Here is a 71,475-nt window from a genome sequence, read left to right on the forward strand (position 1 = left end):
GTTTTCCCTGAGCTCCCATGAAGAAATCCACCCAGAGAGAAGCAAGTTCTCTCACCCACGGAACTCAATCTGGGCTTGAGAGCAGAGAAATAACACTAGTTCCTCTCAAAAAGGCTCTTATTACTGTGGGATTCTTCCCCCCCCGCCTCCCTCCCCACACTTTCCCAAAGGCTCTATAGAAAGTCTCCATGATTTGCTCCTTTTGTGTTTCTCATTAGGGCTGAGAGGAACCCTATTGAGCTGCCCTGACATTATCTTGATCCACCTGATGCCTGGGTGTTTTGCAATGTCATTTTGCTTGAGAGATAATACCTACCCTGATTATGTCCATCAGAGAGCCGGGCATGGAAAAAGTCAGCATAAAGCTGCTATCGGAAACGAAGTTCTCTTTTGGACTGTGGCAGCTCAGGGCAAGGCCAGCCAAGTGCCTACGATTCCAGGACACTGTGAACCTGCAGGCCAGCAAAGTACTCCTGTTTCCTCATTTACCCTGCCCTTCTGGGGACTCACATCCCCCCTTGGTTTGAGGACTCCAGGGGAAAATAAGCACAACTGACGTTGGTCTTAGGGATAATTTAATCTTGAATATGTAATCTCAGAAGCCGACAGGGGCCAGGCAAGGATAAAAATGTATGGATCAGATTTGTTTATACATTATTATTATTATTATTATTATTATTTTACAACAGGGTATCCTTCTGTCGCCCAGGTTGGAGTACAGTGGCACCATCATGGCTCACTGCAGCCTCGACCTCCTGAGCTCAAGCAATCCTCCCGCCTCAGCCTCCCGAGTAGCTGGGACAACAGGCATGAACCCCTGGCACCTGCCTTAGATTGTTTAATACAATAAGGAGTTGTGGGGTCAAGTGTCTAAACTGGCTGTCTTAAGGAATTCAAATGTATGTGACTCCCTTCAAGCACACAAAACACATCCTGTGGCTTCCACAGGCCCTCAAGCTACGAACGTGCCATTCCTTTTCCTTTTTTTTTTTTTTTTGAGATGGAGTCTCGCTCTGTCCCTCAGGCTGGAGTGCATTGGTGCAATCTCAGCTCACTGCAACTTCTGCCTCCTGGGTTCAAGCAATTCTTGTGCCTCAGCCTCCCTAGTAGCTGGGAGTACAGGTGCGTGCCACCACACCTGACTAATTATTTATTATTATTATTATTATTATTATTATTTTTAGTAGAGACAGGGTTTTGCCATGTTGGCCAGGCTGGTCCCGAGCTCCTGACCTCAGGTGATCCGCCTGCCTTGGCCTCCCAAAGTGCTGGGATTACAGGTGTGAGCCACCGTGCCTGCCCAAAAGCTTCCCATTTATCTATCATATGTCCATGACAAGTTACTTAACCTTTCAGCTTTCTCATCTATAGGATTGGGATTCCACAAACAAGGCTGTTGTGAGAGTATAATAAGATGAGAATGGAAGCTTTTAGACCAGTGCCAGATGCAGACGAAGCTTTCGTTCAGTGTTGATTATTATTGTATTGTTGTATTGGTATTATGATCTGGCATGGTCCAAAACACCATTAGTAAAACACTAATGTTCCCCAGAAGCCTAAACACAAGGAAAAGACTAAAAATAAGCCTAGTATGTGAATCACACAGCATATCAAGGAAAATTACAAGGAGAGAAATTACATGGCCCAGCCAGGAAAACTGAATCATGAAAACCAAGCAGTAATGCTATCCAAGGTGAATCTTTTCACCAGCCAGGGAGGTAAGAATTAAGCAAATTTGTCCTCAAGAAAGATATGGCAGAGAGCTTTCTCTGAAAAAGAAAAACTGAACAATCTGCTTAGTAAAAGCTCTTAGGAAAAAATATTTCCTTCACCAAATTCATATTCAAAATGATCGTGAGCCAAAAAAGGAGGTGGGGGTATTTTTCCTCTAGTGAATTGAGATAGAAAGTTTCTTATAAATTAAAAACTTTCAGCCAGCTGCAATGGCTCACACCTGTAATCTGAGCACCTTTGGTGGCCAAGGTGGAGGGATCACCTGAGGTCAGGGGTTCAAGATCAGCCTGGGCAACATAGTGAGATCTTGCCTCTACAAAATACTTAAAAATTAGCCAGGCATGGTGGTGCATGCCTGTAGTCTCAGCTACTCAGAAGACTGAGGTGGGAGGATTGCTTGAGCCCTGGAGGTTGAAGCTGCAGTGAGCTATCCTCGCACTACTGCACTCCTGCCTGGGTGACAGAGTGCGACCATATCCCTAAAACAACAACACCAACAATAACAACAGAAGTTTCCAAAAGAACACAGCAGATTGGCCAGGCGTGGTGGCTCATGCCTGTAATCCTAGCACTTTGGGAGGCCGAGGGGTGGATCACCTGAGGTCAGGAGTTTGAGACCACCCTGGCCAACATGGTGAAACCCCGTCTCTACCAAAAATACAAAAATTAGCTGGGCCTGGTGATGCACATCTGTAATCACAGCTACTCGGGAGGCTGAAGCAGGAGAATCACTTGAACCCGGGAGGTGGAGGTTGCAGTGAGCCGAGATTGCACCACTGCACTCCAGCCTGGGTGACAGAGCAAGACTCTGTCTCAAAAAAAAAAAAAAAAAAAAGAATGGAGCAAATTAATCCCATGCTATTAAAATAAACACACCTTAGATATCCTAAATTTTACTGTCTTAGGCTGGATTTCTGCATGCAAGTAGTTCATTGGGGACTGTCACTTCTGAGCCTTTGAATCTTTGTTCATCATCTGCCACAGTAGTTCTGACATTTCTGCTTCCTTTAATGTGAGCCTCTACTTTCTCCAATATTCAAGATTTATCCTAGCAGCACGTTAGCACCCTTTCCAGGGGTCTTTGCAGGGTGTCCGATGCAGTATACATACACGGGACAGTGTTTTCACACCAACAAACTCTTCCACATCCAATCCTTCCCCTTGGTCCAGCACCCCAAGAATCCAATCCCATGCATACTATTCACCCCATGGGTACAATCCCTCTGGTTCCTTAGCAGGTCCAGTCCTCCTCAGATGGCGCTGTGATGGCTTGATCCTTGACATTTGTCTGGTGCCAGGAGGGGAGATCAGGCACCTCCTCACTGGTGTGCACATCACCCTGAAAAGCTGACGCTTCTCTACAGTCTTCCAGCAGCCTCTAACGAGGAAGGGGTGGGCTCCTGCTGCAGGGTCAGGGGGTTTAGAGGGGTCTGGGGCTTCAAGATTCTCAAGTGCATCAACCCAGGTGACCCCATCTCAATCCTCAGGGTCCCATCCCTTCCCTTTCAGGCTCTGAGCTGACTCAGCAGACTTGCTGGAACTGAGAATACAGTCCACTCTGGAGGACTGGGGCTAATCGAACAGTGAAGACCTGGGCTTGACTTTTCCTGTTTTCTGGCTGCAGGAGATAAGAGTCTCTTTCTACGCTATAGAGAAGGCCCTCTGCATTTCACACTTCGACCCTTATGATCTTCCTCCAAGGCATCGGTGGGTGCTCATTAAAAAGCATCTCATTTCATTGGGATCACTCATTTCATTATAATATTACTTCATTCCCTTAACCTCTCAAAAGCCAGAGAGATTGCCTAAGCCAGAATGCCCCTTTCCCTTCACCACCTGTGTGAGTTTCACCCTTGCATCACTACAGCCGACCAGGTGTTACCAGCACCCCATTTGCCACTGGCACAGCCTCACCTGGGGGGCTGGGATCCAAATATCCGGCTTTTTTTTTTTTTTTTTTTGAGACAGGGTCTCACTCTGTTGTCCAGGCTGGAGTGCAGTGGCATGTTCATAGCTCACAGCAGCCTAGAACATCTGGGCTCAAGCGATCCTCCCGTCTCAGCCCCACAAAGTGCTGGGATTTAGGTGTGAGCCACTGCATCCGGCCCCATAGCCTACTTTTGAGTCAGCTTCCTTGGACAGCTCCTGATGCCAACTGTCTTAAGTCCATTTCTGCAGAAATAGGCTCTGAGTCTGAGATGTGCATGCAGGATGTTGACTGGGGAGGCGTAGAGTCCATCATCAGTGGGAGAATGAAGGTTGAAGGAGTTAAACTACAAGGCAGTTGCAACAAATGCTTCAGCACATTCTGCAGAAGCTCCGGAGCTGTGCAGTCCCCTCAGGGCTATCTGTCCTGAGATGATGGGGCCTGAATCTTCAGACTGTCCCATGAGCCAGTCATGGGAGGTGGCTGTCCTGGGGAGGCAGTGTGACTTTGGGTGAGGACAGTTTCCAGACAGGGACTGAGGATGGCCACTCCCCAAGCAGCAGGCAACCCCTCATCACCTCCCTCCACCCTGGGCCCCTCCTTATTGCAGCCAGAGTGGGGAAACCGCAGCAAATCTCATCACATGACCACTGTCCTACCTAAAACCCTTTCCTGGCTTCCCAGTGCCCTCAGAATCAAGCCCAGCTGCTGTCACATAGTTCTACATTAAGGCTTTGCATGATCTGATATCTGAGGATTGTTGCAGCCCCATTTTTAAAATTTTATTTTTATTTTGTATTGCTTTTTAAGAGACAGAGTCTTGCTCTATCACCCAGGCTGGAGTGCAGGGTGCAATCATAGCTCACTGCAGCCTCGACCTTCTGGCTTGAAGCAATCCTCCCACCTCAGTCTCCCAAGTTGCTTGGACTACAGGCATGTGCCACCATGCCTGGCTAAGATTTAAATTTTTTTTTTTTTTGTAGAAAAGGCATCTTGCTATGTTGCCTAGGCTGGTCTTGAACTCCTGGCCTCAAGCAATCCTCTTGTCTCAGCCTCCCAAAATGCTAGGATTTTTTTTTTTTTTTTGAGTCAGAGTCTCACTCTGTCACCCAGACTGGAGGGCAGTGGTGTGATCTCGGCTCACTGCAACCTCTACCTCCCAAGTTCAAGCGATTCTCAAGCCTCTGCCTCCCAAGTAGCTGGAATTACAGGTGTCTGCCACCACACCTGGCTAATTTTTTTATTTTTAGTAGAGACGGGGTTTCACCATGTTGGCCAAGCTGGTCTTGAACTCCTGACCTCAGGTGATCTGGCCACCTCAGCCTCCTGAAGTGCTGGGATTACAGGCATGAGCCACCGCACCTGGCCCACTCACTCTTATTTGGGGTGTTTTTTGCTACCCATTTTTTTTTTTTTTTTTGGAGACAGAGTCTCACTCTGTTGCCCAGGCTGGAGTGCAGTGGCGCAATCTCGACTCACTGCAACCTCCACCTCCCAGATTCAAGCAATTCTTCTTGCCTCAGCCTCCTGAGTAGCTGGGACTACAAGCCTGCGCCACCGCGACTGGCTAATTTTTGTATTTTTAGTAGAGATGAGTTTTCGCCACGTTGACCAGGCTGGCCTCGAACTCCTGGGTTCAAGCGATCTGCCCGCCTCGGCCTCCCAAAGTGCTGGGATTACAGGCATGAGCCACTGCACCTGGCATTTTTGCTAACTCTTGATCACACACATTTGTACCTAAATTGCTTCCACAACATTAACCAGTTATTTTGCTGGGGACACTTTCAGTATTGCAACTTAGACAAGTACAAACTCTAAAAGCATGAATTGCTATGAATGCCTAGAATCCTCTTCTGAATCCACGCTACCTCTCTGCCCCTCTCTGAATGAATATATATGCCTGGTGTAGACAAGTCACATCTATAAACTAAACTTGAATTTTTTCCAGATGCCATAAGTATGATGTTTAACAATGAGAAGCCGATAAGAGAGAAGTCTTTCAAACCTTGAAGCTGCATTTCAGAAATAGCTACAGATAGAGATATAAGCTATTAGGCCTTTTCCCAAAAGAACATGAGTAGAATGAAAAATCCATCTCAGCATGGATGAAAGAAAAATAAGAAATAGGGTTTTTGTGTGTGGACACAGTATTGGTATGATAAAGGGAAAACTGAACTTTGAGCATGTACAAGTCTGATATTTATGAATCACCAAATGTATCATCTTCATCACTTTATTAGACCTCTTCATTTTTATCGTGACACTAATAATAATAGTGAGTGCTGCTGTGTACCAAGTCCTACAATCATCACTTAACAAATAAGTAGTATGTCATCTAATATAACGACCCTATGAAAAGATATGATTAGTGCCATCTTATGGAAAAGGAAATTAAATCTGTTTTTAGATCATCAGCTCAAGTTATAAGATTAGTAGTGAACACAGGTTTGTTTGATCTAAAGCCTGAATTCCTTTCTTATTTTTTATTTGTTAGAGACAAGGTCTTACTCTGTTGCTCAGGCTGGAGTGCAGTGGCATGATTATAGCTCACTGCAGCCTCCAGCTCCTGGGCTCAAGAGATCCTCCTGCCTCAGCCTCCCTAGTGTAGTTGAGACTAGAGGTATGCACCACCACACCTGGATAATTTTTAATTTTTTTGTGTGTGGAGACAGGTATACCGTATTTTCTTTATCCTTTCATCCGTTGATGGACACTTAGGTTGGTTCCATATCTTTGCTGTTGTGAACAGTGCTGCAATCAACATTTAAATGCAGGTATCCCTCCGATATACTGATTTCTTTTCCTTTGGATAAATACCCAGTAGTGGGATTACTGGATTCTATGGTGGTTCTAGTTTTAGATTTTTGTTAGAATTCTGAAAGCATCACTCCCCTGCCCTGTAGAGTTCAGTGCTGCTGCTGAGACACTTGATGCCATTCTAATCCCTGATCCTTCCTATGTGAATTTTTACTGTCTTGGAAGTTTTGCTTTGGGGACTTCTCTTTGCCTCTAGTATCCTGAAATTACATTATTACGTGCCTTACTGAAGGTCTATTTTGCATGGGGCCTTTTGTGGCCCCCCTCAATCTAAGTCCCTATGTCCTTTATCTCTGGGGACATTTATAAAATAGCTTTATTGAGATATAACCTATATACTATAAAATTCACCCATGTAAAGTGTACAATTCAATGGTTTTCAGTATATTTACAGAGTTGTGCAACCATCATAATTTCAAAGTATCTCCATCATCACCAAAACAAACCTTCTACCCATTTGCAATAATTTCTCAATCTCCCCATCACCAGCCCTAAGTCACTACCAAATGACTTGGGGAATAATTCTTCAGAATTATTACTTTAATAACCACCCCCTCCATTTTCATTGTTCTCTGTCTAGAATAGCTATTATTCAGGTATTGGATCCCCCAAGTGATGTTTTAATTTTCTTACCTGCTCTCCAATTTCCATCTCTCTCCCTTTGTCTGTTCTGCTTGAAAGGAGACCTCTGGCTGGGCACGGTGGCTCATGCCTGTAATCCTAACACTGTGGGAGGCTGAGGTGGGAGGATCGCTTGAGCCCAGGAGTTTGAGACCAGCCTGGGCAACACGGCGAAACCCTGTCTCTATTTAAAACAAAAAAATAATAAATAAATAAATAAATAAATAAGAGTTCCACAACTTAGCTTCCAAAACTTCTATTGAAGATTTTATTTGTTACAAAATGTTTAACTTGTTTTCTTGTTCTCTGAATGTCCTTTTGTAATTGCCTGTTCTTGCTTCATAGATGTACTATCCTTTTTTTAAAGAAAATCTCTGAAGATCTCACTTGAAGGTTTCTTCTGCTCCTTGCATTGTTTCCTTTAAGCTCTTCCTTTCTTCTGTTTATTTTGGTCTCTGACTTTCACAGTAGAGCTTCCTCAATATGAGGTGATATTTGACTATAGACTCATGCTTGGGAATGAAGCACTCAGAAGTCCTCCGGTCTATGTGGCTGTGACTTATTGGCTGGTGATCTTTCCCACAAAGAAGTGGTTCCAAGCCCGCCCTGGCAGCATGCTTTTATCACCAAGGAGGCTTTAAAACCAACACAAATGCCAGGGCCCTGCCCCTGGAGCATGTGGTTGAATTGGCTGGATCCCTGACATTCATATATTTAAAAGCTTCCCAGATGGTTCCATTGTCCAGGGGGAAGAAGCTCAGCTGGGGTACTGGCCCCCTTCACTGGGAGGGACCTCAACTACCAATACACAGGACATGCTTTTTTTCTTTAGGCTTATCAGATTCCTTGGAAGAGAATCTTTCAATCTCCCACCTTATGGGTAGGTGTCTAAGGTTCTATGACCCCACGGGGGGAAGTGGCTGAGGGTCTCGTTAATCAGTACATAGGTATGGAAATGCTGGGGTTGGGTACAGGGGCTCATGCCTATAATCCCAGCAGTTAGGGAGGCTGAGGCGGGAGGATTGCTTGAGATCAAGAGTTTGAGACCAGTACAGGCAATATAGTGAGACTCCATCTCTAGAAAAAGAAAAAAAAATAGGTAAGTAGATGCTCATGCTATTCGTGCTCTCTGTATAGAAGCTGCACACTTGTTCAGGCACGATGGCTCATGCCCGTAATACCAACACTTTGGGAGGCCGACACGGGAGGATCACTTGAGGCCAGGAGTTTGAGAACATCCTGGGCAATATAGCAATACCTCATTCTACAAAAATTTTAAAAATTAGCCAGGCATGGTGGTGCACGCCTATAGTCCCAGCTACTTGGGAGGCTGAGCTGGAAGGATAACTTGAGGCCAGGAGTCAGAGGCTGCAGGTAGCTATGATTGTGCCTCTGCACTCCAGCCTGGGAAACAGAGCAAGACCCTGTCTCTAAAATAAATTTCAAAAACACAAAACCAGAAAAAGAAGCACACTTAACTGTGCCTTGTGTGCCTGTGCCTAGAATCAGAGTGTAAATATCTAGTGTAATCAGCACTAGCATCAACAGCACCTAGAAATTTGCTAGAAATGCAAGCTCTTGGGGCCTGCCTTGGATCTGCTGCCTCGGAAGCTCTGAAAGGTGGGGCTCAGCCATCTGCCCCTGGACAAGCCTTCCAGGCATTGGGCTAATGGCTCACCTTTGAGAACTACTCCTCTAGTCTTCTACTGGGGAGGGAGCACAGACATTCAGTTCAAACTGGGGAATGGCATTTGAGGATCCAAGCGCTTCTCCTGCAGTGTCTCAGCTGGTCTTCCAGTGTTCAGCCTGACCTCCACACCCACTGTGAGAAATGTCTGGGTCCCCAGTGCCTCCATCTGAGATTTTGTATTAGAAAGCAGTGGGCCGGGCACAGTGGCTCATGTCTGTAATCCCAGCACTTTGGGAGGCTGAGGCGTGTGGATTACTTGAGGTCAGGAGTTCGAGACCAGCCTGGCCAACATAGTGAAACCCCATCTCTACTAAAAATACAAAAATTAGCCAGGTGTGGTGGCGCATGCCTGTAATCCCAGCTACTAGGGAGGCTGAGGCATGAGAATCGCTTGAATCCAGGAGGCGGAGGTGGCAGTGAACCGAGATTGCACCACTGCACTCCTGGGTGACAGAGCAAGACCTTGTCTTAAGGAAAAAAAAAAAGGCTGGGCGAGGTGGCCTAAGTCTGTAATCCCAGCGCTTTGGGAGGCCGAGGTGGGTGGATCACGAGGTGAGGAGTTCGAGACCAGCCTGGCCAAGATGGTGAAACCCTGTCTCTACTAAAAACACAAAAATTAGTCGGGCATGGTGACAGGTGCCTGTAATCCCAGCTACTTGGGAGGCTGAGGTAGGAGAATCGCTTGAACCTGGAGGGTGAAGGCTGCAGTGAGCCGAGATCGCGCCACTGCACTCCAGCCTGGGTGACAGAGTAAGACTCCGTCTCAAAAAAAAAAAAAAAAAAAGCAGTGGAAGTGGACTGGGGCCTCTCTCCAACGTCCAGTTTTTATTTCTCTCATCTCCTAAGACAATTTCAGCTCATCCATTTGCTTTCCAGTTCTGAGATTTTATTGTTCTAAGGTGTTATTGTTCTCTTCTCCTTTGCAGTTCTCTTTATCCTTGCAGCTCATATCCATTTTAATCCCTTTTCTGCCAGTTTCAGTGAGGTTGCAGGAGAGTATTTAATCCACCAGGTTTTCCCGAAGTCTCATGATACAGATTGAGTGAATAAAGAACACTGCAGAAAAAAATTAATACAGAAATATCTGTTTTCCGTAGATCACAAAGAGAAAATTACAAAACCATGATATATGAGTTTATATATTTGTATATGTTTGTGCATGTATTTTAATACACAGAATGGAAGGATATATATACTCCTGACTGTTAAGGTGACTTATCTCAGGCCTCCAGGAAGTTGTGTTAGAGTAGAAACGGGGAAGGGACTACTATTTTAAAATCTATTTAGCACTTAATTATTCAAATTACTATAAAGAGTAAGTACTGCTTGTGTAATTAAACCTATTGAAAATATATTTGCTTTGCAAAAAGTGGCCATTTAAAAAAAATTCACATAGTGACCCCACCCAGGGGTTGGCAGACCTGGGGGTTGAGGGAAGAAAAATTTCTAATTCCCTGATGTTGTCTCAGATTTAGGCTGGACCTACCCCGAACCAGCTAAATCCAAATATTCAAGTATGTGAAGCTTGGACTTCAGCCTGTTTACATCTTGATACTGGTACAGTATAAATTAGGAGTTCTGAAGCCTGACCGCATAGCCTGAACTAGTCAACAATCACAGCACCAAAGACAGCAAAACACCTCATTGCCCCAACCTCAGACTGGTTAAATCCCTGGGTGATTCTAATGTCCAGGCAGGGTTGATGTTCATTGATATGAATGGAATTTTGATCAATGTTTAAAAGTCAGTTAAACCAGTCGCTATGGTTTGAGCATTTGTCCCCTCCAAAACTCATGTTGAAATGCAATCTCCGATGCACCAGTGTTGAGAAGTGGGGTCTTTAAGAGGTGATTAGATCATGAGGGCTCTGTCCTCATGGATGGATTAACCCATTCATGGATTAATGGATTAATGGATTGACATGGGAGTGAGACTGGTGGCCGTAATTTATGAAGGAGAGGAAGAAAGATCTGAGCTAGCACGTTCAGCCCCCTCCCCACGTGATGCCCTGCACCATCCAGGCACTCTGCAGAGTCCCCATCAGCAAGGAGGCCCTCACCAGATGCAGTCCCTCAACCCTGGACTTCCTCAGCTTCTATGACTATAAGAAATAAATTCCTTTTATTTATAAATTACCCAGTTTCGGGTATTCTGCTATATGCAACAGAAAATGGACTAAGACATCAGCACCCTGGTGTTGCCCAGACCTTACAAACAGATTGCTTTACTAGATTTTTAAAAATTATTCAATGTTCTGACATTGCATAGCACAATACCATGCAAGTTTTTAGTCTGAGTCTTAAAATATAGCCTAGTTTTGGCTTTGCTAGAACCACAGTGATCAACCGAGCAGTATATCTCATAGCATTTTGAAGCAGATGCTCTCTCATGGGCCTTAGAGATCATGCAAGTCTTCATTTTACAGATGAGGAAATATCACCCAGGAGGATTCTTTCACAGATTTACTGTATTGAGGGTGGGTGAGAGGGAAGAGAGGGAGAGAGAGAGAGAGAGAGTGTGTGTGTGTGTGTGTGTGTGAGAGAGAGAGAGAGAGAGACAGGGAGAGAGAGAGAGGAGGAGGAGGAGGAAGGAAGGTAGGAAAGAAAGGAGGGAGGGAGGGAGAATGAGTGTTGTGAAAGACTTGTATTACTTTTACAGGTTTATGTAGCTGGTTTATTCTATATTATGTCAGGAAGGTTCTCTAAGGATCAGTTTTACTTAACCTTGAAAAAAAAGCAGTCAAGGTCCAAATGAATTATTGAAAATTGCTCATCTGTTCCTCCTCGCGGATTTTTACTAACTCAGCTCCAGCCCTGGCCCTGGCCTCTTGCAGAAAGTAAAGAATATATACATTTAAAATTTCTATATCTTTACCCAATGTACTTCTTTAAGAGGTGGTGGTTTTCTTCTTTGCAGTTTTATTGAAAGTATCTCGTTTCAGAAAGAAATCTTCTTGGCTTCACCTGAAATGTCCCAGAATAAATGTAGTGCTGCATAAACAAGGCCTTGGACTACGAATTTATGAGTCTGAGAGCCACAGAAGGCTTAACGATTACGTTTTTTTTATTGAGGTCAAAGTGAGTAATAAGACAAGATGGTTCAGAGCAGAAAATAGGTTACTTATGTCATAAGCCAGGACTCTATGGTCAGAAGGGAGGAAATAAATTAATGCTTAATAGATGAAAATATATTATTGGTCTTTCTTCTACTAAAATTATACTACATCTCCATGCCAGGCCATTACAAATGTCAGCTCATGTTCAGGTGCAGTGGCTCATGCCTGTAATCCCAGTGCTTTGGTAGGCCAAGATGCGAGGAACCCTTGAGGCCAGGAGTTCAAGACTAGCCTAGGGAACATAGCAAGACTCCATCTCTATGAAAATTAAAAATATTAGCTAAGTGTGGTGGCATGCTCCTATAGTCCTAGCTGCTTGGGAGGCTGAGGTGGGAATATCACTTGACCCCAAGAGTTTGAGGTTACAGTGAGCTGTGATAGCACCACTGCACTCCATCCTGCACACAACAGAGCAAGACCCTGTCTCAAAACAGAACAAAATAAATGTCATCTCATTGTGTATATGTCATCTCAAATGCACAATTACAATTTTTCAGGTGTATCTGTTAACTTATATGTATGGTTATATCATAAGCTTGCATTATTTAGATCTACACATTCTTGTATGTACAAAAATGTGATCTCATGTACATGATCTCAATTGTACAATCATTTCTTTGTGTTACATCACATGGACACATATCTATGTATAACTGTGTTATCCCACCAGGTGTTCTTGGGGCCTTACATTCCAGCTACTGGTGATAACAATTTTGTTTTTGAGACAGGGTCTTACTCAGTTGCCCAGGCTGGAGTGCAGTGGCCCAATCATGGCTCCCTGCAGCCTCAACCTCCTGGGCTCAAGCCATCCTCCCATCTCAGCCTCCCAAGTAGCTGCGACTAGGAGCACATCACTACGCCTGGCTAAATTTTTATAGTTTTATTAAAGATGAGGTCTTACTTTGTTGCCCAGGTTAGATATATCACCTTTTTTTTAAACAGTTTTATTAGTATATAATTTGCACACTATAAATTTCACCTGTTTTAAGAGTGCACTTCAATTGTTTTTAGTAAATAATTTTAGTAACCATCATCACAATTTAGTTTTAGAACATTCCTATTGCCCCCAGAAGACCATTGCGCTCATTTGCAATCAATTGCTATTCCCATCCCAGCCCAAGGCAACTACTAATCTACTTTCTGTCTATAAATCTGTCTTTTCTGGACACTTCCTATAAACAGAATTACATGTTATGTAGGCTTCTTTCACTTAGTGTAATGTTTTTAATGTTCATCCATGTCGTAGCAGTTCCTTTCCTTTTATTACTGTGTAGTATTCCATGGTATGGATGTATCGCATTTTGTTTATCCATTCACTAGTTGATAGATATTTGGAACATACTACTTCTTGGCTATTCTAAATAATGCTTCTATGAACATTTGTGTGCAAGCTTTTGTGTAAGCAAATGTTTTCATTTCTCTTGGGGAGATACCTAGGAGTGAGGTTGGGGGGTCATATGGCAAATGTGTGTTTAACTTTATAAGAAGCCACCAAACAGTTTTGCTAAATGACTGTATAATTTTGTGTTCCTACAAGCAATGGATGAGGGTTCCATTGCTTCATGTGCTCATCAGCCCTGAATGATGAGTATTTTTTATTTTAGCCATTTGAATTGGTGTGTAGTGGTTTTGATTTGCATTTCCCCAATGACTAATAATGTTGAGTGCCTTTTCATGTACTTATTAGTCATTTCTATATCTTCTTTTGTGATCACTGGCTTATTTATTTGTCTATTTTTATTGTTTCATTGAGGTATAATTGACATAAAATAAACTTCACATATTTAAAGCATACAACTTGGTAAATTTTTACAGATGTATAATCCATAAAGCCATCACTACAATCAAGATAATGACTATATACATCTGCTATAGTTTGAATGTTTGTCTTCACAAACCTCATGTTGAAATCTGAACCCCAGTGTTGGAGGTGGGGCCTAATGGGAGGTGTTTGGGTCATGGGGTTGGATTCCCCATGAATGGCTAATAAGTGAGTTCTTACTCTATTAGTTTCCACAAGAGCTGGCTGCTAAAAAGACTCTGGCAGAGGATCACTCCGGTCCCAGAGTTTGAAGCTGCAGTGAGTTATGATCATACCACTGCATTGCAGGCTGGGTTACAGAGCAAGACCCAATCTCTACAAAAATGTTTTAAAAAACTAGCTGGGCATGGTGGCTCATGCCTTTAGTCCCAGCTACTCAGGAGGCTGAGGTGGGAGAATTGCTTGAGCCCAGGAGTTGGAGGCTACAGTGAGCTATGATTGCCCCACTGCACTCCAGCCTGGGCAGCAGAGTGAGATTTGGTCTCAAAGAAAAAATAAAAGACCCTATCTCCCTTGCCTCCTCTCTCATCATGTCATCTCTGCCCTCACCAGCTCCTCTTCCACGAGTGGAAAAAGCCTGAGGCCCTTACCAGATGTAGATGTTGGCGCCGTGCTTCCTGTACAGCCTGCAGAACCATGAGCCAAATAAACCTCTTTTCTTCATAAATAACCCAGCCTCAGGCATTCCTTTATAGCAGCACAAATGGACTAAGATTTCATCACTCCTAAAAGTTTCCTTTTGGCCATCTGTAATTCCTCCCAGACTCTCTCCAGTTCTCCACCCTCCCTTGCTGATTTGCTTTCTGTCCCTATAGACATATAGATCTGTTTTGCATTTTGTAGAATTTCACATAAGTGGAATAATGAGTACTACTCTTCTTTTTCTGCCTTCCCTCAATCATAATTGTTTTGAGATTCATCTGTGTTGTTGCACATATTAATAGTTCATTCCATCTCATTTCTGAGTATTTAGCACAATTTACTTATCCGCACATATATTGGTGAATATTTGGATTGTTTCCACTTCCTGGCTATTCCAAATAAAGCTGCTGTCAACATCCACATACAAGTCTTTGTATAAAGGTAGCTTTCGTTTCCCTTTGGTAAATATATTGTAATAGAATGGCTGGAAATGCTAGCATATGTTTAATTTTTTAAAACCTGTTTTCCAGCACCAAACTGTTTTCCACAGTGGTTGTACCATTTTACATTCCTACAGCAATAGACGAGCATTTAGGTTTCTCGACATCTTGGCTAACACTTGGTGTGTTCAGTTGTTTATTATTTTAGATGGTCTAGTGGGTGTGCACTGGTATCCCGTGGCTGGAATTTGCACTTCTCCAATATCTAATGATGTTGTACATCTTTTCATGTGTTTATTAGCCACCTGTAGCTCCTCTTTGGTGAGGCACCTGTTTAAATCTTCTGTTTGTGAGTTGTGTTGTTTGTTTTCTTGTGCTGGAGTTTGAGAGTTCTTTATATATTCTGGATAAAAGTACTTGGTCAAATCTGTAATCTGAAAATATTTTTTCCAGTCTTTTGCTTAATTGTTTTTGTATTCTCTTAACAATGTCTTTCAAAGACCAAAAAATTCTTAACTTCTAAAGATGGGGAAGTTCCATTGACTGGGGATCTCATGACATAATTTATTGCCATCCAATGGGTTGGATAGTAACTTAAAGAACAGGATCCATTTCCACAATGAATTCCTTATTCAATATTTCTTGTGTCCAAGGATTAGGATGTTCTGTCTGGAATAAAAGTGATCATAATATAATAAGTCTCAAGCTGAGCTTTTAGATCATTAAACTATTTCACATGACCTCCAAGATCTTATTTCACAACCAGAACTTCTTAAACCATGTTTTCTGTTCTTTCCATAGGTACTAGAAAAGATGTGAAAATGTGCTGGGCAGGCCCTCCCCCTCATTCTGCCACTTATGTTCCTGGTTGCTTCTCATTTCTTCCAACAGTAAGGCCTGTTGTGAAATTGAGTTTCAATTTCATTCTTTTCCAATCCGTCAGCTCAGATACTGATCACAGAGTGGGTCAATGTGCTAGCTTTTGACCAAGCCATTTCTATTTTAGATTTGTCAAAATAGTCTTCTAAAGGCATATGCTTATAATGATGATTGATGATTCAACAAAACTTCAGAGGGGTCACTTTCAATTTGTGCTAAGAGGACCAAAAAGCCCTTTGTATCACCTAGTTATCAATATCAGCCCACAAGGGTGGGAGCATCATAGAAATAACTCCTGTTCAATTTAGGCCAGTGCAAAGATTCTGCAAGTGTTGTACTTAAAGCAAATATTATCACTCTAGAATTATGACAATCAGCACGTAAGCAACGTGGGAGGTAAATGAATGCCCTCACATTTTTGCTTTGTATTCCCAAGATTCCATTTGCAGAGTGTGTGTGTATGTGCATGTCTGTGTGCCTTGGGTGGTGGTTGAGGTTCCATAAGGAATGTTAATTGCAATGATATGAAAAGAATAGCTGAGGCTTATTCCAATGGAAAGGTCTTTTTTAGGGATAGTCTCTGTTTTTGGCTTCTTCTCCTCATAGCATCTCCTGTTAAGGTTTTCATTCTTTCTCTGTGGCAAGGCCATTCCCTCATTGTCTAATTCCCCAAAAGGCAGGCTTTTGTTTTTGTTGTTTTTCCCAGATGTAGAGATTTCCAATGTAAAATTAAACTTCCAATATAGTAGTCTTGCCTGCAATTTTCAGAAGGAAATTAGGCCATCAAGTAAGCCTGTAGATCAGGAAGTTAGGAGCCTTTTACTCTAAGACACTATACCACCAGAATCTGACAATGTGCCACACCTGTGTATGTGTAAGCTACACTTACAATATACCGGGCACTGTTTTAGCGCTGGAGACACAGAATTAAACAAAATCAAAGTATTTATCCTTTATCACTACCAGTGGAGATAATATTTCCTGGCCAGTTTACTCTATCAGCATAACTTTCAGCAAGATTTGAAGCATTGTGAATTGCAATTATATAATAATCTGAGGATTAATGTTGATTTCAAATGCAAAGGAAATGGCACTCTCCCCCCTCACCAGCAAACACATACATTCTTTATACTTCCTGGCTTAGGTGGTTTTCAAACCAGAACTCACGATACCGCTTATTTGTTTAAAGATAAAGGTTAAACATCAAAACATTCACTGCAGTTTCAAGTAGCATACTTAATGCATATTTATTTTATTACAGGGCTTGGATGTTGAGAGAATTCTTTTTAGTGCTAAAATGGCAAAGGAAAATATGAAATACAATAAAAAAAATGAAGTCTAAGCTTTGGCCTAAAATACCACACATTGACTCAGATTCTTTTTGCTTTCATATGCCATAAGTTTCTTTTTTTTTTTTTTTTTTTTTTGGATTAAATTGACCTTCTCTGTCAAACCCAAAGACTCAAGGCTGCAAATACATTACAATGCCTTTGTTCTCATAATCCTTTTACTATCTTATGTAGTTCTCAGGAAGCTAGACTTAAAAACAATCATAACACAGTATCACTTCACACAGAAGATTTTTTTCTTCATTCTAAGGGTTTTAAACTATTTCCTAATGAATCCAAATGGGATTCATTTGAGTTAGGGAGTAAAATAAAGGTTGCTTAACTGATTCTTGTTGAACAGAGAAGAAAGTCATAGTTGGAGAATTGATTTATTTAGGCTGCTTATATTTAAGGGAAATATCTCCTACCCCCTGTAACCCAGATGGGCTGCTCATTAGCTAGACTGAATCACAGAGCAAAAGAAGAAAGAATCTGGATGGAATGAGCTGCTACTTCTGCAACAAAAGCAGCAAATGTACATGAATGGTTTAATTCACTTCCTGTGGTCTAGGGCTGGCAATGGGACATCTGGAACATAGATGAACATATTTTCCTGATGGAGACTGGTAATGGTACAATTCCTCTCTGATAGAAGTCTCAAATATGCAGTCTTTTTGCACTTTTCATTCAGCTAAGAGAAGGCTATCCCGGGTGTGAACATCAGGATTCTAGGGAGAATAAATGATTAAATGAGATGAAAGGGCCAATAAGAATTTTAGCTGAAAGCTCAAAGCTGCACTGAACCTAATCTGTTGAGAATATACCATTGGAGAACTTGTCTTGGCTCTGACACTCTAATTTTAGTTGCTTCTCGATCTCAAAACCTGTAATAGTGCTGGGAGAGAGGTCTGTTCCTCTATAATTTCACTTTAACCCCTACCAAGTGGTGTTATAGAGCCTGCAAAAAAAAAAAAAAAAAAAAACCAACTAAACATCTCCCCGCCATTTCTGTGACACTTCCATCTGGGAATCCAGATGGAAGAATTTCAGGAAGTCTGGAATGTGTAGACATTTCAGACTCAAATTCCCACTTCCCTTTGCTCAATTAAAAACTGAACATTGTTACTACTCACTTTGTTCATTCTTGCAAGTAGATGTTTTGGTCACCTGTCTAAAATAATGGCCCTGTCCTTCCTCACGATGGTAGGTGAGTGATAGCTGCTGGAAATGAGATAAATTTATCCTAAGGTATCCTTGGAAACAGAGAACCAATTTGGAACAGAGGGCTGAAAGTCAGAGATTATTAACTACGTATCTTGTTTTTCTCCAATGGCTTCAACTTTCCCTTCTTTTGCCCCCTGTTCCAGATACCCAGCACTTCCTATCTACCATATCCTCCATTACCCTTTTCAAGGGCTAATTTAATTTCCAACTCCTCCGTGAAAATGTCCCCTGCTATTCTAACACAGTGACTTTGTTCTTACAAAGTTGCAGAATGGATTGATTACATGTTGAGCAAAACCTTCATTTCTTTCCCACAATGCTATTACGGCTGTGTACAATGGCATCCAAGAGATATTTATTGAAAGAAGGAAGTACATCAGACCTAGATGTTGCCATTAAAGAGCTCATAATCCAGTAGAAAAGATAATTATAATGCAGGGCTTAAAGTACTAAGAGAAATAAAGAACGTTATTGTGTCATTTCAAACTGAGCAAAATCAGGGTAAGCTTTGTGGAGGGAGTAGTGTGTAAGCAGAGCCGTGAAGGATGAGAGTGGGTCTTGTGGTCCTAGACATGCAAGAAAGATCATTCCAGATCTGTCTCCAGATATGGGAAACAATCTGAGTCCCAATGCCAGAGGATGAAAAATATGGGTCATTTGTGGAAAGCATAAGTTTACTTTGGAGTGAGGGTAGATCAAGGGATATAGTAAAAATTGGAATGAATAGGTGGGTGTGGGGAAAAATGATGGAGACTAAAGAGTTTACACATTTGCATAGAGAAATAATGAAGGTTTCTGAGCAGTGCAGTTCAATGCTTTAGTGCTGTACTTCAGGAAAACTGACCTGGCAATAGAATGTACAAGCTGAAATGGACATTGTAGAGCTGAATCGTTCAGTTAGAGGCAACTGTATAGTTTAGAACAGAAGTAATGAGATTGTAGCAGTGAGAATAGAGTTGGCATATTGTACAAGCAGAATTAGGACTTAGAAACGCACTAGAATTTGAATAAAATTGGGGGTAGAGGAGATACAGATGTCTCCAAAGTTTTGAATTTGAATGACTTGGAAAGCATTAATGACATAAGAAATAGGAAACAGGAAGGTTACAGGCTGCAGGATCAACATATAAGAACTGTAGTGGCAGAGCTCCCTCTCCCCTCTCCCCTCTCCCCTCTCCCCTCTCCCCTCCCCCCTCCCCCCTCCCCCCTCTCCCCTCTCCCCTCTCCCCTCTCCCCTCTTTCCACGGTCTCCCTCTGATGCCGAGCCGAAGCTGGACGGTACTGCTGCCATCTCAGCTCACTGCAACCTCACTGCCCGATTCTCCTGCCTCAGCCTGCCGAGTGCCTGCGATTGCAGGCGTGCGCCGCCACGCCTGACTGGTTTTCGTATTTTTTTGGTGGAGACGGGGTTTCGATGTGTCGGCTGGGCTGGTCTCCAGCTCCTAACCGCGAGTGATCCGCCAGCCTCGGCCTCCCGAGGTGCCGGGATTGCAGACGGAGCCTCGTTAACTCAGTGCTCAATGGCGCCCAGGCTGGAGTGCAGTGGCGTGATCTCGGCTCGCTACAACCACCTCCCAGCCGCCTGCCTTGGCCTCCCTAAGTGCCGAGATTGCAGCCTCTGCCTGGCAGCCACCCCGTCTGGGAAGTGAGGAGCGTCTCCGCCTGACCGCCCATCGTCTGGGATGTGAGGAGCCCCTCTGCCTGGCTGCCCAGTCTGGAAAGTGAGGAGCGTCTCTGCCCGGCCGCCATCGATCTAGGAAGTGAGGAGTGCCTCTTCCAGCCGCCATCACATCTGGGAAGTGAGGAGCGTCTCTGCCCGGCCGCCCATCGTCTGAGATGTGGGGAGCACCTCTGCCCTGCCGCCCCGTCCGGGATGTGAGGAGTGTCTCTGCCCGGCCGCCCTGTCTGAGAAGTGAGGAGACCCTCTGCCTGGCAACCGCCCCGTCTGAGAAGTGAGGAGCCCCTCCGCCCGGCAGCCACCCCGTCTGAGAAGTGAGGAGCGTCCTCCCTCCTCGTCTGGGAGGGAGGTGGGGGGGTCAGCCCCCCGCCCGGCCAGCCGCCCCGTCCGGGAGGTGAGGGGCACCTCTGCCCGGCCGCCCCTACCGGGAAGTGAGGAGCCCCTCTGCCCGGCCAGCCGCCTCGTCCGGGAGGGAGGTGGGGGGATCAGCCCCCCGCCGGGCCAGCCGCCCCGTCGGGGAGGTGAGGGGCGCCTCTGCCCGGCCGCCCCTACTGGGAAGTGAGGAGCCCCTCTGCCCGGCCAGCCGCCCTGTCCGGGAGGGAGGTGGGGGGTCAGCCCCCCGCCCGGCCAGCTGCCCCGTCCGGGAGGGAGGTGGGGGGGGTCAGCCCCCCGCCCGGCCAGCCGCCCTGTCCGGGAGATGAGGGGCGCCTCTGCCCGGCCGCCCCTACTGGGAAGTGAGGAGCCCCTCTGCCCGGCCAGCCGCCCCATCCGGGAGGTGAGGGGCGCTTCTGCCCGGCCGCCCCTACTGGGAGGTGAGGAGCTCCTCTGCCCGGCCACCACCCCATCTGGGAGGTGTACTCAACAGCTCATTGAGAGCGGGCCATGAAGACAATGGCGGTTTTGTGGAATAGAAAGGGGGGAAAGGTGGGGAAAGGATTGAGAGGTCGGATGGTTGCTGTGTCTGTGTGGAAGGAGGTAGACATGGGAGACTTTTCATTTTGTTCTGTATTAAGAAAAGTTCTTCTGCCTTGGGATCCTGTTGATCTGTGACCTTGCCCCCAACCCTGTGCTCTCTGAAACATGTGCTGTATCCACTCAGGGTTGAATGGATTAAGGGCGGTGCAAGATGTGCTTTGTTAAACAGATGCTTGAAGGCAGCATGTTTGTTAAGAGTCATCACCACTCCTTAATCTCAAGTACCCAGGGACACAAACACTGCGGAAGGCCGCAGGGTCCTCTGCCTAGGAAAACCAGAGAACTTTGTTCACTTGTTTATCTGCTGACCTTCCCTCCACTATTGTCCTGTGACCCTGCCAAATCCCCCTCTGCGAGAAACACCCAAGAATGATCAATAAAAAAGAAAAAAAAAAGAAATAGGAAACAGGAGGAAGAATAGAGGGAAAATAAAGAGAACAATAAATTTACCTGACATATTGAGTTAGAAGTATGGGTAGTTTATCTTTGAGATGTCCAACATGCGGTTGGTTGGTTTATTATAATCTGGAACTCAGTATAGATAGTTTCTGCTACGGTTTGTGTCCCTCAAAATTCCTGTATTACGTTTACCTATGTAACAAACCTGCACATCTGGCACATGTATATCAGAACTTAAAGTTAAAATTTAAAAAGTTAATGTGTTAAAAACTTAACCCCCAAAGCAACAGTTTTGGGAGGTGGGACCAAGTATGGATTAACTGGGTCATGAGGAGGGAGCCCTCATGAATGGACTATTGCAATCATCTTAGGAGTGGGTCAATTATCACTAGAGTGGGTGGTTATAAAAGCAAGCCCAGCCCTTGGTAGTTCTCAGATATATGCACTTGCTTCTGCCCTCCACCTTTCCACTATGGACCAGATACCAGCACCATGCTCTTGGACTTGCCAGCCTCCAGAACTATGAGCCAAATAAACTTCTTTTATTTACAAGTTACTGAGCCTGTGGTATTGTCATAGAAGCAGAAAATGAACTAAGATGGAATCATTAATATAACTTAAAAATTTAAAACTGTTAAGGTAGAGAGTACAGTGAGAGAAAGGAGAGAGCTATGGACAGTTCAACTTTGAATATGTGTGTTGAGGAGGCAGGTAATGAAAGAAGGTCCAGAAAAGAAGAAAGAAAGGAAAAAATGTTCAGAAATCAAAGAAGAAAACCAGAAGAATACAATATCATAGAAACCAATGTTGGAAAATTCTAATAAAAAACACTTAGCCAACAATGTTCAATGCCGATGAGTTCCAGGAGAATGACAGAAAAGGGGTCATTGGAATTAATGGCAAATTATTGATTTTTAAGAAAGCAGTTATTGAAGAAGAAACCAAGCATTCTAATAGGTTAATGAGTATGTTAGGGAGTGATACAGAGAAAAGAGCCCTTACTGGAAACCAGAGGGCCTGAGTTCCAGCATGGCCCTGCTGTTAAGTAGCCCTATGATCTTTTTAGCATGGTTTTGAACTTATTTTGTGGGGAGGGGAAGTCTTTACTTTAACATAATTTTAATTGACATGTAATAATTGTACATATCTATAGGACACAGAGTGATATTTCAATGCATGCATACAATGTATAATGATCAAATCAGGGTAATTAGCATATCAATCACCTCAAACATTTATCATTTCTTTGTGTTGGGTACATTCAAAATCCTCTCTTCTAGCTATTTGAGAATATATAATAAACTATTGTTAGCTATACTCACCCTACAGTGCTGTAGAACACCAGAACCTAGTCTTCCTATCTAGCTGCCATATGACATTTTAACCTTTCTCAAACTGTTTCCTAGTCTTCAAAATTCTATAAAATATCTTCAAACTCTCACTTTCAAAGATTCATACAAGCTACCTGTGTGCCTGAATCATACAGAGATATTGAGCCACATGTCTTTATCAGAAATAGGCCAATTTCACCACTTGTAACTTATGTGAAAGTGGGGCACTTTCTTGGTGTTTCCTAATATAGAGAAATTGAGACTACATTCATAGAAGATTTTCTCAAAGCAAACTAAGTTGATGATGTTCCTTCCTTCAGCCTCCTCCCACTCCCAGTCTATTATCCCTTACTTTTAAAAACTGAGGTAAGACATTATCCCTGGTATATCCGGTGACTCGTTCTATTGCTTGAAATCAGAGGATGCCACCAAAAGCCTTTTTTGGTTTGTTGAAATCAGTTGAGTAATATGAACAACCAATTCCCCTAAATCATGGCTCTCTAGCTAAATGTGATAATATACTTGTACAGGGACACCACTTCCTGAAACTCAGTGTCTCATCTCACATGCTCCCAAAATTTAGCCAGAAATATGTTATTCAAGAAGAACCCAGATGCACTGAAGCAAGAACATTTTGCTTTATCTGAGGGGCTTATATCTATTTGGGTCCCGTGGCAACACAAATTCAGAATCACTGACATGTTAAATATTACAAATTTTTTAGTTGGGTCCAGGCACATAGTCTGGTGATATATCCCAAGTGTAGGTGTGAAACAGTTCACTTTGACTGAATCCTCTGATTAAAGCTCAATAATACCATGCTTTATCTTTTAAAAAAAAAAAACCCACAAAGTAGTATATCTTTATCTTGCTGAGACGCCAGTACATTTTCCTGAAGTTTTCATCCCTTGTCTTTCCTCTTGGGAGGCTGGCCTGTTCTTTCTTAAGTATTCTTGCCTTATTAAACTCTAAAGAATATTGCAGAAAGGGAAGAATTTTTTTCAACTTTGTTTTTAAAGGGACTTACATAATACAGGTCTAAATTCAGTGGAGAAAAGGGGAAGAAAAGGACAATTATCATCTATTGTGCACTGGCTATATGCCAAACATGTTCACTTACATTATCTCACTCAAGCCTAACAATATTTTGTAGTAAATTTAGCTTTGATTTTAGAGATGAGAAAACTGAGGCTGGGAGAGGTTAAATCATTCTCTCAAGGTAAAGTGGCAAGTCATAAAACTGGGACTGAAACTAAAGCTGTCTGACTCCAAAGCTCAAGCTCTTTCCACACTACCATGCAGTTCAATCTAGTGGGAAAAAAAATCCACTCTTGAAAGCGTCTTAGCATTTTAAGCATAAATGTGTGTTAGTAGGGATCCTCTGGAGCTTCCAAATTCTATTTTATCTGCACTGAATTTTACACACACACACACACACACGTCTCTCTCTTATTTCCCCCTTCCTATTGAAATTCAGCACCGAGGACAGTTCCCGAATCATGTTTGCAGGAAGCTGTCCTTGGATTCTGTTAGAGCTCACACTCTCATTCTTGACTTCCCAAGTGGCACTGAGAAAGAGAGAAGGAAATGTAAGAAAGTATGAGATGGGATCCTCTCACACCATGGTGGAAATTAGCACATTTCCCAGAAGACCAAGATAAAAATGCATGTGAGAAGAACAAGAGAACCAAACAGATGGGGCAATAAAATGGAGGCGGAATGAGCTCATCAGGATTCCCAGCACACGGTTTAAGTCCATACTGGGCTCACAGCTGACCTGGGACCAGCCGACATAGTGAATGAGTGGGTGGTTACTATGCTGCAGCATCAGTTACACTAAGAGATTAGGTGGAGCTGATTCACTGCTGCAGATCTGCACGACTTTTCAAGTGGAGGAAAATCTGTGGGCCCTGGTCTCTGCCACTCACATAACCATCCTCATGGGTAGCATGAGTCATACATGCAGGATCTTTCAGGTAGACAAAGTTGTTGTGCTGTGAGTAAACCCAGTATGAGCTTTCGTGTTGTCGAAAGCAGGTTTTAACCACAACTACGGCGTCTCCGTGTATGAAGGTTTACCTGCTGTACTACAAAACGACCCTGCCTTTCCACATTCACCTTTGGCTACAGGTGGTTAATAACACACACAGAAAAAACAAGTTTCTGAAACGTTCCTCACACCAACAGTGATTCCTTCTTTTTCAAACTATCATGCTCTTGAGTACAGCCAAAGCACCTTTAGACAGTTGCGTCTAATCCCCTTATCTTTTTAAAATTATTATTATTATTTTGAGAAGGAGTCACGCTCTGTCACCAGGCTGGAGTGCAGTGGCATGATCTTGGCTCACTGCAACCTCTGCCTCCTGGGTTCAAGCGATTCTCCTGCCTCAGCCTCCCAAGTAGCTGGGACTACAGGCGGGTGCCACCACACCCAGCTAAATTTTGTATTTTTAGTAGAGACGGGGTTTCACCATGTTGGCCAGGATGGTCTCGATCTCTTGACCTCGTGATCTGCCTGCCTCGGCCTCCCAAAGTGCTGGGATTATAGGTGTGAACCACCGCACCCAACCCCCACTCCCTTATCTTATATGCAAGAAAACTGAAGTCCAGAGGAGAAATGACTTGCCCCAAACCACTTAGCTAGTGACAGAGTTAGAATGAGCACTAGATCCCTCATTCCTAAGCCAGCAGGCTTTTCATTGCACCAGGAAGATAAAATAAAACTGTAAATAGCATATACTCTGTTAACTAAGCCTCTAATTATACTGCCTCCAAAGAAAATAACATTTCAAATGTCTGGGTCTTTCCACTTGAGCTTTGGCAATTTCACTGATCACTTCTCATACTGGAATCTCTTTTAAGATGTTTAGGAGTAATTATATTGGGATATATGCTATTTTTACTCTTGTACACTGCTTTCTTTGTTCAGGAGGAAATTAGAATTCTGGAAAGATACTTGATTTTGTTTAATTATTAAAGGAACAAGCTTCTACTTCAAGTAGTTGCAAATATGAATGTATCAGTCTGTGTGTCAAGAAAGGATATATGGAACAATACAGGAATGATAATACTCTATTGTCACATCCAATTAAGGGCCACCTAGGTCTACAAGTAAAGAGGAACATCAAAGCTATGAGTGAAAATGGAAAAGTCACATCGTTATCTGAATAATTTTGAAAACGTCTGGATTTGGTGCCTTATGAATCATCTGAAATGTAACAAGGCATAAAGTGCTTTGCAACCCTGTTGCCTTCATTATTGTAATTTGTGCATATGTAGGTTTATTTGAACTTTTTCGAGTTTTCATCCAGCTGAAAAAGGATGTAGGAAGAATGAGTCCAGTCAAGGTCATACTTACAAGGTGAAACTGACACCTCCTGGGGATGCAGGCTAACAGAAACATGAGCCCATTACTCACCCCAAATCTCCCATCCATACCTTTTTCTGCTAATGAATATTCTTACCTGAACCATCATTACTTCCATTGTCCTCTGCTTTGGATACCTTGCAGACCAGGTTCCTGTCTCTCATTTTTATCCACGAAGAGATTTTCATGAATAGAACTTTTCTTATAATTTAGCAATAATGTCCTTGAAAACCCCACAACTATTTACATAATAGAAGTTATTGTTTGAAGTGCAAAGCAGGTCAGAATTTGGTTTCTAGAGATTAATCACTGCAGTCTAGTTTATATTATCATAATAATTTCATTTATTTTGGTACAATTTGCTTTCAGAATCAACCTCGGCTTCTGCGCACAAGTGACAAATCCATTTGTTTGTGGTATAATGGATAACGTGATTAATGACTTTGCAACAGGATTTCTTAAAAACATAGAGAGGAAAAGAAATAAAGATTTCCATTTATAAATGTGCAGTAAACCAGCTCAGTCTGTAGCTGTGCACCAAAATCCCTCTGAACTTGTTTTAAGCCACAGATTTGGAGAGATTCTGAAACAAATTTGCTCCTGACTTTTGGGGGTTTCTGCTCATATCTGCTGTCTCCAAGAAGCTGAGGGCAGTGGCCTCACTTTGAGGAAGTGGTGACACTGCGGGCCCTCCTGGTTACAAGGACGGGGCACTGTTGGACCACGTGGCTCCATCACGATGACTCCAGTTAGATGTCACCCCGCCCCCCGAGCTCAGGTCTTGCTGAATAAGGTCACCGCCCAGGGGGCAGTCGATGAACACGCGCGCGAGGGCTCTGCGAGTGGCCTCGTGACTTTGTCCCTAACTCCGGGTGTCCCCTCCTTCCCATCAGCGTCCGGCGCCTGGTCCTGGTCCCGGTCCCCGAGGCCCCCGGGATTCTTCCCGAGCGTTTTCCGAGTTGGCGCGGGGGGTGGAGGCGGGGCCATGGAGCGCGTCCCGGGGACCGTTGCATCCGGAGGCGGCCGTCGTGCGGCTCCTTGCCGCCTCGAGAGTGAGGTGGCCGGGCCTTGACGAGAAGGCCCACGCCTGCCGCGGGGGTGGCTCGCGATGGCAGTCGGGGTTCGAGTCCTGCCTGGGGGGCTGCTCCTGCTGGAGAAAACGCCTCCCTGAGGGCGGCGGCAAACGCGCAGCGAGGCCCCGTGCCGCGCCAGAAGCCACCCTAAGAAAGGGGCACCGGGACACCGAGGGGTTCCCACTTTCTCCTCAGCCTGTGACGCCCGCGTCCTCGGGTGGGTTCGAGGGGCGCCTGGGCACGGCCAGCAGAGGCTCTCGAGAGCCCCAATGTCGTTTTCCACCTCAGGCCTCCTTTCCTGAGGCAGAGCCCAGGACCTCGCGCTCTCGCCTCAGGCTCCGGCCCACGCTCCCGCCCGACCGCCAGGCGCGCAACGGAAAGCGCCCCCGCCCCGCTCCGCTCCGCCCACTGCGTGACGCGCACCCGGCCGAGCCAATCAGAGCTCGTGGCGCGCGCCCCACACGCCGGCCCCCTCCGCCCCTCAGCTTAAGAAAGGGCGCGCGGACCGGACAGGCCAGACTGCCGAGCAGCGCGGTGGGTGGGGCTGTGAGACGGCAGGAGACTTCTGCCCCGCGGTGCACGCGACCCTCGAGACGACAGTGCGGCTACTGCCAGCAGCGAAGGCGCCTCCCGCGGAGCGCCCCGACGGCGCCCGCTCGCCCATGCCGAGCTGAGCGCGGCAGCGGCGGCGGGATGCTGGCGCTGCTGGCCGCCAGCGTGGCGCTCGCCGTGGCCGCCGGGGCCCAGGACAGCCCGGCGCCCGGTAGCCGCTTCGTGTGCACGGCACTGCCCCCAGAGGCGGTGCACGCCGGCTGCCCGCTGCCCGCGATGCCCATGCAGGGCGGCGCGCAGAGTCCCGAGGAGGAGCTGAGGGCCGCGGTGCTGCAGCTGCGCGAGACCGTCGTGCAACAGAAGGAGACGCTGGGCGCGCAGCGCGAGGCCATCCGCGAGCTCACGGGCAAGCTAGCGCGCTGCGAGGGGCTGGCGGGCGGCAAGGCGCGCGGCGCGGGGGCCACGGGCAAGGACACTATGGGCGACCTGCCGCGGGACCCCAGCCACGTCGTGGAGCAGCTCAGCCGCTCGCTGCAGACCCTCAAGGACCGCCTGGAGAGCCTCGAGGTAGCGGCCCGCGGGGAGCGCGGGGGACCTAGAATGGGGACGCTCCCGAGTCGGGGGCGGAAGACTCGGGAGGATGGGGAAAGGGGGCCTGGCCCTGGGGAGGGTGTGATCGTCCGTGGGGGTGAGCTGGACTTGAGGGTGAAAGGCGGGGATCTAGATCCTGCTCGGGAACTCCCCTGCGTGGTATCCCTTCCCACACCGCTGCTCTTGCTGGAAGGAAACGTTTAAATTCCACCCCCGAGCGTCGGGACTGCCAGCGGGATCCGCCGAGCACTTCCCGAGGTCCGGGCTAGCGAACCCAGACGGCCAAGCCGCGGGCGCCAAATACCCGGGGACGCGGTAGCCTCTATCCTCTTGCAAATCTCCAAATCTCCGCGAGCCGGGATGCGCTCCCGCAGGCCGTGCGGGTTGCTGCGAGGCTGCCGCGGGAGGTCAGCTGCCCCGGGCATCTGGTGTTTCTTTCTTTAAATCAGGTCAGGCTGAGCTGGAGGGGGCGGAAGTCTGGGGGCGGAGGTCGCAGGGAGGCGAGCGCAGGGGGTTACCGGCGACCCCAGAGCGCGCATTAGAGGGGCAACCTCTGGTTAACTTCAAAGACTCCCGTGTCTGCAAGTTGGACCATTTTAAGGTGCTCTTCCGGATTGCTTCAGGGGAAGGGACCTCATTCCCTTCTCTCTCTCCCCCCCTCCCCCCTCCCCTTCCTCCCCCCCGCCCCCCCCGCTCCCGCCTTCGTCTCATCTCTATCTCTGAAGATGCGTGCAGTTTGGAACTTTGAGAGAAAAATCTTCAATTATTTTTCATCTTTAGGCTCCACCCTTTTTAAGAAGTGTGGACACTGCTGTTAATAGCCTTTGTGAAAATACTTCTCAGCAAAACTAGGTTTAAATTACAGGTGCTAATTATTGCAAAAATGACTCTAGGGTTTCTTTTGGCGTGAGGGCTGAATACAGTATTTCCAGCATCTGTATATCCCCTGATTCATTGTGATTGCTAACAGCTAACATTTCTGGAGCACTAAATATGAGTCAGGCACATCATTTAATTTTTTAATCCTTGGAACAATGAATGGCATGAGGCAGGTCCCATTATGTGCATTTCACAATTTGGAACACTTTGTGGAGAAAGGTAAATAGCTTGCCATGAACTCATGGGTAGGCAGCCTGCCACAGCCTCCAGAACCACATGATGGTAGGGGAGAAAGAGAAATAGGAAGTGAGGATTTAGAAACAGCATTAAAAACAAAGATTGCTGGAGTTCAGAATAGCAACGTTTTAGATCTGTCATTTTCCAGAAACATCTCTGCATGCATAGTTATTTACCTTGGTGCCAGACCGGAACTTGGGGGCTGTTTTCATTTCTAGGTGAAAGCTCCTTGGCTTTGTGTAACCATCGATTTACTCTTAAAAAAGAAAAAAATCCTAGAGCTGAGTTTTGGTCTCTACCCAACATAGAATTCTAGGTGTTGGTTAGAATGTTGACTTTTTAGTAAGAGGAGAAAAACGGCTTTTTGAGAAGGGAAAATGAGATTCACAAGTTTCAAATATTGCAGCAAAGTAATTCTTATCTGACTTTGAAATCTTTTCCATACCAAAAAAGCATCAGTGAGATGCTCCCCTGCCTGCCAGTGGCAAGATTCAGGGCTTGCGTTTTGGAAGCTTCTCCCTGTGTGGTCGGGCCATCACAGCCACATTTCACAATTTCTTTTTAACTCTTTCTGTGCCCCTCCCTCCTCCCCGGTGGCTGAAAGCACCAGCTCAGAGCAAACGTGTCCAATGCTGGGCTGCCCGGCGACTTCCGCGAGGTGCTCCAGCAGCGGCTGGGGGAGCTGGAGAGGCAGCTTCTGCGCAAGGTGGCAGAGCTGGAGGACGAGAAGTCCCTGCTGCACAATGAGACCTCGGCTCACCGGCAGAAGACCGAGAGCACCCTGAACGCGCTGCTGCAGAGGGTCACCGAGCTGGAGCGAGGTGTGTGCCTGGCCTGTTTCTCTGTCTGGCAGTGGCCTGATTTTCACCACTTGTGGTCAGACATGCGATTCTGGTTGATGGACAGCAGGGATTGTGACACCACATGGGCCTGGTTCCCGAGTGTGTGAGCAAATAATAAAGGCGACTGAACAAGGTCATCTCAGGAATGAGCTGCCAGCCCCACTGGCATTATCCAGGGAAAAGTGAATGTGTCCAGGACCAGCTTCGATAAGCAACCACACGGGCGTTTCAGTCCTTTGTTAACTAGTCATGGCAGCGGATTCTGTGTATCTTTCTCTTCTCTGCTCACACTGTGGTGAGTAAGTTTCTCCCACAGGAGACAGAGTGGGAGGGATCAGGGGATAATTCAGATTGCGTCATCAACCCCCAAACCACTGGGTGGCTTGGGTTTGAAGTTGTAGGTTTGCCCGTAGTGGGTGTTTATAAGACTGGAATTTTCCCAGATGCACTAACCTGATGAAGCCACTTCCCCATGACTCCGTTTCATGCATTGATAGGAGGATGCCCAATAGCAGAACATCCAATGACTTTGGCCGAGGTGGGGCAGATGGAGAAGGGGCTGGTGTTACTGTTCCATTTTACAGCCAGCATCCACAAGCCACAAGTCTCTTTCATCCCTTTCCTAGTCTCTTCCTACAGAAAAACCTATCCTTTCTTCCTGGCCCTTCTCAGAAAAAGGTGAGTATGGCTTACCTGTTAGATCTGTTAGATTCTTGAGTTTCCAAAAAATCTTCCTTTCTGTCTCCCCTCTGTTGCTGGGTGGCCTGAGGAGCCATCCCCGAAGGTAAAGCAGCCGTTGCTGTGGCCCTCCTCCCATGACAGGAGGAGGGAACGTCTAGGCACAGGTGAGCGTGGCTCCGTGGACCCAGCCTGAGCCACAGTGGATCCTCGGGACACCCAGGGTTATGGAGTTGGCACACTAAAGGTAGTTTGCCTCTCGAAAGGGGAGCTGTGGAACGAGAGGAGGGCTCCATGAGAGACCTTGGTGGCTGTAAACCTCCCTCTGCACAGTGGCCAAGTTGCCATGAGGAGGTGGGTAAATAGCAGAATAGTGAGCCAGAGCCTCAGTCATGCCAGGCGGGAGCTCAGACTCCTGGTATGCCCGTTTCATAGATGAGAAAAAGACTCCGTTCTCAGTGGGACATGTATCTTTTGGGGAGGGGGCCCAAAGTGGGTCCTGGGCCACTAGCTGGCAAACAGTGACAGTCACATCAACCTGCACCTCCCCCTTCTCTTTCTCTCACTCAAGGCCAATGTCATTTCACTGGGCTTACTCCTAAGGTAAGCCATCATCATGGCTTTGGCCACCCAGAAGCTGCCACTTTGTGACTGTCCTTTTCATCCCCAGCCTGTCCATTACCAGCCAGAAAGAAACAGTCAGGACTCAGACCCCGCCAGCCTGACTCCTGACCCTTTAGTTTCCCAGCAATCCCTCAGAGCTCATCTGGCACAGAGGGGAAGCTCACCTCTACGAGGGCAAAGACCCTGCTGGCCATTTATGCACCCCGGAGAGGCAGCCCAGCCTCTCTTCATCCCACCGTGGGAACTCTAGAATCCTTCTGTGAGCTCCACCAACTCAGCTCTGGGATGTGCTTTAAGGAAAGTGATCATTTGCAGACCAGTTTGTCTTCTGGGCAATTCTGAGTGTCCTGTTTGTGACAATTGTAGAGAGATGAGTAAACGCCCAGCCCTCCACATGTACTATGATTGGAAACGATGCCAAGTTTCTTAGACACATCCAGCTGAACCCAGAGTAGCTAGACCTTAACCTCACTACAGGCAGGGGGCCTTGGTGGGGGAACTCTGGCCTTTGGTCTATCAGCCTCCACCCCTTAGGGACCAGATGCTTGGCTGTGAGTTCCACACTTGGCATTCTGTAATCCCTGCCACGACCTTGCAAGGCAGGGATTAGTTCAGACGAGGGACTCAAGTCAGAGAGCTAAAGTGATGCCTGCATTCACGTTGCCAGCAGATTGCAGAGCTGGGAGTGAAGTTGGTGGGGCCCCAGAGGAGTGATGGAGGCTGCAGCCTGGAGCGGTGTGTGGGCCCCAGCCCTGCTGCGTCAGAGGCTCCTTGGAGCCCCCAGCAAGCGCCTGACCCCTGGCATATGGATGCCCCTGCCGCCCAGGGCCCAGGGTTGCTTGCTTTTCTTTGCTGCAAGACCTGTTCCTCTGCAAGGGCCTCCAGAGTCCAGGCCAGCTGTCCAGGCACTGCCCGGCTCAGTGTTGAAATAAATGTTGCTGCTGAGAAAACCAAAGCTGCCTCTCTTCCAGCCCCAGGCTGCCCACCCCCTGCTGAGCCTCTCCGCCACCTGCAGTGTCTGATTTATTGGTCAGGCCTTTTAATTCCTTAATTGGTTTTAACCAAGTTTCCTCCAAACCGCCAAGCTGTTTTATTTAAATAAAAGGCACTGGCTCTCAGGGTACAGGCCCCCTCCTCTGCCCCTCGGCTCTTCCAGCTCTAATTAAACCTATCTGTTGTCACCAAGCTAACAATATTACCCACACGGAGTCATATCAGATTGGCAAGGCTGCCCTCCCGCAAGTATAGCAGCCATTTCTCTTTATTAGACAATGATGCCTTCATTAAGGACATGGTCATTTGCCACTTGAAGATTAAGTGTGAGTGGCTACGTGTCGTGGAAAGAGGGACTTGCGGCCCCTGGCCTGTCATTCACTAGCTGTGTGACCTTGGATACGTCACCTCACTTCGCTGAGCCTCCGAGCCTCAACTGTGCAACCTGCAAAAATGGGGGAGTAGAGACACTCTGGTTCTCTCTCTCAGTTTTGCTTTTCAGCCTAATGAGGGACTAGTCCCAGCCTTCACTCTGGCCTGGCCCCTTGACTTCTTGGGGGAGCAGGTCTTCCCAGCCCTCGCCAGGTGCCCAGCAGCTCTGCAGTGGCATCGAGAGGTGCCCATCCTTAAGAGGTCAGGAGCAATCGGGAGGCCACCATTGGCAGATATGAGTACATGCAACACGTGAAGCCCAGATTCTAGAACGTACATACTGCCTGTTCCAGAGAGGTTAGGAAGGGGATAGGGGGTTCTTCTGTGCCCCTTTGCAGAAACCCTCCTTAGATAGATGTGAACTGCGGCCCCCAAGAGCCTTTCGTGTGTATTATTCACTCTGAGGGACAATGAGTTTGGGGGATTGTGGTGGAGAAAGGTTTATCTATTCTGGCTCATGTTGTGCAGTAGGGACTGATTTAACTCCACAGTGACACAGGCAGTTCTGGCTCCAGAGAGCCCGCCTGTCTCTGATGGCCTCGGAGACTGTCTGAGCCCTTGTGGATGCTTAACCAACACTTGTTGAATGAGTGAAGGGCGTTTAGATTCCTTCAACGGCAGGGTCTGGTTCTCAAATAAGAGGGCCGCCTTTGCCATGACAGCTGGCACAATCAAATGGTGTCCTGCAAACTTTGGAATCCATGATGCCTGGACAAAGGCTGCCGTTGTGGTTTACTTAATTTTGAACTTCAACCAAGGCTGCCTTGGAAATATTGTAAACCCATTCTAGAGTTTGTTTTCAAGGATTTTAGAAGCGCCAATGACATAGGGGTGGCGGGTGGAATCTCACCAATTCCAGGAAGGTCTGGAAGGGCCAAGGCTGTGACCAGGTGTGTTCCCCTAAATGAGGAGAGACACCTGCGGTTGCCCTGCCTCCCACTGGCTCCAGACTACAGGAAATGATCAATAAACTCAGTCTTCTCTTGAGGAGGAAAAGAGCAAAGTGCTTTTCGTCAGGGATTTAGACCAAAAAGCCACTTTTGAGTTAAGTTATGGAGTCAAGACCCGGGAGCCTGACTGCTTCACCTCGGCAGTGGTAATTCTTTCATGTGAGGAGTGACACAGACTCACTCACTTGACAAGTGTTTATTGGGTGCCTGGGTCCCTGTAAGACTTCCTTCTTCTAAGCCCAAGTCTCCAGGGTTCCTAGATCCTGCGAAGATTTCAAGGAAATATCTGAAGTTATAAGATGTGGCTAAGGACGCAGTTTCTGGCTTAACACAAGAAAATTAAATCTACCTTTCTTCTGCTCCTTCCTCAAGCTTTCTAGTCACCTAATATGACTTATGAAAAGAGAGTATTAACTAGAAGGAACCAGACAGAGCCTCTGTCACCCAGGTGGGAGTGCAGTGATGCAATCATAGCTCACTGCAGCCTGGACCTCCTAGGCTCAAGCGATCCACCTCAGCCTCCTGAGTAGGTGGAACCACAGGTGTGTGCCACCCTGCCCAGCTAATTTTTATATTTTTTTGTAGAGATGAAGTCTTGCCGTATTGCCCAGGCTGTTCTTGAACTCCTGGGCTCAAGCAGTCTTCCCACCTCAGCCTCCCAAAGCACTGGGATTACAGGCATGAGCCACTGCACTTGGCTAATTTTTTAAATTTTTTGTAGAGACAGGGTCTTGCTATGTTGCACAGGCTGGTCTCGAACTCTTGGCCTCAAGCAATCCTCCTGCCTCGGCCTCCCAAAATGCTGATATTATAGGTGTGAGCCACTGCACCCATCCAAGAGCTTTTTTTCTTCTAGATTTCAAGAGGCCTCTTTTCCTGTCCTAAAAGATGGAGCTAAATTCTCTAACGTGCCCCACGCAGTGCCCACAAAATCTTCCTTTTCTTTCCTTTTCTGGGCGTCCTTGGGGCCCTGTACTTGCTGTCACCTGTGTCTGGGGTTCTCTTCTGCAGGTCTTTCCAGGCCTTCCCTGCATCCTCTGCCTTCCCTCCCCCGGCCACTCCCCGTCTTAGCAGGAGCCACTGCCTGGACTTCCCTCGCGTACCTGCTGCTGGTTTCATGTCACCTTCCCTGCCTGAATGTAAGCTCCCTAAGGACAAGGACTCCATCTTGTGTCCTGAATCCTGCCAGACTTCAGCCTTTTATCAGTGGCTGGTGTGGAGCGGTCTTTGGTCGCTTGCTGGAGGGTCCATCAAGGCTGTGTGAGGGACCTTCTTGTGGGTCTAGCAAGATGTGGCTCTGGGCCGTGCTGGTGGGTGGTGGGGTGGCCTAACGCGCTGCTGGCCTCTCTTCCTCCCAACCCCCAGGCAGCAGCGCCTTTAAGTCACCAGATGCATTCAAGGTGTCCCTCCCGCTCCGCACAAACTACCTATACGGCAAGATCAAGAAGACGCTGCCTGAGCTGTACGCCTTCACCATCTGCCTGTGGCTGCGGTCCAGCGCCTCACCAGGCATTGGCACCCCCTTCTCCTATGCGGTGCCGGGGCAGGCCAACGAGATCGTGCTGATCGAGTGGGGCAACAACCCCATCGAGCTGCTCATCAACGACAAGGTGAGGCCCGCCTGCACCGCCACCCTCCCCAGAACCCATCATGTGGTGGAGGGAGCCACAGCCCCCACCCCAGCCGTCCTCGCCCTCCTCGGGCCACACAGCAGTGTCCCAGACATGGGACTGCGGGGCTGTCCTCCTCGAGGTGGGGATAGCTTTGCACACGCCGGGCGGCTCACAGGGGTGGGGTGGGGAGGGGCCGAGCTGTGAGTCCAACCACGAAGCTGCAGAAGGTCCAGGCACCTAGGCCATGGAAGGGCAGAAGGAACAGATCTCCGTGTGCAGCCTGGATTGAGAGAGGACCTCAGGCCGGTCAGTGAGGGCTGTTCCCCAGGGCCACACTGATTAAGGGGGTGTGTGTGTCTCAGTGTAAGAGACTCCCCACAAGCATATTTTCATGGGGGTCAGGTTTCTAGAGATATAATTTACATACAGCAAAGTGTACCCATTTTAATGTACAATTCAGGAAGTTTTAACAAATGCACACAGTTATGTAACCACCACCATGATGAAAAAATATAAAACAGTTCCATCGCCCCCCAAAACCCCCTCATACCCCTTCATAGTTAACTCTGATCCCAGCCCCAGCCCATGGCCATTGCTGACCTGTTATGTATACCCATGGTCTTGCCTTTTCCAGAGCAAATGCTCCTTCTTAATAGACTGCTTGGTTTTGGCATTCAGGAGTGGTCTTCTCAAGGGCTGGGCATGGTAGCTCATGCCTGTAATCCCAGTGTGTTGGGAGGCCGAGGCAGGAGGATTGCTTGAGCCCAGGAGTTCAAGAGCAGCCTGGGCAACATAGCAAGACCCCTTCTCTACAAAAAATTAGAAAGTTAGCTAGGTGTGGTGGTGTGCACCTGTAGTTCCAGCTACTCGGGAGGCTGAGGCAGGAAGATGGCTTTGAGCCCAGGATGTCGAGGCTGCAATGAACTATGATCGCACCACTGTACTCCAGCCTGGGTGACAGAGCGATACCCTGTCTCAAAAAAAAAAAAAAGGCCACTTTGGGCCTCCTGGGGACCTCTCACAGCCCTGCTTCCAAACTTTCATTCTAATGGCAGACTCCATATAACAAAAAGAACATTCTCAGAACCTGTCCGGATTTGGGCATTTGAGTGGCTACGCAAACTCCCTGCCACCCGGGCCACCCCTGGTGGAGGCAGGGGCAGTTCAGCCCCTCACTCTGTTTGTCCTCACTGAACTGCCCTGGGTGGAGTCTGTCGAGGTTTTAAAAACGCTGTGGCATCAGCCTGCTGGGCTCCTCCTAGATAGACCGCCTTGCCTGAGCCAGGGGTTAATAATTGTTCTAAATAACACCCTATGACACAGTGGGGCTAAGAGCCTTGTTGTCCTCTGGGTTTGGACGGCTTGTAAACATCGAATTCCTGGGAGGGAGGCTTCGGGTTGCTAGGAGACCAGCAGCAACAACGCGGTGGTTCATAGGCAAGCCTGCATGGAAAGTGCTTGCAGGACCGCCAGGGACCCGGCCAGTGGCAGCATCCTCCCCCCAGTTCCTCGCGCTGTCCGTGAGTTCCCTGCTCACACAGATACTCACACACGTGCCGCTGCGCAGGGAGGATGGGGCACACCCGCAGCACACAGACAGATCCCTGCGTGCCATCGTGGAGGTTTGGGACTTGGCGTGAGGAATGAGGATCTCTAGTCTGTTTTCCAAGGAGACTGGCCCCATGGAACGCTGACTTCCCGAGGTTCTCTGGCATGGAGAGCTCAGGGCCAGCGTGGGGGTGTTGACCCTCACATCTGTTCGGTCCTCAGCCACGCCAGGCACCAAGGGTGTCCCATTAATGTGAGGGCTGCTCTGGGGTCAGGGTTTCCACCAAGGCTGCCCCCTTTCATGTTCTCCACGCATGACCCCAGGTGACAGGAGGAGCAGTGTGGCCCAGGGGAACTGTGGGGTGTCCTTCCTGCTTCCTGCCCTGGGGGACCCCCAGGGCATGGGCCCAGCAGGTCCTTACCTGCACATTGCTGCTCACAGGTTGCGCAGCTGCCCCTGTTTGTCAGTGACGGCAAGTGGCACCACATCTGTGTCACCTGGACGACACGGGATGGCATGTGGGAGGCATTCCAGGACGGAGAGAAGCTGGGCACTGGGGAGAACCTGGCCCCCTGGCACCCCATCAAGCCTGGGGGTGTGCTGATCCTTGGACAAGAGCAGGTGGGTGCAGGGCGGGTGCAGGTGGGCACAGGGTGGGTGCAGGTGGGCACAGGGCGGGTGCAGGGTGGGTGTGGGTGGGCACAGGGTGGGCACAGGTGGGTGCAGGATGAGCACAGGGTGGCCGTGCGCCCTTCCAGGGATGGTGCGAGGAGGGTCCAACCGAGCAGCATGAGGCCAGGCCTGCAGCTGTTCCTGCTCCCGGCCCCAGCTATTGGCCCCTCAGACCTGGCCACAGTGTCCTGACAGCCAGGTCGGGGGAGTGAGAACCCCCGCAGCCTGGCCCTTGCTGTCCTGTGGTTAGAGGTTGGGCGTGGGGTCACGGCCTGCATGGCAGGGACCAGGTGGGTGTGTGGTTCAAACAGATTCCAAATAGAACCTGGCACAGAGGGGTGTGAGTGTCCCTGTGGTCATGGGTCATCTCGTGACACAGGCTCCAGCTTCCATCTGGGAGGAGGCTGTGTGAGGGACCCTCCTGGGATGCTCATGGTACCGACTCAGGATTGTGGGGCTGGTGTCTTCCAGGAGCCCCCTGCTCAGGGTCTTAACCCTGATACCCAGCAAGGGGCACTTAGGTAATCCATAGTGGGTGCTCAGCCTGTGGGGGAGACAGGGATGAAAGGGTGGCACCTCAAAGTGCCCTCAAGAAACTTACCATCTAGGGGAGGGAATGGCTAAGCTGGCTGTCTGGTCTAGGACAGATGAGTGTTGGCATTCCAGTCTGTATTTGGGTTTTTGATGATGGACAGTGGGGAGTAGATGCCAGGTGCACTGGGGGGCTTTGAGTCTGGTTCCTTCTTGGCCCACTCCTCCCTCAATTTCCCCTGCTACATCTCCGCTGGGAGGGGCTGGGAGTCATGAGACCTGGCTCTGATCCTGGCTTTGGGACTTTGAGCAGTGTCTTCCCTTACCAGCCTCAGTTTCCCCTGTATAAAATGGGGAGATTTGAGCGATGCCACCTCCCAGTTCTGACATGCCTGGGAGCTTCAGAACCTACAGAAACAGGTAGTGTTGGTCAGAGCTGGGGGGCATCAGAGAAATGCCCAAATCTCCTGTCTGCAGCCCGTGTGCAGGGGGACTTGTGAACCGGCCCTGACGCAGCTCTCTTGTTCCCATTCCCCAGGACACCGTAGGGGGTAGGTTTGATGCCACTCAGGCATTTGTCGGGGAGCTCAGCCAGTTCAACATATGGGACCGCGTCCTTCGCGCACAAGAAATTGTCAACATCGCCAACTGCTCCACAAACATGCCGGGCAACATCATCCCGTGGGTGGACAATAACGTCGATGTGTTCGGAGGGGCCTCCAAGTGGCCCGTGGAGACGTGTGAGGAGCGTCTCCTTGACTTGTAGCCGCCTTCTCCTCTGTCCAGGAGGCCGGGATCAGGCTGTTGCCATGGAAGTTCAGGGCCATAGACTCCCCCACTTAAACTCTTGTCAGTCTGGGCTCAGGGTTCCCAGAGCTCATTCCCCAGGAATCTCTAAGACCAGGGCTGGGGCAGTGTCTGTCACTGACTTGTTTGTTCCCTACCAAGATTCTGTTGCTGTTTGAAGTAGTGCCAGGGTCCCCTGGGAAGATGCCCCCAAGACACGAGTGGGTGGATATCTGCCTTCCTGCTGCAAGTGGAGGCAGGTCCAGCAGCCCCTCTTCAGAGCCCCTGTAATTGCTATCGCAGCCTGAGTCCTGCCGCCTTCCAGTTCCTTGGTGTCCTGTGCACCCCTTCTGTCTGTCCGCTTTCATGGCTGTGCAGCCGTCCCGCTGGAGTGGCCATGTCCCTTGTGCATTGAGTGCGTCCCCGCTGGTGACTAAGCTCGCAGCAAGCGGCTACCCCCCGATCTGCAAAAGGGCCTCTCCCTTTGTGTTCTATACATTGTGAATCTTCCCGTCTGAAGAACGCCCAGCCTGCCCAGACAAAGCCCTGCCTTCCCCAAAGCAGAGAGGCTGTCTGTGTCTCCAGAAAGGGGGCATCGGGGCGGAAGGGGGGCTCAGAAAGGAGAAGGGCTGTGATCTCCGGTCCCTTCCCCCATCATCCTTCCTTAGACTGATGCTTTGACTGAATCATCACTAGCTATGGCATTAAAAGGCCTCTCTTCTCATCTGGTGCCAAAGGTTCCGTTGCAGCTTTTTACAACCATCCGGTGTGGTTTGGAGGATTTGGTTTTTTTTTTCCCAACAGAAAAGAACAGCCATTAGAAGAAGGCTCCCATTTTCTGATGTTCCGCCCCACTGTGAAGAGTGTGCTCGTTTTAAATTCATGTTGATTCTTGTAAGCACTGGACTGTCTTCATCAAGTATTTCCCTACAGAACTCCTCAAGAAAACAGAGATCATTTGGCTAGAGATTGTCTGAGTGACTCCAAGCTACTCACTGTATTGGACGGGAGTAGTAACTTATTTTAAAGATAAAGTGACAAAGTGGGGAAATTTATAAAGCTAAATATTATATATTTTATTTTTCATACATGTTTGAAGTGCAAATCTGTGGATATTCCATTTGTAGGACCAAGTCGACATGCCCATCCTGACATTGTATGCTACGAGAACTCTTCTGATGATGGAATTTCGATTAAAGTGCACTGAAAGATGCTTCTGTGTTTGTCTTCCTCATGTTCTGGGGCTGAAGGTGGGAAGGGGTAGGGCTTTGCAACTTCTGGCAGAAGGATGATGTCTCTGGTTTGCCGCAGCCTGCATCTGGTGGGTTTGGGGGCGCTGAGGATGGTTAGAGGAGGGTGTGGTCCAGCTGTCCATCCTTCCTATTTCAATGCCTGGCTCAGGCTGTGGGTGCCTGGCAGGCTCTGCCCAGGCTCCTTGTCCCCAGCCCACCCCTGTCTTCTCAACCAGGAGAGCCAGCTTAGCTAGAAGACCTGCGGCCACCTTCCAGGTGTGGTACCTGCTTAGCGTCTACTCTGTGTAGGTGTTCTTTAGACATCATCTCATTGAATCCTCCCTGAATGAGCTAATCCCATTTTACAGGTGAATACACAACAATTAAAGCTATTTTGGGATCATGCAGCCGATAGAGGATAGAGCTGGGCTCAAAGCCGTCCTGTGGCTCTGAGGGCTCTGTCCCTTCCACTGCTCACTCCAAGGGGCCCAGTGCCATTGTGTCCTCCCAGATCCGCCTCTCTGTGCTCACCTGGCCCTGGCTGGTGCGTTGATGGTCTCACAAGCATTAGATCCCCCCCCACCGCCCACCACCACCACCACCTCTTTCCACTTTTGTCGTTTTACTCTGTCTTGGTAGCTGCAGAATGTAACTTAGTTTGTCCCTTTTCCAAGTAGCAATGTCAATTTCTATTATAATTGCGGAGCAGAGCCTAATCTTGGAGCCAACTGACAACATATGCCAGATGTACTTGATACCAAGGCTGAAATGGAAGCCATAACCTCTAAAACCAAGACCGGCAGGTCACAGAGGTTCCTGGAGTCCATTTTTGATGTTGTGAAGTATAACTTGGCAAGAACTGAATACCACTGGTGTTGGGTAGAACATGAAATGAGGCCAGATATCCTGCTCGGGGACCTTTGAAACTCAAAAGTGCTGAGACCAGGCGGAGAGCAGTTTGTTTTGAATCTCCTTCATGCTGGAAACACCAGCTACCCAGATCTCCCCCTGAAAGGTGCTGAGGGGTTTCCTCACTTCATATGCATGCCAGGTGCTGAGCCAGCCCAACTTTTTTCCCAGGCACTGCCTCCCACAAGAGCATCGCTTTGCATCAGGGCTTTGGAAACCCTGCTGAGCCAGATAACTTCCTCCCTGCAACTGGAAGAGCTTTGAGCCCACAACATGGGATCAAACTGCTCCTTGCTGATCTGACCCGAAGATGAGAGAACCACCTCTCCATATCATAGCCGCACACCGGTCCTTCTGTTGGCAGTTTGGTCCTCCTGACATACAAGCAGAGACAAGAATCATTTATGCAATCCAGCAAGTTCCTTATGCCTTGATCCTCCCATGTGAAGGAGACCTGTGGCCTCAGTTTCCCCGACTCAAGACTCTTTTTGTTTGTTTGTTTGTTTGTTTGAGACGGAGTCTCGCTCTGTCGCCCAGGCTGGAGTGCAGTGGTGCGATCTCGGCTCACTGCAACTTCCACCTCCCAGGTTCACGCCATTCTCCTGCCTCAGCCTCCCGAGTAGCTGGGACTACAGGCACCCGCCACCACGCCCAACTAATTTTTTGTATTTTTAGTAGAGATGGGGTTTCACCATGTTAGCCAGGATGGTCTCGATCTCCTGACCTTGTGATCCGTCCGTCTTGGCCTCCCAAAGTGCTGAGATTACAGGCGTGAGCCACCGCGCCCAGCCTCAAGACTTATTTTTTGTAGAAGGCTGGAAAAATACTGATAGCAAACTGGGTTCTCCAAGAAGGGTGGGGTAGAGATTGTCCTGGATGATGGAATATTCAGGTTGCTTAAGGGTTGTCATAGAAACGGTAGCCAAATGATCAATGATTAATGAATTGAAAAGTAATAAAATGCAGCTAAATCAAAGGCAGGCTGGGACCAGGTGTCCACCAATAGGAAAGGCAGACCAAGATCCTGCCCAGCCTCTGGGGGCTTTGACATCAGCTCTCCTTATACAGAAGCTCTCAGAAAGAAAAGATGACTTCCTTTTGAGCACAGATGTTATCATTTATTCTATCAACAAATATCTGGGGCACCTACTTTGTGTCAGCAACTATTCCAGGCACTCGAGATGTAATGGTGAGCAACATAGCAAAGTTCTCCTTTTAAATGGAGATTAATTTCAGTGGGAAGTGTAGATAGAAGGCAAATATATAAACAAGAAAAATGCTGGTGATGTGTTAGGGAGTCACTGGGGAACTACTTTCTGGGGTCACCTTTAAGCTGGGACCTAATGAAGAGAGGGAACCAATCTTGGGTGGAACCTCACAGACAGGGAACAGGAAGTGTGAAGGCCCTAAGGTAGAGCTGAGCTTGGATGTTCAAGAGAAGAAATAGCCAGGTTGGCTGCATTCACAGGAGAGGAGAGGAGTGGATGGGATGAAGAGATTGTAGGATCAGATGACAAAGAGCCTGTGTTGAGATCTCAATGAAATGGGAAGCCTGGAGGTTTTAAGGAGAGGAGTGTGATAATGTGATTAATATTGTAAGCCCACTATTCTTCCTGGTGGATGGAGAATAAACTGTAGAGCATTGTAAAGGGAAGTAGAGAAGACTCATGAGGAGGTTACTGTACTAGTCCAGGTAAGAGGTCATGATGGCTTGGACTAGGGAAGTAGCAGAGGAGACAGAAAAAAAGTGGAAGAATTTAGGATATACTTAGAAGTAGTCATCCTGACTTGTTGATATTTGGAATTTGGGGAGAGAAATAAAATACAATTTTTAAAAACCTAAACTCCAAGTAGGATAAACTGAGAGAGATTCACACCCAGAAATATTACAAACTGTTGAAAACCAAGTAAAGACAGACAATTTTGAAAGCAGCAAGAGAGAAGAGATTCAAGATGTACAAGGAATCCTGAATAAAATTTATAGCTGAATTCTCATCAGAATCTATGGATGCCAGAAGTCAGAGAGATGACACATTCAAAGTGCTGAAAGAAAAAGACTGTCAACCAAGAATCCTATATCTGACAAAGCTATCCTTCAAAAATGAAGGCAAAATTAAGACATTCCAAATAAACAAAAACTGACAATTTAACACTAGTAGATCCGCTCTACAAAAAAATACCAACGGGAGTCCTTCAGGCCAAAGCAAAAGGATACTAGACGGTAACTCAAATCTACTTGAAAAAATAAAGAGCACTGTTAGAGGTAGCTATATATGTAATTATAAAAGTGTAAGTGTATTTTTTTGTTTATAACTCTTTCCTTCTTTTATCTGATTTAAAAGACAACTGTAGGCTGGGCGCGGTGGCTCACGCCTGTAATCCCAACACTTTGGGAGGCCGAGGTGGACAGATCACAAGGTTAGGAATTCAAGACCAGCCTGACCAACATGGGGAAACCCTGTCTCTACTAAAAAACACAAAAATTAGCCAGGTGTGGTGGCGCACGCCTATAATCCCAGCTACTTGGGAGGCTGAGGCAGGAGAATTGGTTGAGCCCAGGAGGCAGAGGTTGCAGTGAGCCGAGATCGCGCCACTGCACTCCAGCCTGGGTGACAGAGTAAGATTCCATCTCAAAAAAAAAAAAAAAAAAAAGACAACTGCATAAAGCAATAATTATAAATTTGCATTGATGGGCATAAATATATAAAGACGCAATTTGTACAACAATAACAGAACATAAAAGTGGAGAGGGGATGGAGCTATGTAAAAACAAATTTTTTGTTACTATTATAATGAAGTTGGTGTTAATCTAGATTCAATCATTATAAATTAAGATGTTAATTGTACCTCAGGCAACCACTAAGAAAAGAACTTGGAAGAATGTATTAAAAGAAACAAGGGAATTAAAATACTACACCACAAAATGCTCATTTAACATGAAAGAAGGCAGTAATGGGAAATAAGGGAACACAAAACACATTAATTAGACAAAAAATAGCAAAATAGCAGATATAGACCCTACTTTTATCAGTAATCACATTAAATGTAAAGGTATTAAACACTCCAATTAAAAGGCAGAACAGGGTTTCACCACTTTTGGCCAAGCTGGTCTCTAACTCCTGACCTCAGGTGGTCCGCCCACCTCGGCCTCCCAAAGTGCTGGGATTACAGGCCTGAGCCACCGCATCTGGCTTTAAACAACAAACTCTTAAATAACCAATGGGTGAAAGAAGAAATCACAAGGGAAATCAGAAAACTTAGAGAGAAATGAAAATGAAAACACAACATACCAAAACTTATGGAACATAGCAAAAGCAGTGCTAAGAGGGAAATGTATAGCTATAAATGCTTACATTAAAAAGAAGAAAGATCTCAAATCAGCAGCCTAAATTTAGAACGTAAAGAACTAGAAAAAGAACAAACTAAACCCAGTGTTAGCAGAAGGAAGAGAATAATAAAGATTAGAGTAAAGGTAAATCAAATAGAAAATAGAAAAACAATAGAGGAAAACAAACACCAAAACTGAAAATTGGTTCTTTGAAAACATTTAACAAAATTGGCAAACTTTTGGCTAGACTGACCAAGAAAAAAGACACAACCTGGCTGGGCGTGGTGGCTCACGCCTGTAATCCCAGCACTTTGAGAGGCCAGGGTGGGCGGATCACTTGAGGTCGGGAGTTCAAGACCAGCCTGGCCAACATGGCAAAACCCCATCTCTACTAAAATTACAAAAATTAGCCGGGCGTGATGGTGCGTGCCTATAATCCCAGCTACTTGGGAGGCTGAGGCAGGAGGATCATTTGAACCCAGGAGGTGGAGGTTGCGGTGAGCCAAGATCACGCCACTGCACTCCAACCTGGGCAACAGAGTAAGACTCCATCTAAAAAAAAAAAAAAAAAAAACAGAACAGGAATAAGCCAGATATTGCTATTCTCATCACCTCTATTTATTACTGCATTGGAGGTTTTAGTCAAGGAACTTAGGCAAGAAAATAAAATAAAATGCACCCAGATTGTAAGGAAGAAGTAAAACATATAAAACATATACTTCTTGTCATATAAAAGTAAAGGAAGTAAAACTATCTTCTTTATAAGATCATAAGGAATCCACAAAAAAACTTACTAGAGCTAATAAATAAGTTTATCAAGGATGCAGAAAATAAGAGCAATATGCCAAAAATCTACTGTATTTCTCCTGTATACGTGATCAATGAACAATCTAAAATTAACTTAAGAAAGCATTTCTATTTGCAACAGTGTCAAAAATTCAAATACCTAGGAATGCATTTATTTATTTATTTATATTTGAGACAGGATCTCACTCTATTGCCCAGGCTGGGGTGCAGTGGTGTGATCATAGCTCACCGAAACCTCGACCTCTTGGGCTCAAGCAATCCTCCTGCCTCAGCCTCCTGAGTAGCTGTGACTACAGGTTTGCACTGCCATGCCTGGCTAACTTTTAAAGATTTTTTTGTAGAGATGGGGTCTTTTTATGTTTCCCAGGCTGGTCTTGAACTCCTGGGTTCCAGCAATCCTGCCTTGGCCTCCCAAAGTGCTAGGATTACAGGAATGAGCCACCACACCTAGTCAGGAATAGATTTAATAAAATTAGGGAAAGATTTGTACTCTGAAATCCATAAAGCATTATTAAAAAGAATTAAAGGCCTAAATAAATGAAAAGTTATCCATGTTTATTTATTAGAAGACTTAAGACTGCTGGTGTGCAGCCTGACCACCAGCAGTGGTGAAACCCCATCTCTACTAAAAAATACAAAAATTAGCCAGGCATGGTGGCACGCGCCTGTAATTCCTGCTACTGGGGAGGCTGTGGCACGATAATTGCTTGAACCCGGGAGGTGAAGGTTGTGGTGAGCCAAGATTGCACCACTGCACTCCAGCCTGGGCAACAGAACAAGACTCTGTCTCAAAGAAAAAAAAAAAAAAAAAGACTGCTGCTGTGAACATTCAGTGGATTAAAAAAAAATGTGTTCAGATGTTGAGTCTGATGACTGCACATATACACACACCAAGAGAGTGTGAAAAAGCTGATTATTCACTGTGATGGTTAATATTGAGTGTCAACTTGATTGGATTGAAGGATGCAAAGTACTGTTCCTGGGTTTATCTGTGAGGGTGTTGCCAAAGGAAATTAACATTTAAGTCGGTGAACTGGGAGAGGCAGACCCACTCTCATTCTGGGTGGACACTATTTAATCAGCTGCCAGCTCAGCTAGGATAAAAGCAGGCAGAAGAACGTGGAAGAACTAGACTGCCTGAGTCTACTGGCCTCCATCTTTCTCCTGTGCTGGCTGCTTCTTGCCCTCGAACATCAGACTCCAAGTTCTCCAGCTTTTGGACTCTTGGACCTACACCAGTGGTTTGCCAGGGGCTCTCGAGTCTTTGGCCACAGACTAAAAGCTGCACTGCCAGTTTCCCTACTTTTGAGGTTTTGGGACTCAGACTGGCTTCCTTGTTCCTCAGTTTGCAGGCAGCCTATGGTGGGACTTCTCCTTGTGATTGTGTAAGTCAATACTCCTTAATAAACTCCCCTTCTATCCTGTGAGTCCTGTTCCTCTAGAGAACCCCGACTAATACACTCACGTAATGAGGATTTCTGAATAGAGCAGGTGGGTCCCAGGAAGGTCCAAAAATGGCTTGAGAGAGCAGGAAAAGAAGTCTGGTTTGGGTTTTTTATGGTAGTTAGGGGACAGGGCCAGAGTGGTGTGAATATGCTGAAAGCCACTGAATTAAACATTTTAAAAGTAAGGTGAATTTGATGGCGTGTAAATTATATCTCAGGTTTTGTTGTTGTTGTTTGTTTTTAAAGACAGACTCTCATTCTGATACCCAGGCTGTAGTGCAGGGATGTGATCAAAGCTCACTGCAGCCTCGAACTCCTGGGCTCAAGGGATCCTTCCACCTCAACCTCCTGAGTAGCTGGGACTACACATGTGCGCCACCACTCCTGGCTAAGTTTTAAAATTTTTTGTAGAGACAGGTCTCTGCCCTGTTGTCCAGGCTGGTCTCGAACTTCCGACCTCAAATTATCTTCCTGCCTGGGCCTCCCAAAGCACTAGGATTACAGGCATGGGCCACTGGACACAGTCTCATTTTTTAAAACAAGGTTTTGGACCAGGTGGGTAGATGCCATTTACTGATGGGGAGTTGGAGTGGGGGCAAAAAGCAGGTTTTGGGATGGGGGAAAATAAAGAGTTCTGTTTTGGACTTAAGTGTGAGAACGTATTTTAGTGTAACTGTCAAGTGGGTAATTGGATTTGGGAAGAGGTCAGGGCTGGAGATAAAAAATGGGTTAGGCTGGGCATAGTGACTCACATCTATAATCCTAGTGCTTTGGGAGGTCAAGGCAGGAGAATCTCTTGAGGCCAGGAGTTCAAGACCAACCTGGGCAACATTTCAAGACCCTGTCTCTACAAAAATACACAAATTAGCTAGGCATGGTGATGCGTGCCTGTAGTCCAGCTACTCAGGAGGCTGAGGCAGGAGGATCACTTGACCCAGGGGGTCAAGGCTGCAGTGAGCTGTGATTACACCACTGCACTCCAGCCTGGATAACAGAGCAAGACTCTGTGTCTAAAACGAATAAAAGATAAATTTTTGAAAATTGGATTAAAAACATAGTCCTTGCTTCTAGGTACTCCCAGCCTCACTACTGTTTGAAAGTAAGTGTACAGAAACAGATATGTTCATCCTTACTTAGACCATTGACTCCTCACTGGTAGGAAGCATATTCATGCATAAGCCAATTTAACTCAACATGCATTATCCTACTGTGTGTAGTGTCTACATGAATGAGACATGGTCTTCACTTCACAGTCTAGTATGAGAGACAGAATGGAGCCAATTAAGCAAATTGCTATATCAGAAAGCCTTCACCTGGCTAAGGCTGAGGGAGGGGCAGTTTCCATAGTGACTTCTTTAATCATCCATAGCTCTACCTTCAGCTACACACCAAACCAGTCAAGAAGAGTTGTTGACCTCAGCCTTGGTGGCTCACAGAGCAGCTGGATGACTCTGTAAGGGGTTGGTATTGAGCAGTCACACAGAAGCAATTTGATTGTTCCTGGGAATTTCAACATGGTAAGAAGCTTGTCAAGGCTGGGATTGTGCAGGTTGGGTTATATGACTTTGGCCTTGATGAACGGCGAGCTTCCCATTGTTTTCTCAAAGAAGCACAAAACAAATTTACCAAGTTGTTTTACTTTTCTCTACAAAGCGATTCTGCTCTCTGTAGTTGTCAGTGCAAATATTCACAGGCACATTTTAAAACCCTGTTCAAGCAGAGATAAATCACAGAAGACTACAGCTGGGGGGCGGGTTGACATTTCCTTGTCACTCATCATCATACACAAGCGATCATGCCCTTCGGGAATAATATGGTCAACCCTGGCTTTCTGTGCTTAAGAGGGTAGCATAGATCATGGAGAGTCTGTGTCTCAGCTCAAGACTCAGATCTTGCAAGAAATATCACACCTATTTATCATCTTTAAAGTATAGTTTATTATGAGACATCATAGATACAATAAACCAAGTATATGCATATGCACAGTAGAAAGAATAATCATAAATGAATATTTGTGTACCAATGACTCAGTTTAAGAAATATTTAGTTAATGCCTATTTTATACCAGGTACTTTGCTGGGAACTTTGTTGAAATCAATGAACAAAAAAGAAAAAGACTCCTCACCTTGTGGATCTAACATTCTGGAGGAAGGAGAATGATGATAACTACTAGACAGATGAGTAAGTAAATTATATAATTTGTTAGAAGATGACAAGTGCTCCGGGAAAGGGGGAATGGAAATGTGGTTGTTGGGGGTTCACAATTTAAGGTAGGGCAATGGAGGAGGCCTCTTTGAGAAGATGACATTTGATCCAAGACTTGACGGAGATAAGAGAATTGGTCACGCATATCATTGCTTGATCAAACTCTATGAGTTCTTCTGTGACTTGCTTTTTTTTTCTTGATATTATGTTTTTGAGATTTCTCCAGGCTGATAATTTTCACTGCTATCTAGTCTTTCCTGACGGCATATATTATGGTTCTCTATCCATTCTCCTACTCAGGGACTGTTGGATGGTGCATATCTACTAATGCAGTGTGCAAGAATTTTCTCTAGGACCAGTGCCTAGGAGTGCAATGGCTGGGTTGAAATCTGACACACTCTGCCTTTTAGTCGGGGAATTTAGACCATTTACATTTATTGTGGCTATTGATTACTGGTTTTGGGCAAATCAATAATGATGTCTTTGTCAAGATGTGTGTTGGCCTTTGATCAAGGCTTGGGTCAGGGTTACAGCTGGATGGGGCAGAGATAGGCTGAGAGAGTTCCTCTCTCAGGTGGTAGGTGGCTGAGGTCAGCTGGCTGGTGGGGGCTGAGGCCCCAGCCAGCAGGCAAGGAAGGTCTGGCTGAGGCCACACAGCCCTACCAGGAAGGAGGCCTGCCAGCTGCCACCTGCCCCAGGGACCTGATAGAGGCTTCCAGGAGGCTTATCCCAGCAAGTGTTCAGTGGCTTCCAGTCTGGGGATAAGTCCTCAACTGAGTGTGGTCTGTCTGCCATCTTTTACTCCACATCTGCACATCTGTCCAGGGACAGTGGAATGACTGAGCAAGCTGTCTGCCCCAAAGGGTGATGGGCTCGAGTGGAGGAACTCTCTGATGTCCTTCCTCAGGGTGCATGCTCTATAGGCCCCGGATCTCCTGCCTGTTCTGAGATGGCCTTGTGTGGTAGGGAGGTCCCAGGAGATGGCCATGCCTAGCATCTTCTCCTTAGGCAAGCAACCCTGAAGTGCAGGACCAGCTCAATTGCTGCAGACAGTGTTCATTTTCCCCAGGGCAGCCCTTCAGCTGGTCCCCAAGCTGCTCGTTAGAAGCAGGGGCCTCTGGTAGAGCTGAGGAATCCAGACGTGGCATAGATGAGGAGGGCATCCCACCCCTAGTGGGCTCTCGGTTTCATTCTGCAGTGGAAAGGGCCACTTTGTTGCAGGTCTCTTTATGGCATGGATGTGGAGGGTAAATTTGAAGCCTCACCAAACAGCTTCCTGCTCCTGGAGCCTGGACCATTCCTTGGGGACCTCCAAGAAGAGTCTGTGCCTGGGGACTGCTCCTCACAGCCCTACCTCCCGTTCTATTTTAGGAATGTCCAGTGCAAAAACAGGGAAATGAAAAAAATAAATGTATATGAGCTTTCAGCTGAGAAGAGGCAGGTGGAGATGTCTCCCAGGAGACTTTCAGGCCAGAGTCTCGAGAATATTCGGACTCACTCCCAGCTGGGGGGAATGTGGAGCATGGACACCACCCCCGTTTAGAGGTGAGGATCCAAGGCCCCAGACTTCTGAAAAAAACGGATGCTCCATCCTGGATCTCTCTGTAGTATTTCTGCATGCTAGCTCTGCACACCTCATTCTCTTAATAATAGGATGTAGTCTATTTTTTACCCCTGAGATGTAATTTAAATATAAATGCAGCATTTGGTCTATGTATACATCAAAGTCTGTATGTGGACCAGTTAACCTGCAAACCTGTGGTGATAGGGACCGCCCCACTGGGAGAACCCAGGGTCCCTTCCTGGCAGCTTAGGCCTACAGGATTCTATTTCCGTCTTCTCTCTGCTGAAACTTGCTCAGCAGACACTGTCCATGCACATGGCTCACCCAGGGCCCTGACCCAGATAGTAGCTAAGCCCTGAGCACATCCGCAGGGAAGCCTGGCTCAGCCATCCGTCACAACCACACAGCTGGTGACAGCCGAGCAGGGGGCGCCCTCATGGCCTGAGAAGGCAGCAGGATGAGGTAGCTAAGTTCTGGGTCTCGTTGCCCTTGCTGTGTGGCCCAGGGCAAGCCACTTTCCCTCTCTGGGCTATCTGGAATGTGGCCTGGAGCTCACGACATCACTCTGTCCTGGAAGCCAGCGATGGGATCTTTACAACAATCCCTCAACAGGATGCTCTAGATGGTGACGGCTGGAATTCATTTTAGTTTTTAAATTTTTATTTATTTTGGCCAGACACTGTGGCTCACACCTGTAATCCCAGTACTCTAGGAGGCCGAGACAAGTGGATCACCTGAGGCCAGGAGTTCAAGACCAGCCTGGCCAGCATGGTGAAACCCCATCTCTACTAAAAATACAAAAATTAGTCAGGCTTGGTGGTGCACACCTGTAATCCCAGCTACTCAGGAGGCGGAGGCAGGAGGATCACTGGAACCCAGGAGGTGAAGGTTGCAGTGAGTCAAGATTGCACCACTGCACTCCAGCCTTGGTGACAGAGTGAGACTCCCTCTTAAAAAAAAAATTATTTATTTTTATTTTTTATAGAGACAGTGTCTCACTTTGCTGCCCAGGCTTGCTTCAAACTCCTAGCCTCAAGCGATCCTCCAGCCTCAGCCTCCCAGTGCGCTGAGATTACAGCTGTGAGCCACTGTGCCTGGCCTGGAATTCACTTTAGCCACACACCTCTGAAAACACAGGCCAGTTTGCTATTCCCCTTTCGCAGATGAGGAAACTGAGGCTCTGGTAAAAGAAAGGACTTGTCTAAGTTCACATGAATAATTAGGTCAAGGGAGGCCCACCTGAGGTCTGGTCCTGGACATGATGTCCTGGGGACATATTTTATGCAGAGACCTGGGGGAAACAGTGCTTAAGACGGGGCATGGGACCTCCCAACACCCCCACAGACAAACTCTCCACCCAGGCACAGGATAGTAGAAAAGTTGTTACTGGAGGCATCTGAGTGCCCCCTGGGAACCTAGGGATAGCCCCCCAGCCATCTGCAGGTGTCCAGGGGTGAGCCATGCTCCTGCTTCCCTCGCTGTCTCCCTCCCTCCCTGCTCTTTCTCTTTCAGCAAATATTTGTTGTTGCTGTTGTGAGCCGCTGCCATGGTTACAGGCATCCCCGGAGCTGAGGGTCCAAGTTGGACTTGAAACCTCTTTAAAAGTCAAGACCACAGGAAACAGCTGCTTCTTAAAACCCCGGTCCTGCAGGTGACCACATCTCATCACCCCAGGCTGTAGGCTCTGTGCCAGCTGAGGGTTTGGGGAAGTGGAAGGGGAATCTTCAGGTTTTCACCAGGCCCAGCAGCCCTGGAGTTGGGGGACAGCCTGAGACCACAAAGACCAGCCTTGGGCAGACACCCCAGCATTCCTCCCTGCCCTGAAGAGGTACCACTCCTGCACAGCAGGGCGCCAGCCTCCAATAACCCCAGGTGACTGAGTTCCCGCAGGGCGCCCCTCCTCACCAGCTGTGCAACCCTGAGTGAGTCGTGGTGGTCTGACGTGTTTGCTCATCTGTGAAATCAGGGCGATGAACCCTTGTGGGCTTATTTTGAGGAGTTAAGCCTTCCAAGCTTAGGTCACGCTTGCTGAGTAGGGCGGTATGGTTGCCGACGGATGGAAAGCCCAGAGGTCTGATGTGGCACCAGCTCCAACAGATGCAAACCCTCAAGTTTGCATTTCTCTGCACAACTTCCTCTTTGGGTGATTGTGAGCTGCTGTTTTCTGCTTGGACCGGGGAGAACAATAGTCTTACACAGCAGAGACTTCTCCTGAGGACTGAAGGAGCTGACCGTATTAGCTATTGGTTGCTACGTAACGAATGACTCCAAAACTTACCAGCTGAAGACAACAAACGTTTAATATCTCACTGTTTCTGTGGGTCAGGAGTCCAGGAGTGGCCTTGCTGGGTAGTTCTGGCTCAGGGGTCTTTCATAAAGTCACAATCAAAATGTTGACCAGGACCAGGAGCATTGGCTCATGCCTGTAATCCCAGCACTTTGGGAGACCGAGGCAGGTGGATCATTTGAGGTCAGGAGTTTGAGACCAGCCTGGCCAACATGGTGAAAACCCATCTCTAAAAAAAAAAAAAAATACAAAAATAAACCAGGCATGGTGGGGCATGCCTGTAGTCCCAGATACTCGGGAGGCTGAGGCATGAGAATTGCTTGAACCTGGGAGGCAGAGGATGCGGTGAGCCAAGATTGTGCCACTGCACTCCAGGCTGAGCGACAGAGTGAGACTCCACTTCAAAAAAAAAAAAAAAGAGTTGGCCAGGGCTGCAGTCCTGAAGACTGGACTGGGTGGGAGGAGCCCTTTCCATGATGGCTTCTGCGCATGGCTGTTGGCAGGAGGCCTCAGTTCCTCACAACGTGGGCCTCTGCAAAGGGTTGCTCACGGCAGTGCGTGGTGGCTCACGCCTGTAATTCCAACACTTTAGGAGGCTGAGGTGAGAGGATCGCTTGAGCTTAGGAGGTCCAGACCAGCCTGGGCAACACAGGGAGACCCTATCTCTACAAAAAGTAAAAAATTATCCAGGCATGGTGGAGCACCTATGGTCCCAGCTATTCAGGAGGCTGAAGTAGGAGGATCGCTTGAGCCCAGAGGTTGAGGCTGCAGTGAGCCATGATTGCACCACTGCACTCCAGCCTGGGCTGCAGAGAAAGACCCTGTCTCTAAAAAAAAAAAAAAAAAAAAAAAAAAAAAAAAAACACAAAGGGCTGCTCATGACAGGGCAGCTGGCTTCCCAGGGTGAGCAATCTGAGAAAGCGTAATGTGGTTTATGACCTAGCCTTTGAAGACATGCCCTCACTTCTACTGTCTTGTACTGGTCACACAGACTAACCTTATTACAATATATGAGAGGCTGTGAATACCAGGTGGCAGAGATGGCTGGGGCCATCTCTGGCCCCCAGTTCCTGCTGTGAGTTTGGCTATCATGGCAAGGAATGGACTCCCCCAGGGCCCAGCATGCAGCATATACTCAGCGTATGGGAGATGACACAGTTATTCTACAGTACACAACCCCAGAACCTAGAATGCCTCAGGGTTGGAGAAGGAAATGCAGGAAAGAGACCAGACCCAGAAGTGGGACCGCAGGCCCCAATGGAGTCACATTTCCTGGACCAGGCAAAGAGACCTGGTGCCCAGCCCTGCTGTGCCAGGTGGAGAAGGGGCAGGAGGAGGACCCCACTGGATACAAGCTTGCAGGAGCCAGGTCACCAGCTCAGAGCCAGGGCAGCCCAGGTCAGTCAATGGCCAGGAATCCAGCTGAACCCTGCACCCTGCCTGTCCCTGCCCCACAGAGCAGGGAGGCATCTGGAGTGGGTGGAGTGGGCCCCCTGGGTGCTCTTGTCCTTGGAGTTCCCCTCTGAAGCTGCCATCACCCTGCGATAATCCAGTCCTGCGTGCTCTGCTCACACGCCCTATGGGGTTTCCTGAGCTATCTGCTGCGCCTTACCGAGTGACTCCTTACTCACCTGGGTTCCCACTGCTTCATTCACCTGCTTTGGAGCGAAGCACTTGGAAGGTGCAAAGAGCCTAGAATGAGATTCTCTCCACGCACCGACTCCCTCCTTCCTGCCACCCAGGAAAATGCTCAAGGGACACAGCCTCAGAGGGGCCTTCCCAGACCTCTTCCTCTCCTGTGCCCCATCCTTCCCTCCCTATTACAGCACCTGCTTTATGATCTCTAGAGCACGATGACTTCCCATCGTCATCTGGTGTGTTTATTATTATTATTATATTTAGAGACAGGGTCTCCCTTTGTATCCCAGGCTGGAGTGCAGTGTCGCAATCATAGCTCACTGCAGCTTTGAACTCCCAGGCTCAAACAATCCTCCCACCTCAGCTTCCCAAATAGCTGGGACCAGAGGTGCACACCACCATATCCAACTAAATTTTTTTTTTTTTGAGATGGAGTCTCAATCTGTCACACTCAGTGGCGCCATCTCAGCTCACTGCAACCTCTGCATCCCAGGTTCAAGTGATTCTCCTGCCTCGGCCTCCCAAGGAGCTGGGATTACAGGCGTATGCTGCTGTGCCCAGTTGATTTTTGTATTTTTAGTAGAGACGGGATTTCACCATGTTGCCCAGGCTGGTCTTGAAAACCCACCTCGGCCTCCCAAAATGCTGGGATTACAGGCGTGAGCCACTGCACCCAGCCAATGTTTTTGTATTTTTTACAGAGCTGGGGTCTCGCTATGTTGGCCAGGCTGGTCTGGAACACCTGGCCTCAAGCACTCTTCCTATGTCGGCCTCCCAAAATGTTGAATGTAAAGAGTGAGCCACCATGCTTGGCATCTAGTGTGTCTCTTGACTGCTTGTGTACTTTTTTTCTTTTTCTTTTTTTCTTTTTTGAGATGAAGTCTCACTCTGTCACCTAGGCTGGAGTCACCTAGGCTGGAGTCACTCTGTCACCTAGGCTGGAGTGCTGTGGCGTGATCTTGGCTCACTACAACCTCCACCTCCCTGGTTCAAGCAATTCCCCTGCCTCAGCCTCCTAAGCAGCTGGGATTACAGGTGCACGCCACCACGCCCAGCTAATTTTTGTACTTTTAGTAGAGATGGGGTTTCTCCGTGTTGGCCAGGCTGGTCTCGAACTCCTGACCTCAGGTGATCCGCCTGCCTCAGCCTCCCAAAGTGCTGGGATTACAGGCGTAAGACACTGCTCCTGGCCTGCTTGTGTATTTTCTGTCCCCATATGTAGGACTGAAAGCAGAGACTGGGTCTGCCTTGTTCATCGTGCACTCCCTGAGCCCAGCCTGGTGCCAGGGCTAAGCAGCTTCTCCCATGAGTATCTAGAGAGTGAGTGAAGGATAATGAAGAAGGGAAGATGACTCCTAGGCCAATCCAGCTGAAACTCACTTTCTAAGCTGGGGGAGCATCTAACAGGCCCGAGGGAGTGACCAGTCTTTTTTACTTTATTTATTTATTCTGATACAAAGTCTCGCTCTGTCGCCAGGCTGGAGTGCAGTGGCACGATCTCAGCTCAATGCAACCTCTGCCTCCCGGGTTCAAGAAATTCTTCTGCCTCAGCCTCCTGAGTAGCTGGGATTCATAGGCATCTGCCACCACACCCAGCTAATTTTTGTATTTTTGGTAGAGACGGGGTTTCACCATGTTGGCCAGGATGGTCTCAATCTCTTGACCTCGTGACCTGCCTGCCTCAGCCTCCCAAAGTGCTGGGATTACAGGGGTGAGCCACCGTGCCCGGCCAGTCTTTTTTATTTTTGAGACAGAATCTTGCTCTGTTGCCCAGGCTGGAGTGCAGTGCTGCGATCTCAGCTCACTAAAACCTCTGCCTCCCGGGTTCAAGCGATTCTCCTGCTTCACCCTCCCGAGTAGCTGGGATTACAGATGCCTGCCACCACACTTAGCTAATTTTTGTATTTTTAGTAGAGACAGGAGTTTCACCATGTTGGCCAGTGATCCGCCCACCTCGGCCTCCCAAAGTACTGGGATTATAGGCATGAGCCACTGCACCCAGCCTGGAGCAGCCATTCTATTTTGAGCCCCAGGCAAGCACAGTCCCTAAGGCTCCAACTCCCCAACACCTGGAGACCAGAGGCCAGGTCAGCTTTTCCAGCTACAGTTTCAGACCCAGACAACATTTCCTTTTCAGCACAAGCATGTCCTCCCCATTTCCATCTCCACTGATCCGGATCAGGCTAGATTCAGAAGCATGCCCAGGTGAAGGCTGAGGGAAGGATGAACCCAATATTAAATTCTAATGAGCTGGGAAGCAAAGGAAAAGATGAGACTGATGCCAGCCCAACTGGAATGTCAATCATGTTTTCTGCAGGAACATGGAAATTTTCACGTCTTTTCTTGGAGTCCTGCTCCAAGAGTGGTTTCCAGGCTATTCTATTGGGTGGATGTGAGTGATTAACTGTAAATATGGGGCAACAACTTGGCTCAGCAAGAAGAAATGAAGGGGCTCCCCTGCCAATGTGGGTGCCACTGCCAGCTGTGTAATTATTAACTGCCTGTTGTGTACTAGCTGCTGTGGGAGGTCCCTGGAAATATCCCAGGACATTGGTCTCTGCTCAGGCTGTGGCCCAATGGTGATGCCCTTTCTTCTCCATCTGTCTGTACTCTGCCCCCATCCTTAGGCCCCAGCTCATCCCTCCTCCTCCAGGCTGACCACCCAGCTGACTTCTCACCCACATTGGCATAGCAATTAATAGCATGTGTGTGCTGGACACTATTGGCCTCCACATTCGCTTTTTTTTTTCTTTTTAAAGTTGGGGTCTCGCTCTGTTGCCCAGGCTGGAGTGCAGTGGTGCAATCATAGCTCACTGATGCCTCCAACTCCTGGGCTCAAGTGATCCTCCTGCCTCAGCCTCCCCAGTGGCTAGGACCACAGGTATGTGCCACCACACCAGTCTAATTTTTATTTTATTTATTCATTTATTTAGAGATGAAGTCTCCCTCTTCTCGCCCAGGCTGGAGTGCAATGGTACAATCTCGGCTCACTGCAACCTCTGCCTCCCAAGTTCCAGCAATTCTCCTGCCTCAGCCTCTGAGTAGCTGGGATTACAGTCATGTGCCACCACACCTGGCTAATTTTTGTATTTTTAGTAGAGATGGTATTTCACCTTGTTGGTCAGGCTGGTCTCAAACTCCTGACCTCAAGTGATTAGCCTGCCTCAGCCTCCCAAAGTGCTGGGATTACAGGCGTAAGCCACTGTGCCCAGCAGCCTGGTCCTTGAAGGCCCTGAGCCGACCCCATGGGAGCATCGGGCGTTCTGTCTTTTGCACCATGAAGCACACTGGCTAAGATCCAGCTATCTAAGTGCAGCTCAGAACAACCTGCCTACAGGTTTCCAGGCCATGCCCTGGGGACTCTGACTCAGGGAATCTGTAAGGGCCCAGGATTCTGCTTTGTTTATGAACTCCAAGATGATTCTGATGCTGATTCACTGCAGCTTTGAACTCCCAGACTCAAGAGATCCTCCCACCTCAGCCTCCCAAATAGCTGAAACCGCAGGCTATGGGGATGACAGCAGATGCTGCTTGGTGAAATACCAAGGCTGCATGGCAACGTGCACTCTTGGAGAGGTTGTCTGCTATGGGACTGAGAGCAGGTGCCCCAGATTGAGGCAGCTTGGGTCAGGCCCCACTCTGTCCCCTCCAGCTGTGTCTCCTTGGGCAATTCAGCGATGAACTCCGGCTCAGTTTACTCATCATACACGGCCTGCAGGACGGATCCGTGCACCTTCCCTTCTCAACCCAGCAACCGGGCAATCTCTAAAGCCCAGATTCAGCCTCCTTCTCCCTATTGGAGGGTCTCCTTGTTTCCACAGTAAGCTCCAGGACCCGGAGTAGGTTGACAATGCTCTATCTGCTCTGGTCTCAGTTTTTGTTCCAGTTAAAGACCAATTTCTTGGTTCCAAAGGCAGCCAAGAGCTATTCTTTGCCTCTTAAATAAGTGGGGCTTCCCATGGGGAATACAGTGCCAGGTACAAGGAAATAAGAGAGGAGGGATTCTAGCCATCTTTAGCTGAGTACTGGCCAGCACATGTATGTGAGAAAATTACTGGCTGGGCGTGGTGGCTCACACCTGTAATCCCAGTACTTTGGGAGGCCAAGGCGGGCGAATCACCTAAGGTCAGGAGTTCGAGACCAGCCTGGCCAACATGGTGAAACCCCGTCTCTACTGAAAATACAAAAATTAGCCAGGCATGGTGGCAGGTGCCTGTAATCCCAGCTACTCAGGAGGCTGAGGCAGGAGAATCATTTGAACCGGGTAGGTGGAGGTTGCAGTGAGCCGAGATCATGCCACTGCACTCTAGCCTGGGCGACAGAGTGAGACTTCTCTCAAAAAAAGAAAAAAAAAAATTACCTGAGGCCAGGGAAAGAATCGCCCAAAAGGATTAGAAAGAAAAATTCAAGGAGCTCACGCAGGAATGGGAATAGTTTCTGTTCCCTCCAGCCAGAGTAGAAATCCTCATAATTCACAGGGTATCAGGGAGAATATTCAGAAGGGTCTTGCCTCAGTAGTGGGGGAAAATTAACCCCAGACTAAACACTTCTCTGGTTCTACCTACCAAATCTTAAAGAGTAAGCCCTGAAAGGATGAGATTGTTAGGGAAGCAAGAGCCTCAGAGAGCCAGAGTAGCGCCATTTTAAGTTCAGCTCCATCTTGAGACTAACAAGGTACATTCCTTGCCAGTTACAACCCACGGTCATAAGATGTTTACAGCTAAGAAAGCAGATTAGTAATGCCTGCAAGGACAAATACCTACAACAACAGAAAGTCCTGATGTCCCAATACCCATAACAATACATGCTTTCAAAATAATTATAGTTATGCTTTAATGTACTTACCCGCTAAAATGTCAAGGATAATTTTCTTTAAATCAATAGAATAATACATTTTGTCATGCTGTCTGCCCGCCCACATGTAGACATGGCTTGCTTTAGTCTTTACATAGATAAGACTTCTATATAAGAAAAACTTAAAACAAGGACAGTGCATTCCTTCTCTTGCTTCCTGAGGACGCCCTACTCCCTAAGGAAGTAGGTTTCAATAAACTCTCTCTTTTCACAGCACTCTGCGACTTGCCTTGAATTCTTTCCTATGTGAGATCCAAGAACCCTCTCTTAGGGTCCGGATTGAGACCCTTTTTCTGGTAACAAAATGGTTTCCAAACTACTTATTTATTTATTTGAGATGAGGTCTTGCTCTGTCACCCAGCCTGGAGTGCAGTGGCATGATCACAGGTCACTGCAGCCTCAACCTCCCAGGCTCCAGTGATTCTCTGGCCTCAACTTCCCGAGTAGCTGGGACTACAGGCATGCAACCACCATGCCTGGCTAAGTTTTTGTATATATATATGATCCACCCACCTCAGCCTCCCAAAGTGCTAGGACTATAGGAATGAGCCACCATGCAGAGCCCCCAAACTACTTAAAGATATCCCCAAATAAAACAGAACATTTGTGGTAATACAAAATTACCCAGAACCCAGTGAGGGAAAATTCACAATGTCAGGCACCCAGTCAAAAATGACCAGACATTCAAAGAAGCAGAGAAATACAACCAAAAATGAGGAGAAAAAGCAACCAATTAATGCTGAGCCAGAATTTGTAGAATGGCCAGAAAAGGTCATATTCCATGTGTTCAAGAAGCTGGAGAAAAGATTGAGCATTTTAGGTAGAGATATGGGTGATATACCCAAAAAAGGTCCAGATTGTACTTCTAGGTATAACAATAACAAGGTCTGAGGTGAGCCATTAGTTCTATATTTGGTGAAGCCATCCTTTGGGAATGAAGGGGAAATAAAGACATTCTCATAATTAGGAAAATGAAAAGAATGTGTTGCAAGTGGGTTTACCCTTAACGTTTAGCTGAAGGAAGGTTTTGTAACAGAAAGAAAATGATAAAAGAAAGAATCTGGCCAGGCGCGGTGGCTCACGCCTGTAATCCCAGCACTTTGGGAGGCTGAGGCAGGTGGATCATGAGGTCAGGAGATCGAGACCATCCTGGCCAGCATGGTGAAACCCTGTCTCTACTAAAGATACAAAAATTAGCCAGGCATGGTGGTGCATGCTTGTAATCCCAGCTACTCAGGAGGCTGAGGCAGGAAAATCACTTGAACCTGGGAGGCAGAGGTTGCAGTGAGCCAAGATCATACCATTGCACTCCAGCCTGGGCAACAAGAGTGAAACTCTGTCTCAAAAAAAAAAAAAAGAAAGAAAGAAAGAAAAAGTCTTGGAGCATCAGAAGGGAGAAGGAACAATGAGGAGGGCAGAGATCTGGGTCACATACAATAGACTGTCCTTCCCCTCCTGAGCTTTATAATCATATTTGATAATTGGAACAAAAATTATGAAACCATCCAATACTCAAGACCAAGATATTTAAAAGTGGGAAAGAGAAAAAGACCAAAATTGCAATGAGGTCTTACTAGGAGATTATAATAAATTACATACGTGTATTGTAATACCCAGGGCAACCACTACAAAAACTAGACAGAGAGATGCACTGAAAAACACTAAAAAAAAATGAAGATGACAGATTCTGCAGCTCTTCCAAACAATCAGTAGATCTGCATGTACTGACATGGGAAGATGTCCAAGACACTCGGTAGTAAAATAAAAACAAGCTTCAGGACAATATACATATAATCCCTTTTAAGTAAAAATCACATCTGTGTTGTGTTATCTGTGTCAGCTCAGGTCCTCTGAGAAACAGGCTGCAATGTGGAATTACATGGGATTCGATGTGCAAGACATTTATTGCAGAAAATGCCTGCAAGGAAAAATGGCGGGGTGGAGGGGTGCTGAGGAAGCTGGGGGTATGGACAGTCCCTATGGAGGAGTGACAGGAAGGATGGTTGGGTCATAAAGTGGGCTGGATATTGTCCCTCCAAAAAGATGTATCCAAATCCTAATCCCTGGTACCTGTGCATATGACTTTATTTGGAAATAGGTTATTTGCTGATGCAATTAAATTAAGAATCTCAAGATGGGATCATCCTGGATTTGGGGTGGATCCTAAGGTCGATGACTGGTATCCTTATAAGAGGAAGGAGAGGGAGATTTAAGACACACAGACACAAAGGGGCAAAGCCATATGAAGATGGAGGTGGAGGAGCCAAGATACTCCAAGAATGGAGGACAGCTGCCAGAGGCTGGAGATAGGCACAGAACAGATTTTCCCTGAAAGCCTCCAGAGGGAACCAATCCCGCCCACAACTTGATTTCAGATTTCTGGCCTCCTAACTGTGGGATGATACATTTCTGTTGTTTGAAGCCACTCAGTTTGTGGTCATGTGTTTCAGCACCTATAAGAAACTAATACAAGTAGGAGAAATCTTAGGTCAGGGCGAGGTGGCTCACGCCTGTAATCCCAACACTTCGGGAGGCTGAGATGGGCCAATTACTTGAGGTCAGGAGCTCGAGACCAGCCCAGCCAACATGGTAAAACCCCATCTCTACTGAAAATACAAAAATTAGCCAGGCATGGTGGCGGGTGCCTGTAATCCCAGCTACTCAGGAGGCTGAGGCAGGAGAATCACTTGAACCTGGGAGGCGGAGGTGACAGTGAGCCAAGATCGCACCACTGCACTCCAGCCTGGGTGACGGAGCCAGACTCTGTCTCAAAAAAATAAAAAATAAAAATCCGAGACTAAGAAAGTTTTGCCAAAGCAGATGGGGTGTCCTCGGCAAAGTTATTCATCAGAGGAGTCCTGCATGGTCCAGGAACGGGCCTCACCCAGTGTCCCCGGCACACTCCATCACGGGCTGGGAGCAGCCTGCAAGACATATGGCCTTGGCGTGAACTTGGTGATGAATTTCAGAACAGGCAGCTGGGGCTGTGGGCCAGTCACCCTCTCTGCAGTGGGAAGTCTAACAGGCATGTGTTCATGGCCACCCTGGTGTGGATACAGACTGCTGACCCTGAAAAAGAATCCAGTTGCCTTGGCAGAGATATTTTTGTAAATAACTTTTTTTTTTTTTTTTTTTTTTTGAGACAGAGTCTCTCTCTTATTGCCCAGGCTAGAGTGCAATGGAGCAACCTCGGCTCACTGCAACCTCCACCTCCTGGGTTCAAGGGATTCTCCTGCCTTAGCTTCCCAAGTAGCTGGGATTACAGGAGTGCGCCAGCCCGCCTGGCTAATTTTTGTATTTTTAGTAAAGATGGGGTTTTGCCATGTTGGCCAGGCTGGTCTCGAACTCCTGACCTCAGGTGATTCGCCCACCTCAGCCTCCCAAAGTTCTGGGATTACAGGTGCCCACCACCATGTCTGGCTAACTTTTCGTATTTTTAGTAGAGACGGGGTTTCACCATGTTGGCCAGGCTGGTCTTGAACGCCTGACCTCCTTCTCAATTTGTTCTAAAATCCTAGGTTTTTCATGCACAGGGTTTATCTGCATGGGGCCTCTATCGCCATGATGGCTGGTCCTACTTTGGCGACCTCTGTGTTCAACCCAGGGCACCACCAGTAAGTAATCCTATGCAGAGTCTCTGATCATATCATTCAGGTTTCCTTTAGGTGACTTGACATATGCTATGTGCAAGTGTGAGGGTAGCCGGCACATGCTTGCCCGGCCTCCCCAACATCTTCCCCTTTCTCTCAACAATGACCTTGGGGGATCTGCACACAGACATGACCCTGACACAGATGAGTGCCCTTCCACCCTCTTAAAGTGCTCTTGCTTTGCAGAAACAGATTGCACTGTCTCCAGTGAGGAGGAGAGGAAGTGGCAAATGTCAGGTCCAAGCTCAAAAGTCTCCGAGATGGATCAGTGATCGCCGCACCTCTGAGATGGATCAGGGATGAACCTAGGACCCCACACAGGCCCTTGAGGTGTGAGGCAGGATCTGCCAGGTGCTGCGATTTTTAAGGATATTCTGAAATTCTTTCCCTCTGTCTCTCTGTTCACCGGCATTGACCTCACTCAGATGTGGATGTTTCAAACTCATTCAAACAGAGAGTAGAATGGTGGTTGTTGGGGGTAGGAAGAGAAATAAATGGGGAGAATGTGGTCAAAGGGTAGAAGTTTTCAATACTGCAAGACAAACAAGTTCCAGAGAGCTCAGTCTGTGCAACATAGGGAGACCCCCATCTCTACAAATAATTTACGAATTAGCCAGGCATGGTGGCGCATACCTGTGGTCCCAGCTACTTGGGAGGCTGAGGCAGGAGGATTGTTTGAGCCTGGGGGTTTGAGGCTGCAGTGAACTATGATTGCACCATTGCACTCCAGCCTGGGTGACAGAACAAGATCCTGTCTCAGAAATTTTAAAAAGCTCCAGAGAGCTAATGTACAGTATGGTAACATTAGTTAATACTCTGTATTGTATGCCTGAAATTCACTAAGATGTAGATCTCAAGTGTTCCAACCACAAAAAGGGAAAAAAAAGGCAGTAACAGGGAGTGTCGATGGCTTTGTTAATTAGCTTGATGCTGGTGATCATCCCACAATACATATGTATATCAAAATGTCAAGTTGTACTCCTTGAATATATGCAAGTTTTATTTGTCAATTATACCTCAAGAAAGCGGGAAGAAAAAAGCACATGCGGCAGGTGGGTTCTCTGGATGCAGGTGCTAATATGGAGTCTGGGGAACAAGGGACTCATTAGGAAGCAACAGCTGTGAAAAGGAGGAGGAGAAAGCAGGGCTGAGCTGAAGGAAAAGAGGAGCTGTAACCACAGGCCCAACAAAGCTTCGGCTGACCTGGAGGGACCCTGGAGAGAGGATGGCCTGTCAGAGTGCACCATAGCCAGACCTCTCTAGCCTGGTTCAATCACCAGATGCAGGAAGTTTGAAGTGTATGACCTTGGGAAGTCATAGGACTTTACCCTGGATTGAGAACATCCGGTCAAAATCAGCCTTGGAGCTCTCACTCAGTGTGTGGGAACAAAAATCATCTCACTCCTCTTCTGGACTTTGTGGGTACTGGTGTAGGGCCTGGAGCAGCTGCAGCCATATGAGGGGAACAGATTGAGGCAAACAATTCCCCACTCCCACCACCAACTCCCACCAAACCCAACCCACCTGCTACACATACCAGGTACAAATGCCAGAAAACCCACTGCCAACTGGTACAAGCAGGAAGGAGGATTTCTTGACTTATGAATCTGGAAGTACTAAAAGCAGGTTGATACCAGGATGGGTTTGACTCTGCAGCTTAATAATATGTATATAGTTATCTATCATCTATGTATCTATCTTCTGTCTATCATCTATCTATCATTATCACCTATCTATCATCTATCTGTCTATCATCTATCATCTATCCATTTATCACCTATCACCTGTTTATCATCTATCATCTATCACCTATCTATGATTTATCATCTATTGATCTATCTATCATCTATCTATCACCTATCTATCATCTATCTATGATCTATCTATGATCTATCTATCTATGATCTATCTATCATCTATCTATCTTCTATCTATCATCTATCACCTGTCTATCTATCTATCATCTATCTATCATCTGTCATCTGTCTGTCACCTATCTATTACTTATATATCATCTATCTATTTATCTATCACCAATCTATCATCTATTATCTATCTATCATCTATCTATCTCTATCATCTGTCACTTATCTATCATCTATTAATCTATCATTCAGTCAACTATCTATCATCTGTCTGTTTATCTGTCATCTATCTACCTATCATCTATCTATCTATGTATCTATGTATGTATGTATGTATCTATCTATCTATCTGATACAGTTTGGATTTGTGTCCCCGCCCAAATCTCATGTTGAATTGTAATCCCCAGTGTCTGGGAGGGGACTGGTGGGAGGTGATTGGATCATGGGGGTGGATTTCTCCCTTGCTGTTCCCATGATCGTGAGCTCTTATGAGATCTGGTTGTTTAAAAGTGTATAGCACCTCCCCCTTCTCTCTCTTCCTCCTGCTCTGGCCATGTGAGACGTGCCTGCTTCCCCTTCTGCCATGATTCAAAGTTTCCTGAGGCCTCCTCAGCCATACTTCCTGTACAGCCTGCAGAACCATGAGCCAATTAAACCTCATTTCTTTATAAATTACCCACTCTCAGATAGTTCTGTATAGCAGTGTGAGAATGGACTAACACACTACCTACCTATCGATCTATCATCTTAGTAACATAGATACTAAAATGTGTAGAAAGTCACATGATGATTGTATTAGTCACATGGTGACTGTATCAGAGAAACAGAACTAATACAATATATATAGGTAGAGAGAATCACAAGTGCCAGGACCCGGGGGTGGGACATTCTCAGAGTAACTCAGGGTAGGAAAGGTCCATGAGGCAGGATAATCCAAGGTAACATGGTGAGACATGAGACAAGACAGGTCTTGGAGCTGCAGCTTCTGAGGCCTGGATGTCCTGGGTCAGGACTCAGATTTCACTCCAGGCTTGTGGAGAGCCTCTGGAGGGTTGGTCAAGACAATGATCATCTGACTCAGGTTGTAACAGCAGCATCCTGGCTGCTGTGAGAAGAGAGTGTAGAGGCCCTGGAAGAAAGCAAGGAGGCCTAGGAGCCTATTCTAGTAATTCAGGAGGGAAACAGTGGGGGCTGAGTCCAGGGTGCTGGCAGTGGAGGTGGTGAGAAGGGGTTGGATTCTGAGTTTGTTCTGAAAGTGGAACTGACAGGGGTTCCCAGCAGATTGGCCGTGGGTGCAAGAGGAGGAGAGGTATGAGAATGACTCAGGGTTTGGGCCAGAGCCCGGGGGACGGCAATGCCATTTGCTGAGTTGGAGCACCAGGGAAAGGGAGTCTGGGGGACATATTGTTGGGTTTAGACGTTGGAGCTGTAGGTGTCTGTGAACACCAGGTGGAGGTGTGCACAGGTGTGCACATCAGCCTGGAGTTGGGAGAGTGGTCAGATATGGGGACAAGAACATGTCAGGGCCCAGGCATGGAAGTTGAATTTAAGCCATAAAGTCACCCAGGGAGCAGAGGGCAGGGTACCAGGCCTGGACACTCCTGGGTTAGGGGTCAGGAGAGGAGCAGGAACCATGCAAGTGTGGCAGGTGACAGGGGGTCAGTGCAGAATAGAGTCCTGGAAAACAAGCTTCAGGAGCATTTCAGCAAGCAGGCAGATCTGATGCCACCAGCCAGCACCCGATTGTGTATCTCACACAGCTATAAAGTTCATTCTCACATTGCTATAAAGAACTACCTGATACTAGGTAATTTATAAAGCGAAGAGGGCTCACAGTTCTGCAGGCTGTACAGGAAGCATGGCTGGGGAGATCTCAGGAAACTTACAGTCATGGTAGAAGGGGAAGCAGGCACGTCTTACATGGCCAGAGCAGGAGGAAGAGAGAGAAGGGGGAGGTGCTACACACTTTTCAACAACCAGATCTCCTGAGAACTCACTATGATGAGAACAGCGGACAGGCAAGGCGGCTCACACCTGTATCCCAGCACTCTGGGAGGCCGAGGCAGGTGGATCACTTGAGGTCAGGAGTTCAACATCAGCCTGGCCCACATGGTGAAACCCTGTCTCTACTAAAAATACAAAAATTAGCTGGGTGTGGTGGCGGGAACCTGTAATCCCAGCTACTTGGGAGGGTGAGGCAAGAGAATCGCTTGAATCCAGGAGGCAGTGGTTGCGGTGAGCTGAGATGGCGCCACTGCACTCCAACCCGGGCGACAGAGCAAGACTCTGTTTCAAAAAGAAAGAGAATAGCAAGAGAGAAATCCACCTCCATGATCCAATCACCTCTCACCAGTCCCCTCCCCTGACACTGGGGACTACAATTCAAGATGATATTTGGGAAGGGACACAAATCCAAAACCATATCAGATAGATAGATAGATAGATAGATAGATAAATAGATAGATAGACACACGGATAGGTAGGTAGATAGATAATGGATTGATAGATGGATGGATGGGTAGACGAATAGATAGATGGATAGATAGATGAATAGATAGATGGACAGATAGATGATGGATAGATAGACGGATGGACAGATAGACGGACGGACAGATAGAAGATGGATAGATAGGTCGATGGACGGATAGATAGATGATGAATAGATAGATGAGTGGACGGATAGATAGGCAGATGATGAATAGATAGGCGGATGGATGGATAGATGATAGACAATGGATAGATAGATAGATGGATAGATAGACGGTGCAGTGTGTGGAATAGAGTCCTTCAAATTCACGTCCACCTGGAGATGCAGCATGAGCCCTTACCTGGAGATGGGGCATTTGCAGATGTAATTAATTAAGATGAGCTCACACTGGATTAGGATCATTAGCCCTTATTCAATGACTGGTGTCCCTGTAAAAAGAGGACGGGACACACAGAGAGACATAGACGGGAGGCCCCATGTGAAGACCGAGGCAGAGATGGGAGCCACGTATCTGCAAGCCAGGGATGGCCTGGGGCCACCAGAAGCTGGAAGAGGCAAGGAAGGGGCCTCCCCTGGGGCCTTCAGAGGGAGCGCGGCCCCACTGACATCACAATATCAGACTTCTGGCCTCCAGCACTGTGAGAGGACACATTCGTGGTGTTTTAAGCCATCTGACTTGCAGTACTCTGTCCCAGCCGCCCTAGCAAATGAACACAGACGGCTACTTAAGAGTCCCTCTCCGGTTACCCAGCCCACCCTAGAGGCCACTTTTAGCCAGAGGGTTGGGGCCTTGACCCCACACTGCCTCGTCCCCTCTGTCCTCGCCCCGACCCTGACGCATCAGAGCCGGGACACTGGTGACTTTCCTGGGGAAATCTCTAGACGTGACCTCTATGGCCGGGGAAAGGGGACTGGGTTTGAGTCTTGAGTCCTTTCCAGCAAGCGCCTTCCCGCTTGGAGCCTTGTTTCCTTCCTGGATAAATGGGCGGGGAAGCATCGCGGAGGTGTGCGGGTTTAATCGGCACATGCGCTGCTGCCTGCAGGCCAAGCTCAGGATAAGCTCTTGCAGTAAATAGCAACGTTTATGTCCCTCGACTCCTGGCTCAGAGACGCGACCCAGGTGGGAACTTGATTCGTGAAACCCATCAGGGAGGAAGAGTCCCGACCTATGCATTGAAGGACGGGGTGGACAGAAAGAAGGAACAGCAGTTAGAAGAGCATTGGCGGGTCCTGTAGCATCTGAGTCCCTGCTTGGACCAGCTTTCTGGGAGTAGGTGTCTGTGGGCTGCAGCCCAGCTTTGAGCACCCGAGGACGTAACACCTTACCACTCTTAGGGTTGACAGATAAAATACAGGATGCCCAGAAATATCTGAATTTCAGATACACAGCAAATTATTTTTTAGTAGAAGTATATTCCAAATATTACATAGGATAGACTTATACTGTAAACTATTTGTTTATCCAAATTCAAATTTTTAAAAATCTTTTCGAAACTAGGTCTCATTCTGTTGCCCAGGCTGGAGTGCAGTGGCACGTTCACAGCTTACTGCTGTCTGGAGCTCCTGGGCTCCTCCCGCCTCAGCCTTCCCAGTAGCTGGAACTACAGTTGCGCACCACCACACCTGGCTAATTCGTTTTTTTAAGTGGAAATGGGGGTCTCACTATATTGGGCAAGCTGGTTTCGAACTCCTGGGCTCAAGCGATTCTCCAGCCGCAGCCTTCCAAAGTGCTGGGAATACAGGCATGAGTCACTACACCTGGCCCTGGATTCAGATTTAACTGGGTATCTTGTATTTTTATTTGCAGAATCTGGCAACCATACCCGCCCCTTAGCTGGCCCCCCTCCACTGATGACTAATGGCCAGGTGTAAGACAGTCTTCCGAAGGGGCCGTAAGACCACCATGGGCTCAAGATAGACATTGAGTCCTGCCCTTGCCCACCTCCTCCTCTCTCCACCTCCACGTCTTGGTTTCTTGTCCTCTGTGTGCAAAATGTGCTTTCCTGCCCCACCTACGTCTCCACATATGAAGAATCAATAACAATTTTAGAGAGAAAATACAGTTGTCATGGAAAAAAAATGGAGTGAATTCAGAGTTCATTAGGCAAGTTAATCAAATTGTCCAGCCGTGTCTTGCTGTTTCTGGGAACCATCTGGCCCGCCTGATCGATGTGATTCCAGGTGGGAAGTGTTTGGGAGTGGGGGTAACCGTGACTTCTCTGAGGTCACAGCACGGAGATGCCAGGTAACCGGATGAGAGGGCTTGGCATGTCCCTGGGGGGTGCTGGGAATGCATTGTCCCATGCCTGGGCAGGGGCAGCTTTGGCTGGGACCCTCCATTGGCACACACACAGCCCTTTCTCTTAGAGCTGCACATACATAGAAAGAGGAACCAAGGCTGGGCACAGTGGCTCACGCCTGTAATCCCAGCATGTTGGGAGGTTGAGGCGGGCGGATCACCTGAGGTCAGGAGCTCGAGACCAGCCTGACCAATACGGAGAAACCCCATCTCTAATAAAAATACGAAAAATTGGCCAGGTGTGGTAGCGCATGCCTGTAATCCCAGCTATTCGAGAGGCTGAGGCAGGAGAATCGCTTGAACCTGGGAGGCGGAGGTTGCAGTGAGCCGAGATTGCACTACTGTACTCTAGCCTGGGCAACAAGATCAAAATTCCATCTCAAAAAAAAAAAAAAAAAAAGGAAAAAAGAAAAGAAAGAAAGAAGAGGAACCAAGAAGCCGCCACTGGCTGAGCAAGGCCTGCTCTTTCACCAGTATTTCTAGGGCTCAGTATTTCCGGGGCTTATGCTCTGTGCCTGCTGCCGTTCCAGGTGGCAGTTAATACAGATGAGTCCCTCAGCCTCCCAGGGCTCATATTTCAGCCAGAGAGAGACAATCAGCAAAGAAACAAGGACTTGCAGGAAGACCACCTTCTCCAGTTGCAGGTGGAGCCACGGGACCTGCCCAAGCTGGGCCTACTCTGTTGATAGCAAAATGTCAAGTTTTATCTTGTAGCTATAACAGCTGTAAGTCATGTAGCCAAGGCATGAATGGTAGAAAAAGCTTTGAGGCTGGGTATGGTGGTTCATGCCTGTAATCCCAACACTTTCAGAGGCAAGAGGATTTCAAGGCAAGAGGATTGCTTGAGTCTAGGAGTTTGAGACAAGCCTGGGCAACATAGTGAGATCCCATCTACTCAGAAATTTTAAAAATTAGCTGGGCATAGTGGCACATGCTTTGTTGTCCCCATTCCTTGGGAGGCTAAGGTAGGAGGATCACTGGAGCCCAGGAGGTTGAGGCTGCAGTGAGCTGTGATCATACCATTGCACTCCAGCCTGGGCAACAGAGTGAGACACTGTCTAAAAAAAAACAACAACAACAACAACAACAACAACAAAAGGGTGGTGGGGGAAAGAAGGAACAAAAGAAAAAGCTTTGACCTCTAACAACACTGGGAATCAATAATTTCTCCTCTTGGAACCAAGAAGACTGGGACATGACAAAAAACCTAAATACTGAAATTCGTCCACAAGCGAGGGTCTGTTGGCCCAGAAGATCTGGGGCTAAAATCCACTTCAACATACCTGACTATAAATTGTCCATTTTGAAGCCTTCCAACCAGATCCTGCCATGCCAACATTCCTAAATCCTTTCTCTTGCTCTTTGATCCCTTAGAATTTGCCCCAGACTCCAAATTAGAGAGACAGATCTGAGTCTGCCTCCTGTCTCCTGGCTGTCTTACAGTAAAGCGCTTGCTTTTCTCTAAAGCTGTGGCCATGGTATTGGCTTTTGTGCGCCTTGGAGAGCGAGCACATTTGCTCAATGACAGACGACTGCCGGCCCTCAGCCTCCACTGACCCCCAGGCTTCTTGGAAGCCCAACCCCCTCATTTGTAGGGGTGAGTGATACGGGTCTCAGTCTCTGTGGATGCCAGTGCTAAGTAAATCCAGAACTTGCTCAACTGGCACGGCAGAGGCCCATGCTTTCTGGAGCACTTGACCCCAGAGTCAGAAAGCAGGCTCACATTCAAAGTCAGAAAGAGTGAGACCCCGTCTCAAAAAAAAAAAAAAAAAGGTAATTTCATTTTAAAAAGAAAGTCTCCTAACAAATTTATAATATAGATTTCATGATTCTTTTGTTGGCACATTCAACAATGTTGGCAACAGCGTTCAAGCTGTCAGGGACTTTTGAGATTACACAGTAGACATAGTTAG

General features: G+C 47.4%; 1 protein-coding gene and 1 long non-coding RNA gene across 2 annotated transcripts; both read left to right on the top strand.

Annotated features, from left to right (window-relative positions):
• The first annotated feature begins 26,713 nt into the window (after positions 1-26,713).
• On the top strand, positions 26,714-40,204 carry NPTX2 (neuronal pentraxin 2). Its single transcript, XM_034964494.2, has 5 exons — positions 26,714-28,181; positions 29,926-30,142; positions 35,206-35,450; positions 37,444-37,623; positions 38,744-40,204. The coding sequence occupies exons 1-5, from the start codon at positions 27,756-27,758 to the stop codon at positions 38,969-38,971; spliced, it is 1,296 nt and encodes a 431-aa protein (XP_034820385.2). The 5' UTR covers positions 26,714-27,755; the 3' UTR covers positions 38,972-40,204.
• An 8,576-nt stretch (positions 40,205-48,780) lies between these two features.
• LOC129398184 (uncharacterized) lies at positions 48,781-59,476 on the top strand. Its single transcript, XR_008625914.1, has 2 exons — positions 48,781-48,893; positions 51,994-59,476. It is a non-coding gene; the product is annotated as an uncharacterized LOC129398184 (long non-coding RNA).
• Positions 59,477-71,475: the final 11,999 nt, after the last annotated feature.

The sequence above is a fragment of the Pan paniscus genome, chromosome 6 (assembly GCF_029289425.2).
Source record: "Pan paniscus chromosome 6, NHGRI_mPanPan1-v2.0_pri, whole genome shotgun sequence".
In the NCBI taxonomy this organism is placed as follows: domain Eukaryota; kingdom Metazoa; phylum Chordata; class Mammalia; order Primates; family Hominidae; genus Pan; species Pan paniscus.

Coding starts and splice junctions, on each gene's coding strand:
- NPTX2 (XM_034964494.2), top strand. CDS start 27,756: ATGCTGGCGCTGCTGGCCGCCAGCGTGGCGCTCGCCGTGGCCGCCGGG. Junction 28,182..29,925: donor ACCGCCTGGAGAGCCTCGAG/GTAGCGGCCCGC, acceptor GGTGGCTGAAAG/CACCAGCTCAGAGCAAACGT. Junction 35,451..37,443: donor AGCTGCTCATCAACGACAAG/GTGAGGCCCGCC, acceptor TGCTGCTCACAG/GTTGCGCAGCTGCCCCTGTT.